Raw genomic sequence first — 72,089 nt, 5'->3', positions numbered from 1 at the left:
AAATAAATTGACTATTTTTAAATCTCTTAATCATAATCTCTCAATCATAATCTCTTTACTTGTTTCTCCTCCAAATCTCCTCCATATTGCTTTAAAATATAGCACTGTTTGGTCTGTACCGACTCACACATATGATCCACTTTGTGCTTAATTTGCGTCAATATAAAACATATTTACACATTCTGAATCGTTCCCTATGTGCATTCACCATATAGAAACTAATAAATGTGTGAACAAATGACCAATTTCAGCTGCAGTTTCGGTGTTTGTTTATAGTGTAGGAGGGGGCGGGACTTCAGATTCTAGAGAGCATTTGATTGGACAGAAGATTTGATGAGAAGCTAAAGTCCCCAGTGATGTCATGAAAATCTGTGATCCATTTTAGCGGAAGAGAGAGACTGTAAATTTTGAATGCTTATATGCCCTAAATGTGAATTTTGTCATTGTTTTGGAACACACCAACTTATTCATAACCTTAAGGCTAACATGTTCATACTAAAAGCTAAAAAACTTAAATTTTGATTTCATGGGGACTTTAAATGAATGTGATTTACTAAGGTTTGCGCTAGTCAATTTACTGGTATTTGAGCCATTATCTGACACCCAAAATAGCATGTCTTAAACCAGACACTAATTTGCGCTGCTTGCATTAGTCATTATGGAAATGATCTGGCTGCATCTGTGTTCTTTAATGTGTTTATTTTCAGTAACTTTCCACTCCCATCAGCGCTTTTATGGGATTATAGCGATGTCACGCTAATTTACCCTGTTTAGTAAATCTTAGATGATTTTACCTAACTGTTCACTTAAGACATAACAGATTATGTTTGTGTGAATACATACCATGACACACTTTCAAAGTTATTGGTATCTATTATTTGTATTTTAGGTTATTGGTGTCTATAGTTCTTTGAAAAACCTTTAAGATCCACTTTTCATTGCACAAAAAGTTTTTTATAGTGCAAAACGTTTCTTTGGAGAAAAAAAAAAACCTCTTATAGAACCTAATATGAACCTATTAATGTTCATATTAAAATACTCTGCTCACTAAGAATGTTTCTTTTTAAGATCTGTTCAGAGAAGCAGTTGAGAGGCATCTTTCTGTGTCAGCGCGAGTGAGATCTTTTTCATGGTTTATTTAATTTAATCACTATGTTTAAGATCAAGCAGGTCCCACGCTCTATTTACACATTCATGCATGTTCTTTTTTATAAAAGAAAGAACTAAACCGAAACTGAAACATCAGACCCACATGCTTTGTTTCCGATAGACATGGGCCTACGCAACTTAATATATAATGAGAGTTCTTTATTTAGCCTACATACTACATACATAATTTTTTAACAACCGATTCTTTTGTTTTTATGCATCAATGCAGAATAATTCTGCATTAATCTTAAACAGTTATTAAATGAAATAAACTCGCTTGTTGTATTCCTCACTTGTAAGTTGCTTTGGATAAAAGCGTCTGCCAAATGAATAAATGTAAATGTAATGTAAATGTAATTCACATCATGCACATCACAATGCATCATTAAAACCATTATATTGCACAGCTCTAGTCAAGCTCAAGCCATTGATACACTGAAGAAAAACCTGGAAATTCACTGGACTTTAGATGGATGGATTTCCAGGCCATGAAAAATCATGGAAATAAATGAAATGAAAAATAGTGTATAATTTTTCTAATGAATTATAAATTGATATGTTCATCAAAAATTCAATCGATTAAAAAAATCTAATTATTAATTTTTTTTTTTCTGTAATTAATCACAATTAAAACATTGGAGTTTTTAAAAATATTTTTATATTGTAATACTTTCACAGTTACTCTCCAAATGAATGTAGAAACAACTTAAAGGCAGTATATTTTAAATGTTCGTTTTATGAATGAAGGCCAGTATCACTGATACTAATACAGCTACTGATGTCTCTATGAAAATTATTTTTTTAAACATTAATTATAGACATTCAACATTACAGTATAACAAAGCTATCAGTTTCAACATTTATTAGTCTTTAAAAAAAAACTTAATTTAAATGAACTCATTATAATAAATATCATATTTACCTATGACCTTCCTTTTGTCTAACAGGTAGAAATATACAGAAATTGAATAAAGTTACTTCACTGCATAAATTATAAATGAAATATAGATTAATCCTAATTTAAAGCTACAATTTTCTTTCTTTGATTAACATTGATGACAGACATCACAGCAACTGGTTTATAAAACTCTGTAAGTTTATTTAAGACGTTATTTAACTCTTTTAAGACTGCTCTTATCAGGATACTCAACAAAACAGACATTCTGTCACAATTCTGTGTGTTTGTTCAAGTGCGAAAGAGAACTCGATACTACGTGTGTGTCACACAGACACGAAATTGACAGACTGCGTGTTCTTGTTTGTCTTGTGGTGCTTGAAAGGTTTAAAAGCTTTGCGTGAATAAGAGCGTGATCATATAATGCAACATTAAATTATGACAGAAAAACGGATGCTGTGTTAAATATTTTAACGTGATTAAACTGAAAAATTAGTTCATATTAAAATGCTCTGTGCACAAATTTTGACAGCACTAGTTTTTTATTTAGTGCTGCACTGAATAAGTTGTTTGAATAAGTTAAACTGCCCACTTTTCTTCAGAATCCTCAAGGTCCAGCACATCCTTTTAATTTCCAACATCACCTGCATTTTTAAACCCATCCCAACATTGAATGCATGATTTTGGGAGTTATCTTTTTAACCTGAGGAAAACTATGATATACAGCTCTCACAGAAGGTGCGAACATTCACTGATGCTCAAGAAGGCAACATGATGCTTTGAGGGTCAGGGCGTGGAAACTTTTGCACAGGATGATCAGGGTAAATCGTTCTTATATTGTCTTGAAACATGTAACTGTCTTATGTAGCTTCTAAAGGGCAATGCTAAAAATAAGATCTTAAAACAAAATAAGTTTCCACCAATCACCCTGTTCAAAAGTTTACACCCCTTGGCTCTTACTGTTATGTGTTGCCTTGAGCATCAGTGAATGTCTGTAGCTTTTCATCCTGCTAACAGCAGAAATGCATAAGAATCAAAGAATCAAATGCATGTAAACATTTGACCTGCGTGTTTTGATTATTTAAATTTAGTTATTTTGTTTTGTGGTCTATAGGTAAATATCTGTTATGTGAAATTGCTTATTGTAAAGTTCTTAGTCAAAGTGTTTATGATGCCCATTTAATGATTTTATGTGTCCTTAAGGTGAATTTATCCTAAAAAAGTATTGGTCAGTATAAGGTAACTTACAAGGTTTAAGGTTAGGTTTAGAGGTAGGTTCAAGGTTAGTACTTAGACATTAACCGGTTATAGTGATTACTATATTGAGTACATGAGGAACAAGACTGTAAAATAAAGTGCAGCCATGTGGCCTTGTGGTGCAGTAACAGTGCAAGTCGTTTTTTTTTCTTTTCTAGCTCAAAACACATTAGAGAATGTATTAAAATATCATTTAAATGCATTTTATTTAAATCTAAAAATTATACTGAATTATTCTGAATTTGCAAGAATTGCTTTTGAATTCCATCAAGTTCAACTTAAATGAATCATAAGTCAAATCAACATTTATCAAGATCATATCAAGATTTATGTGCTAGACAATTTCCATTTTTTTCCATGACTTTTACCATCTGTGAATATTACTGATATTAAGCAAACAAAAAACAAAACAAAAACAACAACAACAACAACATATATTTAGAACTTACCGATCAGACGCCACGAGCACAAACAGAACAGAGCAATCATGTGAAACATTTTATTCAGTGTGAAACATATGAAAAAGGTAAAACTGTCTGCCATCTCACAGCCTTTCTGAGTCAAACTGAAACCTGCAGTGGTTGTTTTTTTTCAGAGATGAAAAGTATGTAGTCAGTGCACGTGTGTTTATTTTCTAGGTGAAGGGGCTTCTTCCTGTCCTGCTTTTAATGATTCTCACACTTGATGCCTTCACAAAACAGCTTTACAGTCAAATAAAAAACACTGAATCAATACAAAAAACAGCCAAATCATTGTCAGAGGTTAAACTAGACTCTTAAAGGGTTAGTTCACCCAAAAATGAAAATTCTGTCATAAATTACTCACCCTCATGTCGTTCCACACCCGTAAGACCTTCGTTCATCTTCTGAACACAAATTAAGATATTTTTAATAAAATCTGGTGGCTCAGTGAGGATTCCATCGTTAATTTACACTTTCAATGCCCAGAAAGACATATTTAAAACAGTTCATGTGACTACAGTGGTTCAACCTTAATGTTATAAAGCGACAAGAATACTTTTTGTGCGCCAAAAAAACAAAATAATGATTCTTATTCAACAACATCTAGTGATGGGCGATTTCGAAATGAAGCTTCATGAAGCTTTGAAGTATCTGTTTTGAATCAGTGCTTCGGAGCGTTAATCAAACTGCCAAAGTCACATGATTTCAGTAAATGAGGCTTCATTACGTCATAAGTGTTTCGAAAACGTTTCAAAATTTCAATTCAGTTCACCACTGGGTTGACGAAATTGTTGTACAAACAGGATGTAGTGGTTAGTCGGTGAGACGTTAGACATCACGGCTGGAACAACAACACAAAGTATGGCAATGCTAATCTCAGGTACTGTTTATGTGCTTTATATAATGTTAAAAGTGTCTGAATGTGAGTCTGAATATCCGTGTGTTCCCATTTTAAAGGAGACATATCTTGAAAATCTGACCTTTTTCCATGTTTAAGTGCTATAATCGGGTCCCCGGTGCATCTACCAACCCAGAAAACGTGAAAAAGGACAACCCAGTAACTTTGTTTTGGCAAGCCTTTCTCTGCCAGCATGTTAAAGGGGAACTATTATGCCCCCTTTTACAAGATGTAAAATAAGTCTCTGATGTCCCCAGAGTGTGTATGTGAAGTTTTAGCTCCACAGATTATTTTTTATAGCATATTAAAATTGCCACTTTTTTGGAGTTTAGCAAAAATGCGCCATTTCAGTGTGTGGCCCTTTAAATGCAAATGAGCTGCTGTACTCGGCCTAAGAAGGCGGAGCTTCAAGAACTGATTCTCCAGTGTCAGGAGTCAGTCAGGACGCACTATAATGTCAGAAACTGCGAATATATGCTGCATGGAGAATAGAACAGATATAGTTTAGTTCAATTACGGTTATAACTTATATTGGCTTCTTGTTTTTATCCACTATATTAGTACAAGCCTGTTTACCGATAAGTTTTATAAAGTTTATTGTACTTCACACAAAAGATGAAGCGTCCATTTTCACTCTAGATAATCACTGTAAGAGCTTAAAACACAGTGCAAGTGTGTGTGGTAGATTTTTCCCTACGCACCTGACTTAGTTAAACCTGGGTGTCCCTGACACCATCAACCAATAAACCTGGGTGTCCCTGACACCATAAAACAATAAATTTATACTCTACTGAGCGTACTTCAGTACCTGTTCGAGTCGGCCGACATCTCGGCCTGTTTTGGGGGCCTATCACCTGATACTAAGCTCTTTAGTGCTCCCCACCGGCACTATCACCTGATAATAAGCTCTTTAGTGCTCCTCACCACTAAACACTATCACTATAGTATGGAAAGAGTTCTCTAGTGCTTAGTTGTTTGCTGCAGCCTAAAAACCAGACAGACTCCAGTCTATGCCTCAGAATATGCTTTAATCACGGCCGGGAGAGTTCTCATCATTCCAGAGAATCTCTCTCCGAACAAAGGAATACAACAGGTTTTATAGGATTTCAGGTACACTTCGCAGTCAGTATGGCATGATCTATTACTCATTATCATCAGTCTCAATATGATTGTTTTAGATTTAAGAAAAAACATCTCAGTTCCTCTGTCCCGCTTACTGCCGGAGTAAATTTAGATTAGAACAAATGAATCACAGAATCATCAAAAAATATCACTGGGTTAATAGTTCAGATTACTCAATAGGTCAAAACAACCTCTCAAAGACTATTTTTTATCCCCAGAAGGATGCTGTCTAGCCAGCACAGCAGAATGTTTCTGAATCACAACACTCAGTCCTAGTGACTGTTTCTCTATTTCTAAGTTAGATTATTATCATTAGACCTGTAGAAGAAAAGAATGTTAGTTCATTATAGTTCATTATTAGTTAGTTCAAAAATTCCATCACATGTGCATTAAAATATTATCCATAAACTCTCTCTCTTTCCCTTGCATTATCATCAACATGCATGGTGAAGTACACAGAAACACTTGTTACAACTAACAGTAAACAAATATATCAAGACTTATGCCTTTTTGGGTGGTAAACATTAAATCTGTAAATCAACTCTGATGAACTGTAATAAAGTGCTCTCACCTTCATTACTGCATTATCCAGTATCACTCTGGAGGCTGTAAGCTGGATCACGAATAGTTTGCACTAATCTATCCTTTTGTATTGTATTTTCCCTTTGTATTGACATTCGTTCACAAAGCAATCCGGTGTTAGATAATTTGCGCCGACATAAATGAATTTCGGTACCGTTGAGGGAGCATTTTCTTAGGAGGCAAAATGAATCCACCTCATCTTCAGCGGCTCAGATTATAGGAGTAAATGGAGAGAGCTATGTGGATTAATCCATCCAGCTACATAACACCTAAAACGCTTGGGAGACGTTCTCGTCAATGCAGCAATGGCGGACTGTGTACAACTCGCTGTGAACTCACTCAGGGCAGTTCTATGTTAAAACGGCAGTGTCTGTCAACATTCTTGTGACGTTACATTGCCAGGAATCTGTAAACGGCTTGTTCAGAGACACTGCTTATGATTTATGGGGATTAAAAAAAAGGAGTGGTTGGATTTTTATCACTATAGGGTGGTTGTGTACACACACTGCCAACACACATTCATATCCAAACACCATGCAAAAGTGAATTTTGCATAATATGTCCCTTTTAAATAATACAAGCCGCTTAGATTTTGCTCCTCTTGTGTTGTAGGAAAGGGATCTTATTGTAATATTACCACCCCAGAACACTATTTAGAGTCTTGTTAGCTTGGATAGCCTGCAAGTTGACCCTGGAAAACTCGATTGCTAAAAAGGAGCATTTCTGTCAGAGCAATATTTTGGAAAAAATATTACGCCATTCACAGCATTTGATAGCAATCAATAACATTAGCCTGGAGTGTATGGCTCGGTTGGCAAACAGGTACAGAGTCCTGCACGGGTCCATTTTTGGAGACCCGCCCCCGCCCGTACCCGCAAAGTTCAGCACCAGATCCGACCCGTCACCCGTGATAATATCAAAATTAAATCCGCACCCGCCCAGACCCGTTAATATTTGGCCCGTTACCCGACCCGTGTCCGCGATAAATCACACATGCTAAAATCACTCCAATTAAAGTGCTTTATTTTTTAAAAGTTAAAGTTCTTAACTTTAAGAAATTCTTAAAATTCTTTAAAGTTAATTTCGTTTTGTATTAATTGTATCTTATTTTAATCAATATTTCATCAACCAATTGCCTGTATTTAATAAATAAGAAGTAAATATAGCATACAATAGATGATCACGACACGGAGGCGCCGGGAGAACTGGAGCTCGTATCATAAATAAACTAAAACTCAGCATATAAGGTAGCCTACTTGCCTCACAGACCTGAGGAATATATCTATATTGGAATGTCTACTTTTAAACGGAGCAATTCAAAACGAAAGAAAACAGACTGCTCTGCTTATGTAATCCGAATGAAATGTGCATTTCTCTCAGGCGCGTTCACTACTGCGAAGATCGGGAGTCAGCATCTTCAACTTCATCTTTGCAGCCACTGACACAGAAAACACTTGTTTATTAATAAACAATTAACATGTCTCCTTGCTATATTTTACATAATCATAATCATTACTTTTTTGTCGGTTCTTTGTGACAGCTTTTAGGTGCTTTATTGGCAGCGCAACCCTTACATGTTATCCTACATGAACTCATCACGACCGCATCAGCACAGAAAACATGGAGATACAACGCTCGCTCCAACTAGGCTACGAGAAGCATCAACAAAAGTCACACTGTCGCAGTGGTGGTGACGTGATGGGTCAAATTGTTGCGTATAATGGTAATTTAGACATACAAATATTGCGCATATTTTTCATCCGCGCTACTACCCGCCCGCAAGGAGTTAATTATCCGCCCGCATCCCCGCCCGTGAATTTTAGGAATGTCACAATCCACCCGTTTTAGCCACTTTTATGCGGGTACCCGCGGGTACCCGCGGATACCCGACCCGTTGCAGGACTCTGAACAGGTATACTGTGTATAGTGGGCGTCCATACGGGTTTTACACAAAAGATTAACATGACAGCACATGAACTACATTAACTCCACAGCAACTACATGAATTTAGAATTCAGAAACGTCCAGTTTCATTCTAAAAGTTGTAACTTCTTCCTGAGTCTCTCCATCAGTGTCGACTCCAGTTTGAACAATGTAAGGCTGAACACCGTTACTGACAATCCTCATTTTGTCTGTGTGAGATTCTCCAGCTTTGTTGTTGTTGAGCAACCGAAGCATGAGCTGTTAAAGCTCCGCCCTCTTCTGGAAAGTGGGCCGGGAGCAGCAGCTCATTTGCATTTAAAAGGGACACACACAAAAACTGTGTTTTTTTTGCTCACATCCAAATAGGAGCAAATTTGCCAAGCTATTATAAATGATCCGTGGGGTATTTTGAGCTGAAACTTCACAGACACATTCTGGGGACGCCAGAGACTTTTATTACATCTTGTGAAAAAGGGCATTTTATCTCCTTTAATCATGTTTAAGTGGTGTAATATTAATGAAATTATGTACTTAGCCATTTGTTGCAAGTGTAGGGTTTGCAGAAAAAGCCTGCCCACATGCTCTTCTGATTGTCTGTAGTTTTTTAGTGATTTTGTCGAGTTACCTTGCAGTCGAGTTACCTTGTCGCGTCTTGCAGTCGGTGTGGACGGTCAAACTGCTTGTTGCTAGACCCTTATCACATCGTGCTATCGCTCTAGATACATCGTGCAAATACTAACCTTGGGGAAAAAATTATTTTGTGGACACAGCCTAAGCAGTAAATGAAGGAGACAATGTTAGTCAGTTGGCTCTCTGCTGTGTTTTAATAAAACAATGCATTCAAATCCATTAAGACATTTTTAGGGCTGTGATGTTGGCCAAGGATATGTGTCTGTCATGCTGTTTTCTTTTTTTTGCAGCAGTTCAGCCAATTTAACATGCTGAATCGGTGTCTGGCCTTCAGTAAGAAAGAAAATGCTGATTGGCTGTTCTGTTGATCAAACAAGTCAGCGCACAAGAAAAGTGCAAGTGATGAAAGTGAGCGAATAATCAAGACAGAAGGCTGTTCTAATTTTATGTCATCTTACCTGAGCATGCTCTATGCAAATATTTTCAGCATGAGCTGCCTGGAATAAAGAAAGTGTTCAGCACAATTGATCATTCAAAATGGAAAGCAGCTGCTGATTTGTTTATGATTTGATATGATCTCCAAGCCTAGTTACGCTTTTCCTTTTGGAATTTCTTTTTCAAGAGTAGGTCACTTTCAACTAAAACACTACATCATACAATATTTAACTCTGAGGGAGTTGTTTTTTTTAAATGCTTAGAACAGCAGTTACGAGCAGTGAAGGTCTTATAAAGCTGTCTTGGCTTATGATAGCAAGAAGTACAGGTACACCTTCACAGTGAGGGATTTCAGGTTCAGGTGGGGTTTGGTTTTAAAGGGTTAGTTCACCCAAAAATGAAATTTCTGTCACTTACCCTCATGTCATTTCACATCCTATAAGACCTTCATTTATCTTCAGAACACAAATTAAGATATTTTGAAGAAAGTATTTTCTGATCCCCAAGAGAAAACAACATAATTACCACTTTCAAGGAAAAGCAGTAAAGACATTGTTAAAATAGTCTATGTGCAGTGGTTCAACCTTAATTTTATGTTTATTTTAAGTGACGAGAATACTTTTTGTGTGCAAAAACAAAACAAAAATAATAAATAACAATTTCTTCTCTTTCCTGTCAATCTACACAAATGCTTGGTCTAAACTCTTACATAACTTTCCACACATCTGGCTGTCATTTCTTCTTCTGAATCAGTAGTATCACTGTTCACTGAAGTACTCTCTCTGTTTTAGATCCCATCTTTTTGTTATTTCTCTTTCCTGCTGCAGTCATTTACAAGGTGTAGCGTGTGCAGAGTACCAATTCTCAATGCTTCTTTTCTGGACTGACTTGAAGTATGAGGTTTTGCTAACGCACCTTTCCCACATTGCGCCTGCCTCAGCTTAAAATTTGCAAACAATGCTTTTTATAGGTGGTTGTGAGAGTGAATTTTGTCTTGCACATCTGTAACCAAATCTGAATTGCTTTTCCCATGTAATGTGTCAGCCACACTGGCCACACCCTGAATTCTTGCTATAACCAGGCTGAGTTTCCCGAAAGCTGTTAGCCATATGGTCGTAAGTCCCATTGAACTCTATTGCAAATCACTAGTTCTTTGGGAAACATGAGCTGTTGAGCAGATCACTCTCATTGTTTTGATGGTGCCTGAGAGAGTCAATGTTTACTCTTTGACTTGCTCTCATTTACATCTTTATTATGACTTACTATCCTGAGTTTCTCTGGTCCAGCTTTTCTTATGTTTTGACAACACAATGATTCTGACTGACTCATCAAAATAGCACTTGACTACTACCAGTATCTGCTGTTATGATCGTCCCTATGGCTTCTGTTCCCTTATTAGGTGACATTTGTTTTGTGCTCTCTCTTTGTGTTTACAGGCTAAAGTCAAACAGCAGGTGGAATGGATGAATGTGTGTGATTGTCATGTGACCTTGAGGCCTGTCCAGGTGTTTTTGTGTATTCATTAGTTATTTGGGTAACACTTTACAATAAGGTTCATTAGCTAACATTTGTAACTACACTATAGTTAGCATGAACTAATAATGAACTGCACTTATACAGCATTTATTTATCTATCTTAATGTTAATTTCAACATTATTAAAATCTTGTTAACATTAGTTAATGCACTGTGAACTAACATGAACAAACAAAGAACAACTGTATTTTCATTAACTAACGTTAACAAAGATTAGTAACAAATGTATCGTTTATGGTTTGTTTGTGTTAGTTAATAGCCTACATTAACTAATGTTTAACTAATGAACCTTATTTTAAAGTGTTACCGTTATTTGTTCTTTTGAGCTTTTTCCCATTTTAATGTTTAGTTCATTTATGTAGCTACATATATATATAATATTTATAATATAATCGTATATTTATATTTTTATTTGTTTTTATATGGTTTTAATTGTTATTTTTATATGTATATGTTATATGTTTTATTTTTAAAAAGTTTTAATTTTATAATTTTGATTTGTCCACATCCAGCGCCCGATGGGAAAGTTCCCTCTAAAAACTTTTTAAGAACTTTAGGGGATAATGTTCTAACAATGTTATCACTAAACATTTTCAGACACGTGACTTTGCGATAGGACGGCAAAACTGGACTGACCAGTGGACAGATCTCGTTGCACAGCATCTGAAATGACGCTTCTCTTTTATTTGCTCGCGGTGATCTTGATTTTCATCGACAATGGTAAGAAGTTATCTTTCTACAGGGGTTGTCGTTCTTTGTGTCCGTATAAGCGTTGTATGGTGTAGGATTATTATAGGGTTAGTGACAACTGCGCAACACGATCACAAAACTAACAACTAACCCAAACGAAAGCAGATGAAACGCAGTTTCAGTGGCGTAAAATTTGTGTTTATAGGCTATATTTCATAATATATCATTGCATAAACTGGTCAAAAGTAGCTTGAATGTAATAATAACTATTCTGCTTTTAAAATATATATGTGGGTGAAAAGCATGGCTATCATCTTAATGCGCTGGAATATAAAAATGTATGAAGTATTTTTGTGGGTAATATTCATCTGTAATATATGGAAAGGAGTAAAATTTTGAATTAGGATGTCGCGTGTTCAAACATGAGACTGTCTGATGAGAGAATGTTGAGTTGTCGTTTTGCCGTTTGTTTGCATATGTTTTGAATCCGGAGGGGTACTGCACAAAAGCAAGATGAGGGATTAAGCTGGGATTTTCCAGTTATCCTGGTTGAATTTAGCTCTGACTCAGTTGCATGAAAGCAGGCTAAATTAAGATTTTTTTAAGATTTAGATTTAGAACCAGGCTAAGATTAAACCTAGTGATTTATCAGTTGGTTCCTCCGTCAATCCTAATAGAAATTAATGTGTTTTACAGTCACTCCATGGTCTTCTGTAAATATGTTGCATCATTTTAATTATCCTGCAATAAATACTAGATAGTGTCATTCATCTAATTATGGCTACTTTTTTTTTTTTTTTTACTGTTATTATGAAGACTGCTGTTCATATTGCTGTCAGATGTTTGATGAATACATATATTATTGCAGTTTGTTTTGATTTAGCCTATCCTTTAATAAAGGATGTATGTCACTCTTTCATGTGTACATGCATTTTATTTGGCATTGGAAGCACAAACTGTGTGGTTATCTTCCCAATTTCTAGTTACACTTTACTGGATCAGTGTACTGAACATTCATGAAAAAAGTATAGCCTATGAGACCACAGTGTTTTTGGAATCTTGCTGTCATCACCTATCAGTTTGGAGCTTTGGAAAGAAAAAAATAATAATGATTATTGTGTTACAGTCATGGTTCAGTGTGAATATGAGCCTTTTTTAAATGCTAAAATCAGTACAGACAATAAAATATATCAGCAGACACTACACCTAATTTGTAGATTTTTTTCACCAATCAAGTCACTTACCAGCCTGCAAAATGTTCTTGAAATGTTTGTTCTTTAAGAAGTAGCTCTGTGTAACCCTAAAACACAAAATGCAACGTGTTATTTAAAACACAGGTAAAACACCTGTGAAAAATTAATATGGATAATTCCTTCATATTGTGCCCTATGTTTTACAGAGTTTTCTTAAGAGTATAGCACACGACTAACCAATACACTGCTTAAAACTAGAATTGCTCAAAATCTGTCGTTTTACTAGTTAATAAGAAAACATAAAAAGTAATTGTTCAAAAATGTGTAACTGTTCAATAATTCAATGTTGAATTTAAAAATACAAATATCTGATCATAAAGATGTTTATATTACTTTTACAAATGAAATATATTATTTATGAACAAATCTGTGTATGTGTATACTACGCAAAAACGCAGTTTTGCGTCATGGCTACGCGATGACGTCACAACGCAATGACATCACAACGTCATTTAGCAACTTTTAGCAACAAATCGACCCGCCTTTAGCAACTTCCTCTGAAAATTAGTTAGCAGCACTGATTATATGTTTCACCTCTTCATATGTTTCCATTAGAAGCTGTTTCTCACGGGTTTTATCCATTTTGCCTCATTGATTCTGTGATCGATCCTGTGGTCTGTTTAAGAATGCTGTGAATGTGCACTTATCCCAACTATCTAAACCTGGCTTGACAAAGCTGCACGTACTCATCCTGGCTTCTAACAAATCAACTTTAATGACAAAATGTTCACTTCCTTCCTAATATATCCACCCACTAGGTGCTGTGATGAAGAGATAATCAGTGATATTCACATTTGTCAGAGCTCATAATATTATGCCTGATTGGTGTATGCCCGAGGAGTATTGCACAAAAGAAGAATTAAGAAAGCCAAAACAACAGAAAAAGCACAGCTTGACCTAGTTTAATCAGCGCATCCTAGCTTAGTCCATTGCATGTTTGCTGAGCCAGGATGAGTACGTGCAGCTTTGTCAAGCCAGGTTTAGATAGTTGGGATAAGTGCACATTCACAGCATTCTTAAACAGACCACAGGATCGATCACAGAATCAATGAGGCAAAAATGGATAAAACCCGTGAGAAACAGCTTCTAATAGAAACATATGAAGAGGTGAAACATATAATCAGTGCTGCTAACTAATTTTCAGAGGGAAAATGGGCAAGCGTAAGGATTTGAGTGAGTTTGACAAGAGTCAAATTGTGATGGCTAGATGACTGGATCAGAGCATCTCCAAAACTGCAGCTTCAACAGTGGACACGTGAGCATCAGAACTGGACCACAGAGCAATGGAAGAAGGTGGCCTGGTCTGATAAATCATGTTTTCTTTTACATCACATGGATGGCCGTGTGCGTCGCTTACCTGGGGAACAGATGTCATTGGTGTCAGATACCACAGCACACCTTCATTATTTCTTTATTCAAAGTCTTTGTGATATGTAGGGAGGGGGGAAATCACATCACTATTGTATATTTTTGTTTGACTTCTGTTTCTTCTTCAGGTGCGTCTGGTGTGGATATATATGATGTTTCAGTGAAAGAAAGAGATTCAGTCATTTTTCACACTGGTGTTGAAACAAACCAACAAGAAGTTATTAAATGGTATTTTGATGAAACTCGCATAGCTGAAATCAGTGGAGATCTCAGTTATAGTTGTACAGATGTCCGGTGTAATGAAGGCACTGAGAGATTCAGACACAGACTGAAGCTGGATCACCAGACTGGATCTCTGACCATCACAAACATCACAAACACAGACTCTGGAGTTTATGAACTGAGGAGCATCAGGAGCAGCGACAGCACTGACAAGACCTTTAATGTTATTGTCACTGGTGAGTCATTAATGAATGTTTAAATCCAGTTTATGTTTAAAGTATGTGTTTCTTGACTTTTTTGTGACATGTAGATTTATTGTCTTTACTTGTACATTAATTCACATAGGCTACAGTATACAGATAATCTTTACAAACATTCAGGCTATGTCCACATGAAGCCAGATCTTACCCTATCCAATCTTTTTTTCCCCTCGTGTCAAGAAATATCTGCATACACGCGAAACCACTGAAACTACTCATAACGATGTAGTATACATGTCAGACCAGTATGTGGTGCTGTAATTCTGCCACAGAGATACACTTAAAACAGCGAATAAGACTTGGAGCATGCGCATAAACCTTGCGCGCTGAATACAAACTACAGTAACGCTTAGAAATAATGCTTTATTTTTGGCTCAGTAGCTTCTGCAGCACGAAGACAAGCATCTAGAGTCTGCTGCTGTTGTTGTTGTTGTTGTTTTGTGGTGTTAGCGCGTCTGACTAGGGTCGACGCATGGGGTGATGACATCATCATTTCAGAAAATATACAGATAGGCTGTCCACATGAAAACGCAAAAGCGGCGTTTTCAGATTTATCCACTCTGGGAAAAAATAGCTGTTTCACCTTCCGAAAACCCCGGATCTATGTGGATGAAATGCCAGTCCGATACAAAATTTATGCATATACACAGAAATGCGTCTCCGTGTGGACGGGGCCTCAGTTTGTAGAATAATCTCATGTTAAACCAAGGGTCTTTGTCTGGAGGGTCCACCAAATGATGTTTTATTAACAAAATTCGGGAGGGGCAATGTTTAAATAATCTGACTAATCATCATGTCATATCAGCCAGCTGTCAGAAATCAGTAATCAACCCAATCAGTATGAGTGAAGCACTCTCTTGTACATATTTAATGTGATTTTTAGGTATATATTTATAGTTATCATCCTTGGTGTGAATGGGTCTTATTTTAAAGGTGCCCTAGAGGTGCCTTTTCAAAAGATGTAATATAAGTCTAAGGTGTCCCCTGAACGTGTCTGTGAAGTTTCAGCTCAAAATACAACATAGATTTTTTTTAATTAATTTTTTTAACTGCCTATTTTGAGCCATTATTACATATGCACCGATTAAGCGTGCGGCCCCTTTAAATCTCCCGCTCCTGCGAGCTCTCAACTGCCTTAAACAGCAAACACAAAGTTCACACAGCTAATATAACCCTCAAAATGGATCTTTACAAAGTGTTCATCATGCATACATCGATTCCTGTGAGTATAGTATTTATTTGGATGTTTGCATTTGATTCTGAATGAGTTTGAGGCTGTGATCCGTGGCTAACGGCTAATGCTACACTGTTGGAGAGATTTATAAAGAATGAAGTTGTGTTTATGAATTATACAGACTGCAAGTGTTTAAAAATGAAAATAGTGACTGCTCTCTTGTCTCCGTGAATACAGTAAGAAACGATGGTAACTTTAACCACATTTAACAGTACATTAGCAACATGCTAATGAAACATTTATAAAGACAATTTACAAATATCACTAAAAATATCATGATATCATGGATCATGTCAGTTATTATTGCTCCATCTGCCATTTTTCGCTGTTGTCCTTGCTTACTTACCTAGTCTGTTGATTCAGCTGTGCACAGATCCAGACGTTCTGCCCTTGTGTAATGCATTGAACATGAGGCTGGCATATGCAAATATTGGGGTAATACATATTAATGATCCCGACTGTTGCGTAACAGTCGGTGTTATGTTGAGATTCGCCTGTTCTTCGGAGGTCTTTTAAACAAATGAGATTTATATAAGAAGGAGGAAACAATGGAGTTTGAGACTCACTGTATGTCATTTCCATGTACTGAACTCTTGTTATTCACCTATGCCGACGTAAATTCAATTTTTAATTCTAGGGCACCTTTAAGTTAATTTTATTCATCAGAAGATGCAGTTGAGTTCAAATGGAGCGCTAATCATGAGATCTCTGATCAGCTTCTATTGTGTCTAAATGAGGATTGAATGTAAAATAAGTATGTAAAATGTTTATAAGCAAAAATCATTCATAAATGTTTCTTTTCAGATCAAAAGTCAAGAAAAGGTTTTCATCTTCAGTTTTTGTGTAGTTTATTATTTCCATCATACAGATCCTCCAGCAGCTGTTGGTTTGTGTTTCAGGTGATGAAAAGAAAATCATATCCGTGAAGGAGGGAGAATCTGTCACTTTGGATCCTGATGATGCAAAAACAACAAGCGATGTGATTACATGTTTTTTTAATGGCACATGCATAGCTAAAATTACTGGAGGTCTAAATAAAATCTGTACAGATGTTCAGTCTAAACAAAGTAATGAGAGATTCAGAGACCGACTGAAGGTAAATCAAAATGGATCTCTGACCATCGCGAACAGCAGAATCACAGACTCTGGACTTTATGAACTACAAATCAAGAGCAACAGGAAGGGCTTCAGCATCAGCAGAATGAAGATCTTCAGTGTTTCTGTCATTGGTGAGTGTCATTTTATCATTCAATGGATTTTTGTTTGAGGAATTTTAAGTCCACCCAAGTTTTTGGTTATGGACTGTTTAAAAAAGCGAGCTTTGACTCATGATATTAACAAAAATGCATAATATCAGTTTTTCTGTGCACACTGTGATCTGATCGTGCTGATGCAGGTTTAGCTGCTATTCCTAAAACCCACTAGATGTATCAGATCAACTGATGATCAAAGTATAAATGTGTAATTATCAGTCGAAGATATTGTGAACTACTGGATGTATGATCATTCTCTCCAGTAATAATAACTGTCTGTCTTCAGCTGTTCCAGGTTCAGGTCCGTCTTCAGCTTTTCCAGGTTCAGATCTGTCTTCAGGTGTTGTAGCAGGAATAGTTGTTGCTGTTGTTCTGCTGGTTGCAGCTGTAACTGTTGGTGTGATTTGCTGTCGCCGCAAGAGTCATACAGCAGTACCACAGAATGTAAGTATTACATACCACTGATTTAACTTGATATATGAGATTTACTGTGCAAAAAAAAACTTCAAAAGAATATTTTTGTATTACTATATACTTAACATTCCTGGTGTATAACATAAATTTAAACTGTTAATAGTCTTTTTTTGTCTTTTTAACACTACAGAGACAGATATTCACCAATGCAGTGTCAAAATAATCAAAACACAAATAACTCCCTAATAAACATAACATGCAATTTTTTTTTCAGAAAGCAAGTTATTTTAGATGAGATACTGAAATCACAATACTTGATGTTTATATTACTGTAGCACAAAAAATGACAGTCTGATGCAGTTTAAGACACTGTGTTAAATATTTAGGGAAAGAAAACCTCTGTACAAACAATAGAAAAAGGCAATTCCAACTGAAACTGTAACTGAAATGTCAATATTCCTCATTATAACTTTACCTTTTGTCAAACTACAGGAGAAAGATCAACTCGCTTGATCTGAAAGGCAAGAGGACACGTCCTTGAATCAGACTCAGGCCAACAAAACGGTGTAACATTTATCATTTTGACAACATAACTGAAAGGGAAACTGAGGAGTGGAAAGAAGAGGATCAGCTTCCAAGATTTCAGTGATCAGCACCAATACCACTCAAATTACACCTGTTACAAACCAATTTACATATGAAATCAGAAACTGATTTAAATGATAAATAAAAATATGTGGGGCCAGATTTACTAACAGCTTATACCAGTTCAAACCCTCATTTGACGTAAAAAAAAAAAATGCTTCCAGAATTAATTATAGCGCTCTCACGCTCATTTTCCCTGTTGGTCCTTAGCCTTATATGAGCAATAAAGTAAAAAAACAAAACATTACCAGCAATAGATCAGCGAGTGTTTGATGTTTTCAGTGTGTAGAAGTTTATTAAAGCTGCTGATCCAGACAGAAACAGTGTCAATTGCACTATAATCTGGTTTGATGTATCAGTTATTTTGACCCGTCTGATTACATCCTTTGATAACTGATTGAACTAACTGTTTTTCTATAATTACCTCAACAAGACGGGCATTATGACTCCTCAACAGAAGGGCAGTCTGCTCTACTGATGCTGTTGGTGGTTTTACTGGTATTTTTAGTGTTACTGGAAAAGTTTGTTGTCAATATGTTGCTAATGTTTATAGTTTAAACACTAACACTTAGTCATCAACCTTCATCAGAAAACACTTTCCACCGGCCATACTGGAACCAAAACCAGCTTTTTGAATGGTAAAACACATTTTGCTGAGTATATTTTTTATGAATTTAACTGGACACATATGTGGTGTTAAACATGAAATATACTTGATAGAAGAATGTTATAGCAAAGTTAATTAAATTATAGTAAGTCTTCATTCATTTCTTAAATATATCTCTATCTTCATAGATGAAATGTGCAAAAATGAGTCACAATGAAATCCAAATGTTCTGTTTTCCTCTCTGAAGTTGTGAAGGAATCATCTGTGTCATTTATTTAAATGCTGATTAGTTCATTTTATTGGTTTCCATGTGAGGAGTTGAAGACCTGTCGTGTCATTTTGTCTTCCATCTCGTGTCTCTTTCAGTTCTGTTGTGTTCAGCTGCGATTGTCAAGTGGAATGATTGTATTTTGTTGATGTGTTTGTCGAATATTATCAGTTTGATGGAGATTGCCTTCACTTAAATACTCTGCTCAGCCATTCTAGCCTTCAGCTTGTTCCTTGTTCCAATCTTTGGATCTGTATTTCATCTGGTGCTCATTGCAAATATGTAAATGGCCTTAATAGAGGTGTGTCATGGAAGTTTATTTATGTCAGGTTAAAGTTACATAAGTTATTTAAGTGTCAAAATTAATATATGCTAAAGCATTTAGTAAAGATTTAAGATTTTAAGAAGTGGACATGAATATATAATACTTTTACTAATGCAAGACAAAGTTTCTTTTTAGAGAGTTTTATACATTTTCTTTTCTGTATTCTAAAGCTTTACATCAGCTGAGAGAAAAAAGTGCCTTGAAGTAAAACCCACATCAACACCATTTGACTTTCAGAATAAGGAAATGAACTTGAAAAATCTTTGTTTATATGATACATTTTGTTTATATGATACATGTTATTCAAAACATGTGAATAACTCATAACGGCTGGAATCTCTGTCCCTCTTAAATATTTTTGTGTGTGTTGTCAGAAATAGGCTAAGTAAGCTAATATTGAGTTATAAATGATTCCAACGCTGATGCACTACTTTCATTAGCAACTATATTATATGGTTGTACAGTATGTCCTTTGTTGTATTGTTATGTGATGATTGTTAGGCAACTGTGTTTGTTTTTGCTGTCTGTGTGGTCTCCATCGCTATTGTTTATGCTGCTCTGACAGGTGCTGATTACATTCACCTGCATGCCATTGTTATCAACTAACACTCCATCCATTTCCTCCTGCAGGAAACCCAGCAATAAAAGCAAAGAAAGACACACAACAAGCAGAGACCTGTTTTTTTTTCTTCCTGTAATTACTGGACATGGATTCTTGCCTTTTACTAACACTAATGTTTCTATAAGCTAACATGAGTCAGGATTTGATTTGAGCTGTTGTGTCTATGTTCTGAAATGTGATGCATTAAATTTTCACCTTTTTATTCTTGGAAATGAAAATTCAATGACCATACATCTTCAGCTTTCCCAGAACACACAATGACGTCACTAAACAGTGGTGGTACAAACCTGTCCTGAAGGACCCTCAGCACTGCACATTTTGGATTTCTCTCTCATCTATCACACCTGATTCAACTCGTGAGCTCATTAGACTGCAAGACCTGAAGTAGGAGTGTCAGATAAAGGCAACATACAAAATGTGCAGTGCTTGGGTCCTTCAGGACAGGTTTGGGAACCGCTGAACTACAGCATCATTCAAAGGTCTAGTCTTTGTACAGTATGCATACTGTAGGCTACTACTACACTATACTAGTGTCTGCATACTGTTTTATGCACCTGTCTTCAGCCTAAAAATGTATCCTTGAAAAAGCAGCAGTTTGTGTTATCAAAAAAGCAATTAGAACAATTCTGATAACCACACTCTTTGAAAAAGATCCCACATTAGATTAGGATTTTTAGTAGAAACCGGTTTGGCATCTGCTGCTTGCTTATGTGGGAATATGACTCCCACTAGTGGTCAAATGATTATACGGTTTCACTTGGAGATGTTGGAGGTTAAAGGGTTAGTTCACTCTAAAATGAAAATAATGTCATTTATTACTCATCATCATGTCGTTCCACACCCATAAGACCTTCGTTCATCTTCGGAGCACAAATTAAGATATTTTGATTAAATCCGATGGCTCCGTGAGGCCTGCAGAAAGCTACTAAAAACATATTTAAAACAGTCCATGTGAGTACAGATGTTCTATGTTAATATTATAAAGCAAAGAGAATACTTTTTGTGCGGCAAAAAAAACGACTTTTCAACAATATGATGGGCTGATTTCAAAACAATGCTTCAGAGTTTTACGAATCAGTAATTCGGATTTCCCATTCCCATTAAACGGCTAAACTGCTGAAATAACGTGACTTTGGCGCTCCGAGTCCCTGATTTGATTCGTAAAGCTCCGAAGCAGTGTTTTGTAATCGGCCCATCAGCGCTAGTACAGTGCCTTTTGCTGTTTTTGATCTGACAATTTGGCTATTCGTTTACAAATTAAGCACAGACAGAATGATATTTTCTTACAATATCTTCCTTGTTATTCAACGGAATAAGTCATACGTCATGTAAAAGTTAAAGACGACAGAATTTATATTTCTGTGTGAACTGTCCTTTTATAGGAGTCTGTTTGAAGCTTTTTAAACGGTGTTGGCTGTGACAATCTGGTGGTCAAACGATGAATAGCATGTGTGTCCCGCTCATGGAAGTATTTATCAGTGTGCCAACAAGAAAGTTTCCGTCCTGTGCTCCAGACATGATTGATTCCTCACCCCGAATCCCCGTGTGTTGTTGCGGTGTGCTGTCATTACAATGAATCAGGTGAAAAGTCCCTCAGACTTATATTGAAGGAGGGACCCGAGACCAGAATATCACAGAGATGTGGACTCTTTTGACTGGCAAACAACTGCACACTACTAAAAAGGTACTACAATCTACCAGAACAACGCACTAACCACGTATTAGCTATAGTTTTGATGAAAAAAAGCTAGTGGCTTGTATTGTTTGTTGGATTAACACTCATTCATCCCATCATTCCGTGTAGGATATCATGCACAAATGAATCAGTGTATCGAATCTGCTGTTCGGAGCGCCAAAGTCACGTGATTTCAGCCGTTGGCAGTTTGACACGCGATCTGAATCATGATTCGACACACTGATTCATTTGTGCTCCGATGCTTCCTGAAGCAGTGTTTTGAAATCGGCCATCACTAAATAAGTCGTTATTTCAGAGATGACACCAAAAATCTTGCACCAGAAGCTTCGAAGACTGGGACATAATGCATAACTGTGAAGCAGGGTCGCATCTGCCGTCCTGCATTTGTCACATATTGAAGAGACGCCGGGAAATATTCTAGATAATTTTGTCTTAGAGTAGTGTAGTCTTTGCAAGATTTTGAACTGGATGAGGCAGTGTCTGGAGTTTATAGAACATCTATTAATCTCTTCCAGGCTATCTGCCCATAACTCATTGGAAATTTCTGACCCTAATTCTTCCTCCCATAATCTTTTGATTGAAGATGTGGCAGGTAATTGGGAGGCCTGGAGAGTATTATAGATGCAGGAGATCATTTTCCCTTTACCAAAATAATCCTTAACCCTTTGAGCGGTACGGTCCCACATATGGGATTTTTATTTCAGTGCCCCTGGGCGTACGGTACCACATATGGGATTTCGAACGTTCAGCGACGTCACATAACTGCCAGATTCAAATTGTGCTTTCGCGCTCTGGCTACAAGACGGACGCGCGCAGCTCTTGTCATATATCACAGCTATGCAGTGTTTTCAGGCACATAATGTTTATTTTAAGGTTTCAGACATTTAAATATGCATAAGCACCATTAAAACAATACATTAAGCGTTTATAATTTACACATTGATGTCCGACATCAGTGGAAGCAGCAATAACAAATATAATTTGGCGACATTTATTCATATCAGACACACATAATGGGCCTAAGTAACTATAAAGTTTACTCTATTATTCTTCCAGTTCACCAGCCACTTACTTGCATATATTTCGGAAGAAAATGATGAATTAACCTGCTGTAATCCGACTGACAGGACTCTTGTGAACTGCAGCGCAAACTAAGATGGCGGCACCCATCTCGCATTATAGATCAAGATAAAGATCATTTATAAAGGTTTTAAAACGACAAAGCACACTCACTTACACATATTTGAGAATCGGAATATCAGATAGTTGATGACATGGTAAGCAATTTTGCGAATATTTTAAATAAAAAAGGAAAACTAAATAATAGCGATCCATCTGTCATACAGTGTTATTGTTGCTGCATTCAGCGCTCGTGACACGCAAGACGCGTCGCCATGGAAACATTAAAGGCGAACGTTCTAAAATAACGGTCGCCTTAAAAAAACTCACTCTGGGGGGACAGTTAGAATATTTTAAACTCACGATCGAAAGGGTTAAGGCAGGTGTCAAGACATGAAGGGCTAATTGTTGCGGACCTGTTTAAATAGGATTGTACGTAGTTCCTGACTTGCAGGAACCTGAAAAAATTACCTCTATGAAGTTTGTATTTTTCCTGAATTTTTTCAAAGGAAATAAAGGTACCTTCTTGATACAAATCGCTTACTGTGTGGATTCCTGCATCTCTCCATTGCTGAAAACCTTTATCTAGTGTGGAAGGAATAAAAGAGGGGTTATCAGCTATGGGAATTAATAAGGGTAACGTCTCCACCCTGAAGTGAGATCTAATTTGTTTCCAAATACGAATGACGCTACTAACGACAGGGCTTTTTCTATAGATTTCTTTTTTACAGCTTGTTGGTGAAATCATCACAGCACCAAGATTGTACGGGGTACATTCGTCCTGTTCTCATCTGAGCCAGTCTAATTGACGGCTTTTATCATTTAATATTATTGAAATAATTCTGAGGTTAGCTGCCCAGTAATAGCAGCAGAAGTCAGGAAAGGCAAGACCCCCTACATTTAGGTTTGGAGAGATGTAGTTGTTTGATTCTATGATTTTTATAATTCCAAATAAAGGGTAAGATAATTGAATCTAGTTGCTTAATAAAAGACTTGGGAAGAAATAGAGGGGTGTTTTGAAACAGATATAGTAATTGTGGGAGAAAAACCATCTTGATGGCATTTATTCTACCTATCAATGAAATGGGGAGTGTCTTCCAGAATTGAATATTTCTTTTCAATTTTTCTAAAAGGGGGGCGTAGTTGGCTTCTCATAGCGAGCTAAACTTCCTGGTTACCACAATTCCTAGATAGGTAAACCTATCTTTAGCTATTTTAAACCGAACTGGGAAAATTTGTGAAAGATCTTTAAGCCCAACTGGCATGAGTTCACTTTTACTTAAATTAATTCTATAGCCTGAAAAAGAGCCATATTGTTCTATCACTTTTAAGATTAGAGGGATACTGGATGTAGGTTTAGTCACATATAATGAGACGTTGTCTGCATATAAAGAAATTTTATTAATAGTTGTTTTAGTATGGAGCCCATGAATTCTCTCATCAGAGCGAATGGCTTCTGCTAGAGGCTCAATGGCTAGGGCAAAAAGAAGGGGAGAAAGTGGGCAACCCTGACGTGTACCCCTAAATAAAGCAAAAGATGGTGATAAAATTCTATTTGTGAGTATGCATGCCCTAGGTTTACTATATAGAATTTTGAGCCAAGTGATGAATTTCTCTCCTACATGGAATTTCTGTAGCAGAGCAAAGAGGTACGGCCACTCTACCTGATCAAATGCCTTTTCAGCATCTAAAGACAAGATCACCATATCGGACTGATTAGTCTGGGAAGAGTATAAAATATTAAACAAACGATGAAGATTATTAAAAGAACTTCAACCTGAAACAAATCCCGTCTGATCAGGATTTACTAGTTTTCCTAAAAGTATATTAAGTCTGGTGGCCAATGTCTTTGCTAAAATTTTTTGATCCACATTGATGAGAGAAATTGGCCTATACCCCCCAGCCTCCTCTGGATCTTTGCCTTTCTTAGGTAGGACTGTGATTACCACTTTATTAAATGACTGAGGCAATCGTCCCACCTCCAGAGCCTGGGAAAACATTCTAAGCATATAAGGTCCCAATAGATTGTTAAATGTTTTATATACCTCGCAAGGGATTCTGTTGGGGCCGGGTGATTTACCTCCTTTAAGTGACTTTATGGTGTTCTGTAATTCATCTAATGTTAAATCAGCTCAGAGAAATTCTCTATCCTTTTGGTCTATTGTTGGTAGATTGCAACTATTTAAAAAAGTCTCCATAGTTGAGGGATCATCATTTGTATTACTAGTGTATAGTGATTCATAAAATTGTTTAAATCGATTGTTAATTTCTGTAGGGGATAATAAATAAGCCCCGGATTCTGATTTGATTCGATGAATTGTACAGTCACTTTCCAGCTTTCGTAGCTGTCTGCCCTTGCTCAACTTAACCCAGGTCCTTTGCCTCACTTTACCCCACCCCCAGCATTTGAATAAACTTGTATGATCGAGCAGTTTAGCGCTAACATCATATTGACAGTATACCCTCATGCAACTTCCTGAAACACTAACACATGTGTGAGACTAGTTGTCTGTAATTGTTCAGACACAAGCATCATGACTCCTTGAACATAACAAAACTTTTTTTTTTTTTTTTTTTCTGAGAGTGTATCACTGTTTTACTATAGGATCACATTATGATGTATGCACACCAAAGTATATTATATCAGTCAACTCAAGACTTGTTTTAATCAAACATCAACTCTGATGAGTATTTTATAGTAAAGGGTGTTTCTGTTGATCAGAAGTCAACGGTTTAATGTGAGCAGCAATGGAAAAAAAGCTCTGCACCTTCACACTATTCACACCTCAGACTCAAACTCGAAAACTGACATCAAAGACAAACGTCCCACATTGGACACGTTCTCGTGAACAAGGTGTCCAACGGATCAAACCACATTTCTGTACAGATGTGAATAAACGAGACCAGCAGGGTCTTCACTCCTTTTGATGAGTATTTTCCATCTACATTTTGCACTTTTTCTTTAGTTTTATACACATGGTCTGTTTAAAACTTTAGTCAAGCATGAACTGCTCCAATAGACCATATGATTTAGCTAATTTGTTAAAAAGGCACATTTGTTTTTAGGAGACAATGTGATTTAATCTTTAATTATTATAGTTTAAACATTGATCCTGCTCGATGTCTGCTGCTGATTCTCATGAAAAAGTCAACCATAGTCTCAGACTCCATGTCACAACTGGGTCTTTACTTAGAAAACAATGAAGTTTGATCATCTTCTCAGTTTGATTGATGCATAATCCACATGATTCTCCTCTTTAGCTCTCTGTAAAAAAAACAAAAACACAAGGTAGGCTATAGAGTTTTATATAGTTACATAGTTTTTTTCTAACATTTATCAGCACTGCATGCAAGCTTAAGCATCTTGAAGAAATGTCATAAAACAACACCAATTTCAGTTGGACCTCAACTGGTTCTGCTAACTTGATAGCAGATTCTGTGCTACAGCAGTCAAATGTACGAAATGAACTCCCAAACCGATAGGCGTAGGTTCAAGGCAGACAACATGCCTCGGATTTGCTCGTCACCCTGGCAAAATTTCTGGGTATTTTGGATTTTTTGAAAAACCTACTTTTGCAAACTAGTCCTAGGTTTTTGACCCGATTGGAACCAAACCAGTGCAGCGAGATTCTCTGGAGTCTGATTGTCAACAGTTATCAAAAAACGTTGAAATTCCGATCCACAGTCTCTAAGGGCTGCCAAAACCTTTGAGGTGGGTGGAGCCACTTTTACTAAAACGTCTATAACTTGTGAACGAAATGAGATATTTTCATCAAACTCAGCACATCTATCAAATTGTTAGTAGATGTTTTTAAAGTAATGTTCACAAACACCTCAGACTTTGCTACTGATGCTGAAAAAAAAAGAAGTTTGTTGGAAACCTTTTTAAAAATGTCCTGTTTGAAAGTTTGGAAACAAAAGATTTCATGAGATTCACCCAGATGAAGATCCTGCACTCTTTCAGTGTTCCTCAGTTGCTTTAAAAATGTATTCCAGCACAAATTATCAATAACTTTCTAAAATCTGTGATGTGATCCAAATTACACAGGAGTGTTATTTGGATCTGGTTTGAAAACTTTTTTTTCCGAATGCACTGTATATCTGGTAAAGTGTCTGTGACAGATCATTAAATGGATAAAAACACACACACTCACACTGATCTAAATCTGAGTCACTGCTGAAAAAATACACAAACACAACATCAATTAATAATAAATAATCTTACTGATTTACGTGCGTTTCTTTTGTAGAACACTGGATCAGCGTAAGTGATCTCGTCCCCGTGAGTCTGACCTGTTTCAACACCAACAATTGATACTTTAAAACAACAATCTCAATCTTACTTAAATCTGTTTCTTCATGCTTTTATTAGGGCTCTCAAAGATAAAACAAATGTTCGGCACTGCAGTTTTTAAAGATGGCATCAACTAATTTAATTTGACATTAAGCTTATAACTTTTTTTACATACAGAAAGTTCCTAACAAAGCATGTGTTTATCAGTAACCATTCATTTGCATGAATATATATATATATATATATATATATATATATATATATATACACACATATGAATTAATGTTGTATATTTGTGTTTTGGTGCAGTTTGAGAAATGCTGAACCTTTTTCTTTTGTTCTTTTCTGTCTTTTTTGTGTCAATGAGACAAGTAAAGAACGCTGTTATAACCAACACAAATAGACATGTATTCTAAAATGAGTGGAATCTACAGAATACCATTATTTTGGTTTCTTTTCATATAAACAATCCATATAAATTGCATATAAACAACACCTTATAGACTGTTAACTACAAAATAATGGCAATAATTATTGATTATGATATTTAGGGCTATCCATTATTACTTGATTAAGAGCAGTAAGTAACACTTGCCTTCTTCTTCAGTTTTTCTGTGTTTCCTGCAGATCCAGAAGATCCCGACTGCAGATACAATCGATAGAAATCCAGCAGAGATCAGCACTATGTACAATAAAGGTAGATCCTGATCTGTAATGGACTCTAAAATGAGAGTGTGACTGAATCTGTCTGATCTAAAACAAACATGAAACATTAACACTGTATAATTAAGAGTAAATCAATATTAATATCACCGTACCTGCACATGTGTGACAGAGGTGAGTGATGTCCAGATGTTGAGTCTGGTTGCTGATGGGATTGTTCAGCACACAGCTGTAGGTGTTTTTATCCTGATATTCCACCTCCAGAGGTAGAGAGAGACTGATGCTGAGATCAGACACACTGATGCTGGACAATAAACTGTTTCCTTTGTACCAGGAGAGAGTCACATGACTCACATTCACAGCTGAACACACCAATGAACAATTTGATGATGATGATGATGAAGAACATTGTGAAGAGTTACTGCTGATGACAGGAACAGGCAGACGAGCTGAAAAACATCAGAGAAATATTGATAAATCCACAAAACATTCTTACTTTTGGTTCGTTGTGTTGATGAGCAGTGAGTCTGTAATTTCAAACTATAACAAATTAACATTTCATTATTTAAACAGCTAAAAAAAACAAGAAGCACAGGATAAATTACATTTTTACTCACCATAGACAGAAACACTGAATGTTTTTGATGATCGTTTAACTCCACTTATATCTAGTTGATAAACTCCAGCATGTTCAGTTGTGATGTTTGTGATGGTCAGAGATCCAGTTTGATTGTCCAGCTTCAGTCTGTCTCTGAATCTCCCATCATATGTGTTAAAGATTTGCTTCTGAATGCTGATTTTAGCGATGGAAGACTTTACATCTCCATATTTCCACTCTATATCTGCATCTTTACGTATAAGATCAGTGTTTAGAGTTACAGAATCTCCCTCCATCACTGACACTGACTGATTTTCAATTGTTTTAGCGTCAAACACACCTGAAGAACATGAAGAGGTTTTTTCCGATTAATGCTGAGATCAGTTTGTAACATTTAACAGCAGCAGAGCCATGAAGAAAAAAAAAAGAAAAGTCAGATATATGAAGAGACAGATGTGAGCGAATCAATAATTTGATCTTTAATGTGACATTTGATGAAGATATTTGATCGTATTGATTTTACATGAATTTTTTAGTTGCTTGTTCCTACAATAATACATAAAATGATCTAAATCTTTTAGAAATTGCTTGGGGATGATTTGCATTGTACTCACTGAAATTAAGATTTCTAAAACAACGACAGATTTGATGAAAATAATCTAATTTAAACTTATTGCTCTGAAATGTGAATAAATTACACAAATGTGTTTATAACTTACCGATCAGACTCCAGCAGCACAAACAGATCAAAACAAACACGCAAAACATTTTCAGCTGTTCAGAGAAACGTCTGATCTAATAAGACTGTCAATGAAAGAACAACTGAGCTAAAGAAACACAACAGAAGAAATGTTGCATGTGAATCTTCCCCAGACAGAGTCAGACCCTCCTAATGCACACACACACAAACATGTCATAAATTTATATATCAAAATGTTATTCTTTCTGTTAGTGAGAATTTAACTGTTCTTAAAACAAAAACATTATGAAACATTATGAAAAACATAAATTTTTATAACTGATAACCTTTAAAAGGCAGTTACGTGAGTGTGACAAATATGTAATGTAGAAGAATGTTGTCTGAATATTGGATGAAATACACTTAATGGTAAAATCAAGCTAGTGATTTTTAAGTTATTATATATATTCAGTTCTCAATTATAGGAAAAGTACAAAGGTAAAGGCATGTCTGATCGAACTAGTTTGACTGATGTTCATCTTCCGAGTCAAACTGAAACCTGCTGCGGTCGTTTTTTTTTTCAGAAATGTGGTTTGAGCTGGCAAACGTCTTGAAGTGAGGGTGAGTATTTAGTGCATGTGTGATTGTGTTAGTTTGTAGGTGAGAAGTTCTTCCTTGTCCTGCTTTGAACGGAAACATGACGAGAAACTGATTTGACACAGAGCACAATGATCATATACTGGCATTCACAAGTTTAGTCTGAAAGTTATTTGTTTTAGAATTGAATAATTGTCCAGTCTAGGGTTAGAGAGGTCGGTGACAAAGATACAATTAGAAAAAAGGGGACAAAAATTTTAATGACTATTCCTCCTCTCCTGTCCCAGCTCACAATAACCACATCGTTTTTTCAGACTCATAAGACTTTATTTTTTTCAAAACAAGGATTCACAGAAGCATCTCTTTGGAAGGGGATTCAGGCCAAAATAACAAACAAAACTAACTAAGAGTTTAGAAAACTTACCTAACAAAGAAAATTACAAATAAAATACAGACATCTGCCCTAGCTCCTCAACTGAACATAAACAGGAGAAAACAAGATTGCGCAAATAAAAAGTGGCAATCCCCAACCTATTACAGGAATAGTATGAAATAAAGAAAGATATAAAGGCCCACTCCTCTTTCCCTGTGGAATTCATTTGCATAAATCCCAAAGTTAGAAGTCTTTAAAGTTTACCAATGTATTTCTCACTTTCTGAACCACCAACAGAATACCTTTGGCAATATTCTAAACAAATAGAGACTAAACATGATAGAAAAAGATTGAACTGTCATGCAGTCATTCATTTCTACATTAACAGCAGAATTTGTGTCAGATGTTGCACTACAAATAGCTGTCACTGAGAAGACTTATTTCTGTGCATAAGTATGAAATGGATGTGTAGTTTGCATCAGTTTTAAGGTTTCCTAACATAGTGGTGAATGGATTTGGATGGATCTTTGTGATCTCTATTTGTTTCACCCATTGCTGCTGAGGTCCTAGGGAATTTTTATAGTAGTCACAGTCCAACCTTAGGAATTAGTCTCTAGATGGGTGAATGGCAGAAACTGCATTTGGACCAATGAGAAGTCCTGTTCTTCCTGGGCTTGGTACCAGAGGTATTTTTCTTGCCCTCTAAGAGAGGTCTGGATGTTGTCCTTTCATCTTTATCTGCCCACCCTTTTGCAGCTATAACAGCTTCAACTCTTCTGGGAAGGCTTTCCACAAGGTTTAGGAGTGTGTTTATGGGAATTTTTGACCATTCTTCTAGAAGCACATTTGTGAGGTCAGACAGTGATGTTGACGAGAAGGCCTGGCTCACAGTCTCCGCTCTAATTCATCCCAAAGGTGTCCTATCAGGTTGAGGTCAGGACTCTGTGCAGCCAAGTTCCTCTACACCAAACTCGCTCATCCATGTCTTTATGGAGCTTGCTTTGTGCACTGGTACACAGTCATGTTGGAACAGGAAGGGGCCATCCCCAAACTGTTCCCACAAAGTTGGAAGCATGAAATTGTCCAAAATGTCTCAGTATGCTAAAGCATTAAGAGTTCCTTTCACTGGAACTAAGAGGCCAAGCCCAACCCCTGAAAAATGACCCTACACAATAATCCCCCCACCACCAAACTTTACACTTGGCACAATGCAGTCAGGCAAGTACCGTTCTCCTGGCAACCGCCAAACCCAGACTCGTCCATCGGATTGCCAGACAGAGAAGTGTGATTCGTCTCCACTGCTCTAGAGTCCAGTGACGGCGTGCTTTACACCACTACATCCGACGCTTTGCATTGCACTTGGTGATGTAAGGCTTGGGTGCAGCTGCTCGGCCATGGAAACCCATTCCGTGAAGCTCTCTATGCACTGTTCTTGAGCTAATCTGAAGGCCACACAAAGTTTGGAGGTCTGTAGCTATTGACTCTGCAGAAAGTTGCCGACTTGTGCACTGTGCGCCTCAGCATGCGCTGACCCCGCTCTGTGATTTTACGTGGCCTACCACTTTGTGGCTGAGTTGCTGTTGCTCCCAAGTGCTTCCACTTTGTTATGATACCACTAACAGTTGACCGTGGAAAATTTAGTAGTGAGGAAATTTCATGAATGGACTTATTGCAAAGGTGGCAACCTATCACGGTACCACGCTTGAATTCACTGAGCTCCTGAGAGCGACCCATTCTTTCACAAATGTTTGTAGAAGCAGTCCGCATGCCTAGGTGCTTGATTTTATACACCTGTGGCCATGGAAGTGATTGAAACACCTGAATTCAATGATTTGGAGGGGTGTCCCAATACTTTTAGCAATATAGTGTAGCTGCAAGCAGCGATGACGGGCCCAAGCCCTGGTGCCACCACCACCCCAGTGGTCTTTAGGAAAACTGTGCACAGTGGGCAATATGCATTTACAACTGGTGCCACTATGACTGCAAACCACAAAAACCACATCCATGAGATCATTTAAATTTAGATGAATTTCATGTCATAAACCAGGGGTGTCCAAACTCGGTCCTGGAGGGCCACTGTCCTGCAGAGTTTAGCTCTAACTTACCACAACACACCTGACTGCAAGTTTCCTGTATGCCTAAAAACCTTAGCTGAATCAGGTGTGTTTAATTGGGAGCAGGATTGGTCACCCCTGTCATAAAAACTATTTGGATGACACACCCCTGTTCCATACTTATTTTGAACACTAGATGGCGCTGTATGTAGCAATAAGCACACTTTCTAATAAGTTAACCCCTATTTATCCAATCATAACTATTATAATGTTATAGCAGATGTTTCACCAGTGACTTTTTAGAGGCTTGTAATATGGACTTGTGCTTTTCACTGATGACTGAAAGGAGGTTTAAAATAACATCATTAGTGATGTGATATATTTACAGCTCAGGAGTGATGCTATGCGCCACAAAGACAAAACACAGCAAGAAATGACAGTGAGAAAATAGTGCTTTTATTGAATTTTAATGGATTTGTTTTGTGAATTAAAGATGAGAAATTCATATTCACTTGAATATTACTCTCAATATTTTCATATTTGTATGTCCTGCTTATTCTCACAGTAAAACTGGAGGAAAAGTCTAAAATATCCTTCTTTTGTTTCCAGAATCGTTGCTACTTGTGGTGATCTGGTATTTAGAAAAAGATTGAATCATCTTCTCATGCTGACAGACACATACTCGACATGACTCTCCTCTTCAGCTTTCTGTGAAAACATGACGCAAGATATAATATTTTAAATGGAACAAGTCCTTATATCAGTGGTTTTGAAAAACAGTCAATATCAAATATTGAAGAGTAGTAATATTAGCATGATCTGCACAGGCCTAACTATGTTAAATCATAATCATAACACTAGCTGAATAAGAAAATTTATATTTTGTAAATGCCTAAATAACCACAGAAGTGTAACCAATACTTCTATGCCGTCTATGACGTTATCATTTTATAATATCCTGCATTCTTTTAATGTTTTTTTAAAAAATTTATTCCAGCACAAATTATTTTTTAATGTAATATGCAATGTGATCAATCTTAATATGACCGTAACATAATCTTATTCCTTTGGATTCTCAAAGCCACAAGAAAAAAATCAACTAGATGAGTTTTACTTTAATATCAGATGCATCATCAAACAGTGTTAACAGTAAAATTACATCTACATTGAAGAAAGAAAATATCTGTTACAGTCTTAAGTTACTATGTGATGATCATTATACAGACAGAAACACACTTAAATTATTAATAAATGATCTTACCCATTTATGTGTGTTTCTTTCATAGAGCGTTGGATGATGAAAGAGAACAGCAGAGGTTTTCTCATCTTCACGAATCTGAACTGTTTGAACAACAGGAAGAGATTAAACCACAAAACTGCAAAAGATCTGTTTTACAACATGTTATTATTAGGGCTGTCACAGTTAAAGTGTTAATACACATAAATCTATCTGATGCTGCAGTTTTAACAACATTGCCCAATTCATTTTAAAATTATCACTTATTCACACACACATACTAACAGTAAATACAGAAACAGTTTTTGTGCGTGCGAGTTGAGTAAAGAGCTGCTCAGATCAGTGCAAAAAACAATAACTAACATTATTTAGGTACTAAATAGTTTTACCTACATGAATTATATTAAATTATAATATAGGCTATCAGTTGATGAATGTATTTAATGCAGATTTTTAAAGTGTTATTATTATTATTATTATTATTGGTCAAATGTGTTAAAAGAAGTAAGAAATACTTGCCTTCTTGATCATTTTTTCTACATTTCCTGCAGATGCAGCAGATTTCGACTGCAGCAACAATCAACAGAGAACCAGCAGAGATCAACACTATCAGAGACACTGAGACTGGAGGAACTGAAGGAGAGGAACAGAGAGACAGACATTAATGTAAGTGAATGTGTACATAATCACATATATCAGCTCTGTCGTACCTGCACATGTGTGACAGAGGTGAGTGATGTCCAGATGTTGAGTCTGGTTGCTGATAGGATTGTTCAGCACACAGCTGTAGGTGTTTTTATCCTGATATTCCACCTCCAGAGGTAGAGAGAGACTGATGCTGAGATCAGACACACTGATGCTGGACAATAAACTGTTTCCTTTGTACCAGGAGAGAGTCACATGACTCACATTCACAGCTGAACACACCAATGAACAATTTGATGATGATGATGATGAAGAACATTGTGAAGAGTTACTGCTGATGACAGGAACAGACAGACGAGCTGAAAAACATCAGAGAAATATTGATAAAACTACACAACATTCATATTTTTGGTTCATTGTGTTGATGAACAGTGAGTCTGTAATTTCAAACTATGACAAATTCATTATGTAAACAGCTACAAAAAAACAAGAAGCTCAGGATGAATTGCAGTTTTACTCACCATAGACAGAAACACTGAATGTTTTTGTTGTCAGTTTCACTCCATTTATATCTAGTTGATAAACTCCAGCATGTTCAGTTCTGGTGTTTGTGATGGTCAGAGATCCAGTTTGATCGTCCAGCTTCAGTCTGTCTTTGAATCTCCCATCAGGAACATCATCATATGTGGAGAAGATTTGCTTCTTAATGCTGATTTTAGCGATGAGAGTCTTTTCATCTCCATGTTTCCACTGTAAATCTTCATCTTTACATATTTCAGCAAGATTAGTGTTTAGAGTGACAGAATCTCCCTCCATCACTGACACTGACTGTTTTTCAATTGTTTTAGCATCAAACACACCTGAAGAACATGAAGTTTTTTCAGCAGCAGAGACAGAAAAAAAGAAACATCAGATATATTAGACAGATGTGAGCGAATCAATAATTTGATCTTTAATGTGACATTTGATGAAGATATCGTATTGAATTTACATGAATTTTTTTAGTTGTTTGTAATTTCTACAAAAATACATAACATGATCTAAATGTTTTAGAAATTGCTTGGGGATGATTTGCATTATAATCACTGAAATTACGATTTCTAAAACAGCGTCAGATTTGAACACAGTAGATGAAAATAATCTAATTTGAATTTATTGCTCTGAAATGTGAATAAACGACACAAATGTGTTGAAACATTTTCAGCTGTTCAGAGAAACGTCTGATCTAATAAGACTGTCAATGAAAGAACAACTGAGCTAAAGAAACAACAACAGAAGAAATGTGAATCCTCCCCAACAGAGTCTGACCCTCCTAATACACACGCACATGTACGCACATTAAATATAAAAACTGCATTTCATGGTAAAATAGGGAGTAACTCCAGTGATTTTAAAATAGTTGTGTATATTTATTCAGTTCTTTATTAAAGTGTATGGGGAAAATTAGTGTTAAACTGTAAAAACTGAAACCTGCTGCAGGTTATTTTTTTCTTTGTTTGTTTTCTTTCTTTGTGAGACTGGGTATTCATGTGCGTTTATGTTAGTTTGTAGGTGAGAAGCTTCTTCCTGTCCTGTGAAATGTATGAACAGCTTTGATCTTTAATTACAGAAACATGATGAGAAACTCTGAACACTCTCCAGCAGCACAAACAGAACAAAACAAAACATGTGTAGCATTTTCTTCAGCTAAAAAAAAACTCTCCGCTAAAACACAGCAGAACTGTCAATGTTGTGTGAATCCTCCCACGACAGAGTTTGACCCTCTTAATTCACATGCTTCATTTGCATATGATACACTGTTATAGTTCTTCAGGCTGTTATTATAACTTTAACTGTTCTTAATGTGTGAAAATATTCAGTATTTAGTTGTTTAACATTACCTAGAAGGTATTTGTCTGATTGTTAAATGGATAAAAGTAGGAAGAATATTGTGTGAATAGTATATAAACAGTAGTTAATGTAAAATTATGTGTATTCAGTTCTCAATTATAGAGTATTGGAAAATATACACATTTAAATCTGTGAATAATCTCACAGTACCAGTTTTACTGACATTATAATTGTTAAGTACTGCTCAGAGATGCAAAGGATCCAAACATATTTATTGAAAGGGTAATCCACAATCAAAATCCAAAAACAGGCAAAGGTCCAACCACAGGAAAACAATCCAAACATAAACCAGGGCAGAAACACAGGGTAAATCCAGGGAACAGATAATCAATGCAGCACTCAGAAATGCAGTATTGATTGATATGAACCAGGCTTATATAGGCAGAGGTAATGAGCAACAGCCTAATGCAATGAGTCCTGATGATTCTGGGCAGTGAATTATGGGAAATGTAGTTTGTGAGGGAATGACAATAGTCTGATGTGGAGTGCCCTCTGGTGGCTTTCAAGGGTACTCCACCTGGTGATCATAACAATAATCTTCTGAGTCAAACTGAAACCTGCTGTGGTTGATTTTTTCCTGCCGTGGTTTGATGTGTTGGGTGGACAAACATGCTGTTGGTGAGAGTGGCTATTCAGTGCATGTGTTTTTTTGAACTCATGCCCAGAAAATGAAAATTATTCCATGATTTACTCACTCTCAAGCCATGACTATCTTCTTTCAGATGAACACATTCAGAGTATATCGAAATATCCTGGCTCTTCCAAGCTTTATAATGGTAGTGAAGGGGGATTGAGATTTTGAAGCCCATAAAGTGCATCTGTCCATAAGAAAAGTAATCCATACAGTTCCAGCGGTAATAAAGGCCTTCTGAAGCTTTTTGGAGCTTCAATCTTGAGCCCCATTCACTACCATTATACATCTTGGAAGAGCCAGGATATATTTTTTTTTTCAATATAACTCCTGAATTGTCATATATACCTAGGATGGCTTGAGGGTGAGTAATTTTCATTTTTGGGTAAACTATCCCTTTAACTTTTCAAAAATTTTGAATGTGGATCCACAGGCCTAGAAGTCTGTGATGGAGCCAGGAGGACGACAGACCACAGGTGAGAGTTGACCTTTTTCTAATGGTAGAGCCGTGGATCTTGGTTTCTCCCAATAATAAGACCATCTTTGGATCCAGTGCCTTAACTAAAAGTCTTCTATCATCCTGAGAGACTGACAGAGGAAGCAAAGGAGGAGCAGAAAGCTGGAGACAAAGTGATGATGATAACAAAATAGGGTTAATTGAAAATTTGTAGTAAAGGCTATTTAGCTGGTTGTGCATAAAGAGATGGGTATGAATCAATATGTCGTTGGTTTTCATGATGTTTATTAAGTCAAGATCATCCATTTATTTAGACCTGTCTGTCTTCAGGTCCTACGGCAGGAATATGTGTTGTTTTGCTAGTGTGATTTACTATCACTTAAGTAACTCTATATGAGCAGAGCAATACTGATTTCAAAATTTAGAGTGTGAAAAGTATCTTCAAAAGATGTAGAAATATTACACTTAAGTGTAGTCTTGAGTACATACTCCAGACTGTGCTTTTGACAGGTAGACTCTATAAAATATACAAATATAGAAAATAAATATACAAAATATACACATAGTACAGAATGTAACACATAATAATAAAAAAATATATTAACATACACAATACAATACAATACAGGATTTATACAATATAGTACAGTATCTACACTATACAAAATATACACAGAATTACACCTTTATCAAATATACACACAATGTGGAGTATACAATATGGAAAATAAACATAATAGATGTCTATTGTTTCTGTATGTTACAGTGCAGGGAATGTGTGAGAGACTGTAAATCACTGCATTACAATAATATTAAAAATAACAACAACAACAACAAAAACAAACCTGAAGTTAAACATCCTGGCAGAGAACAAATGTGAACTAAGAGGTCTGAGTCAGGTATGAGCTTGAGTATTTATTCCAGTAGATACTCTATTTGATCATCGTCTTTTGGGGATATTTGCATACACAGCCTCCTTCTTTGATTTCTGCAAGGAAAAATACAGTCAGTCAGGATATATATATATATATATATTATATAATTAGATTTCATCAGTGATTTCAAATATGAAATTTAATCATAAGTCGTTTCCCTATTCAAAGAGATAAGAACTGCACTTGTATGACTGGAATATCTGCCGAGAGGCGTTTCTAAGATGGCCGCCGACTGAAATGACTTGCCTGTAAGGGACTTAGTAATACGTATGAATTTCGTACTACCTATATTCATACCATTTAACATACTTTTATAATGGCAGCAAAGCTCTAATTCAAATGTAGTACCTTCTCAAAACGTATGTGGTTTAGGACACAGCAAACTTGTGTGGATCACTGTTTTCTGCACCATGGGTATCGCCCATGATTTGCATAAAGTTGATCTCTTGTTTCATTGCCAGTGGCCTCTGTCCCTCATATCAGTGAAAGTCATCAGCTTATTCAAATGAATGATGTCTGATTGAACACCGCTTTCTCAGATAAGGCAGTGAAGCAGCCCCTGCATAGTGAATTATCAATTCTCGAGCTATCAATATCAACCAATTCAGCACCACCGCCATGGACAGAACCTGGGAAAGTCGCACGTGAGAAGGTATACCGCAACCTCCTGAGGTATAGTTCGGGGAACATGCCTAGAAAAGGTATAGGCCTAACTTAAGGTATACCTTTAGAGTCTTTATAGTGTGCAAATGTCCAACTGTGTTCAGCATCCGGTTGGTGAGGTCTGAAAACACTGATGCTGGAAGTGATCTCTCGTGCATATACATCAAGTGCAAGAGATAACTTCTGTCATCAGAGCACAATCAGACCTCACTAACCGGATGTGGAGGGCAGTTGGACATAGTGGTGTTTTAGAGGTAAAAAATGATATAAATACTGTTCAGTTTCTCGCACAAACCGATCGTTTCTTGTATTAGGACTTCAATGTGTCGTCACGAGCCGCAGGGTTTAATTTGGATTTGTCTGTCGTGTTTTTTTTTTTTTTTTTTTTACTCTTATAGATTGTGTTCCCATTGACAACATCATTTGTGTTCTACAGAAAAAACAAAGTCACCTACATCTTGGATGCCCTGGGGGTAAGCAGATACACATAACATTTTACTTTTTTGGGTATTATATATATATAATTTACTTATTTATTTTTTTGGTGGTGGTGGTTAGCTACTTTTCTGCCTACGGGCCAAATGGTTCTAAGAACGACATTGAACGGTTCCAGTTGGTTCTCATTGCCTGGCACAATTACACAGCGTTCTCGACCCTTAATGCATGCACTTTTTATGGCAAGAAAAACAACAACAAGAAGAAACAGCACTAAATTAAAATACAATAACAGGAAAAAAAGTAACAACACCTCAATCAGTAAGAAAAACATCATCATACGCCATGAGAAACGTACGGAGCCCCTAAAGGGACATGGTAGAAAAAAAAAATGGGAAGGAAGGAAATTTTATGTGGTGGTGGAAAAAAAATTGGGATGGGAGGAATTTTTTTTTTTCAAATCTTTTGCGTTCCCTCGCAAAGATGTTTTGCGTTCCCTCGCAAAGATTGCGTTCCCTCGCAAAGATGTTTTGCGTTCCCACGCAAAGATGTTTGCGTTCCCTCGCAAAGTTATAATCGTTCCCTTGCTGTGAGCTCGGACAAACACTTCCTCTTTAATGTCCCGCTGGCTGGCAGTAGTGTTTCAGTTAGTAACATACGTTAATAATGCACACAAATAATGCGCGGCTCATAGAGTTTGAACTTGTTGGACTCAAAAATGAAGAAATGCAGTCAGTGCTTATGTCAAGCAGTTCAGTTGGCAATATATTCACAGATTCGAGCTTCCCGGATTAATAACTCGTGATCTAAACGTTGTTAAAAACACAAATGAAGCTACTTCCAATCATAGTAACCTAGACAACAAGCTACAACAACCCAATTTTCCTCAAATGTGTTTTATAATAAATTGGTCTCTATGAGCAGACGGCGGAGATACACGCCTGAAGGGACCGTCTGAAAAGTGCAAAACCCAACACTTAGTTTGATAAAAAAAGCATAACATTTATGATTATTAATCATTAAATAAAATAATATAATAATAACTTCACTGTTATTAGTAAAAATATTAAATAAATTGTAATGCCATCAAATCCAGTAAGCCATTATCATGCAAAAGCTGTTGTATGTAAGCTGTGTACCAACATCATTTGTGTAAAGAAGGCCTTTAAGTGCTACTTGCCAAACTAAGTGTTGTAGTACCTATAACCAGCAGGAGAGCAGTGATGTATGAACTGAATTTGGTGCCAGTAGCCTACAGTGTGTTACAGTGAAGTCATTGAGTGTTTTTCGTAATATAAAATGAGCAAAAGGGTTTCGGGTTTTGCACTTTTCAGACGGTCCCTTCAGGCGTGTATCTCCGCCGTCTGCTCATAGAGACCAATTTATTATAAAACACATTTGAGGAAAATTGGGTTGTTGTAGCTTGTTGTCTAGGCTACTATGATTGGAAGTAGCTGCATTTGTCTTTTAACAACGTTTAGCTCACGAGTTATTAATCCGGGAAGCTCGAATCTGTGAATATATTACCAACCGAACTGCTTCCCAGCGGGCAATTGATGTCAAATAGACATCAAATTGAAGTCAAACGGTCATCAAAGAATTGGTCAAAAATGCAAATCAAATTGATGTCAAAACTTGACATTCATTTGATTTGCATTTTTTTTAAACATTTTTTAACACATTGATGTCCTATTCTAGACCACAAGAATAATGACAAAACAGTATTAAATGCAAGACATGTTTTATTAAATCCACTGGTTTATATCAGAATTTTATATATAAATTTTAATCTGATATAAATCATAATAATGTTGCGTTTTGTCTAATCGCATCGGAAAAGAGATTCAAACGTTAGGGCATTTTTATTAGTACGAACAAAAATTGTAAAACTAACAGTACTCGTGACATTTCAAAATAGACATTTAAAAAAAAAACAATAGTTACCTGCGTAATGGATCTAACTCTGTTAAATTACGTTACCTCAGAATCCTTCACTGTAACAAATGGCGGGAAATTTCAATTCACCAAAAAGAACAAAATACTCATTGCAACGTCAAATATTTAATCAAAACACAATCTTCTAAGTTTTCAAAGTTACCCAATTATTTAATGAGATGTTTATTACTCACCTGATACAAGCACCAACCTTGTCGAGCTGCTTCGACCTGACGTCTTCACCGCACAGCGCGCACTGCCACTAGCCTCTATGTTGTACGCAAGACGTGATGACGTGCATTTCAACGGTCATCAACGTCGTAAATCCTCCAAATATTTTTTCTTTTCTTTTTTTTCCCGTGTATACATGTATAACATTGTCATATAGGTTTGCATCAAATTACACACAAAAATAAATGTATTAATTGTAGTCCATTCTTCAGCTGCAAAACAACCTGAGAATGTGAAAAAGGCGCCATCTATAGGTGGTATTAGGAATAGAGAATATGAATGGGCATTGTAGGCCCTACATTTTTCAGAATAAAAAAGAAAATAGAATTTCTGAAAAATAAATATGATTTTTTTAAGAACCCTAGCATTGCATCTATCAGTTGAAGACAAGAAAATCGAAATAATTTTAAAATATGTAGCCTGTTCACTATGAAAAATTGAATGAAAAATGTAAATTTTACTGTACACTCTCAGAAAAAAAGTACAAAATTGTGATTTGTACCTTAAGAGACCAGTTTTGTACCTTTGGTGACAATTTTGTACCTTTATTTAAAAGTACAAAAAATGACCCTTCAAAAAGGGTACAAAATTGGCTTTGACAGCGTACAATCGTTGACTATAATGAGATATATATATATATTACACACACACATGCTGAATTAAAATCAGAATTTATTAAAACCTTTTCATTTTCACATTTTACAACATTTCATTTTTAAACATTCCATATGAGTCCATCTTGCCAGGTGTTAAAAAGTAACACTGAAGCAGTGTTAAAGTTAATGAGATAATTGATTGATGATTGAGTGATGATTGACAATTAGTGGAGACACCTGATGATAATAAGCAGAATCACTGAAGAAACAACAAGAGAAAAAGAGAGAGACACAACAACTACAACTGACTTCCAGCCATTAAACATTATTACACTTATTATTAACCAGTTTGATTTGATTTCTGTCATACATCAACAAAAGTTCTTACTGAGAATGAACAGATGTTTAGATGTTAATGTTTGAATTAAAGTTTAGTTTGGAGTCACCATGATGGTGAAAAGCATTTCCTTTAGCTGGGCTCTTGACTCTATTTATTAACATTAATTTATCTCTGGCTGCTCCAACTTTGTGTTTGTAGAGCACATTTGTCATGGCCAGAGAAATTATGACCTGAGCTGTGTTTCCCAAAAGTGCTGTGAGCCAAAGTTGATCAATTTAGGTTTACAATGCTTTGCGAAGAACAGTTATAATGGTTGTTTTCTCATTGTGAAATGATCAGATTCATTGGTGACATCCAGTATTAACTGGTGATATAGATGTAATGTTATTTCTTTATAGTAAATCTCTGTTACCGTTTGAGATCCAGCAGAGCTTTTATGATCTGAAGGGTTTTTTGAAACACAGGCATCAAGAATCAGCATATGACCCTCAACAATGGTGACAATCAAACAAAGTGCTTCATGTTGCAGTGCATGATGGGAGCCACCAATCAAAACTCATCCATGGCTCCCATCATGCATTGCTGCATGAATAAATTATGCAGCTGAATTGTCCTGTAATTTTCGTAGATTGTTCATGTTTGCTTTATTTTTCTGTTGTTTTGTTGTGACAGTAGCTTGTTTTGTGATGTTCAGAGTTGATCTGTTTGTCAGTATTTTGTATTTATTTATTGTCACCGTTCTTGAGAATCATATGCTGACTCTTGATGTCTGTGTGTGTTTAAACACTGAAGCTTCAGTGTGTAATGTATTATTCTTAAAAGAAAAAAAAATTCATACTATTGTTGGATCTCAAGCTGTAAATTCACAGGACTACATACAATGATTAATACTAAAGCTGCACATCAAGCAAACGGTCAGAGATTTAGACTCTAAACGACATCAGGCCACTGCATGATGATAAAATCATCAACAAATTATATTTTGACCAGATCATATTTTCTCTGACCATAACAAATGTGCTTTACAAACACAAAGTTAGAGCAGCCAGAGTAAAATCAATAATAAAAGGTAAAGAGTCAAGAGCCCAACTAAAGCAAACGCTGACCTCTTTCATGGTGACTTGAAATGAAACTCCATAAAACATTAATTAACACCTATTTTCTCTCTTTCCTTCAGTGATTCTGCTTATTATCATCAGGTGTCACCACTAATTGTCAATCATCACTCAATCATCAATCAATTATCTCATTAACTTTAACACTGCTTCAGTGTTACTTTTTAACACCCGGCAAGATGGACTCATATGGAATGTTTAAAAATGTGTTTAAAATGAAATGTTGTAAAATGTGAAAATGAAAAGGTTTTAATAAATTCTGATTTTAATTCAGCATGTGTGTGTGTAAAATATATATATATCTCATTATATTGTCAATGATTGTACGCTGTCAAAACCAAATGTACCCTTTTTGAAGGGTCAATTTTTGTACTTTTAAATAAAGGTACAAAATTGTCACCAAAGGTACAAAACTGGTCTGTTAAAGTACAAATCACAAGGGTACAAATTTGTACCTTTGTACCATTGTACTCCTAAAGGTACAATTTTGTACTTTTTTTTCTGAGAGTGTACAGTAAAATTTACATTTTTCATTACATTTTTCATAGTGAACAGGCTACATATTTTAAAATTATTTCGATTTTCTTGTCTTCAACTGATAGATGCAATGCTAGGGTTCTTAAAAAAATCATATTTATTTTTCAGAAATTCTATTTTCTTTTTTATTCTGAAAAATGTAGGGCCTACAATGCCCATTCATATTCTCTATTCCTAATACCACCTATAGATGGCGCCTTTTTCACATTCTCGGGTTGTTTTGCAGCTGAAGAATGGACTACAATTAATAAATGTATTTTTGTGTGCAATTTGATGCAAACCTAGTATGACATAATGTTATACATGTATACACGGAAAAAAAAAGAAAAGAAAAAATATTTGGAGGATTTACGACGTTGATGACCGTTGAAATGCACGTCATCAGGTCTTGCGTACAACATAGAGGCTAGTGGCAGTGCGCGCTGTGCGGTGAAGACGTCAGGTCGAAGCAGCTCGACAAGGTTGGTGCTTGTATCAGGTGAGTAATAAACATCTCATTAAATAATTGGGTAACTTTGAAAACTTAGAAGATTGTGTTTTGATTAAATATTTGACGTTGCAATGAGTATTTTGTTCTTTTTGGTGAATTGAAATTTCCCGCCATTTGTTACAGTGAAGGATTCTGAGGTAACGTAATTTAACAGAGTTAGATCCATTACGCAGGTAACTATTGTTTTTTTTTAAATGTCTATTTTGAAATGTCACGAGTACTGTTAGTTTTACAATTTTTGTTCGTACTAATAAAAATGCCCTAACGTTTGAATCTCTTTTCCGATGCGATTCGACAAAACGCAACATTATTATGATTTATATCAGATTAAAATTTATATATAAAATTCTGATATAAACCAGTGGATTTAATAAAACATGTCTTGCATTTAATACTGTTTTGTCATTATTCTTGTGGTCTAGAATAGGACATCAATGTGTTAAAAAATGTTTAAAAAAAATGCAAATCAAATGAATGTCAAGTTTTGACATCAATTTGATTTGCATTTTTGACCAATTCTTTGATGACTGTTTGACTTCAATTTGATGTCTATTTGACATCAAGGTGCCCGCTGGGTTGACATAAGCACTGACTGCATTCATTTTTGAGTCCAACAAGTTCAAACTCTATGAGCCGCGCATTATTTGTGTGCATTATTAACGTATGTTACTAACTAAAACACTACTGCCAGCCAGCGGGACATTAAAGAGGAAGTGTTTGTCCGAGCTCACAGCAAGGGAACGATTATAACTTTGCGAGGGAACGCAAACATCTTTGCGTGGGAACGCAAAACATCTTTGCGAGGGAACGCAAAATATCTTTGCGAGGGAACGCAATCTTTGCGAGGGAACGCAAAATATCTTTGCGAGGGAACGCAAAATATCTTTGCGAGGGAACGCAATCTTTGCGAGGGAACGCAAAACATCTTTGCGAGGGAACGCAAAACATCTTTGCGAGGGAACGCAATCTTTGCGAGGGAACGCAAAAGATTTGAAAAAAAAAAAAATTCCTCCCATCCCAAATTTTTTTCCACCACCAAGTAAAATTTCCTTCCTTCCCATTTTTTTTTTCTACCACCATGTCCCTTTAGGGGCTCCGTAGAAACGAGATCTTCTTAATGTTCTCAATGACAATAGATTTAACAAAAGGGATTAAAATATTTGAATTATTCCAAAGAATTTCTTTGTGGGGACTGGAGAAAAGTTGGGTTGCCTAAAAGTAACGTGCAGGTAGAATGACGTCACCACTTAGGATTGGTCCGTTGACTGGATACCAGTAAAAGTTAATAATACAATTAGAAGATTTATATGATAATCGGTCATAACGCGATTGCTACATCTCTGCCGTCTATTAACTTTTGCACCCGGAACTGACACATTTCAACAGAGTTTCGTTATTAGCCACACAGTGGAAAACGAAACCATATCCATCTGATTGGCACACTTGGGTAAAGTTGGTTTTATATTCGCACATTCGGACATCCGTATTCAATAACCTTGTTAATCACACTACATTGGACATTCAGTGGACATTCACAAGTAAATATGCCATTAAAACAATACTTGCCTATTTTGATCGACTGTGAAAAATGTTGTAAGTTGACAATCGTTGTTTGTCAATATCATGTCGCTGCTTAAAATTCGCAAACATTAATTTATTGCACATTTATTGGAAAGTCTGAATTTATCAGAAGTCCGAATTTGCGAATATAAACCAACTTTACCCAAGTGATCGGCACGGGATGGAACGGTTAAACAACGAGAACGGAAAACTGACAGAACAACATTACGTTTATTGTAATGGACAGCGCAAGGAATAGAGAATTCACGAATCTGCCGCTGCCGTTCACTTCTAGCATCACAACGTAAGAGTTAAACTCAAAACAAAAGTAACTCAACACGTTGTTGCTGCACTTTTTAAAACATATTTTCAGATTGAGTAAACTGTTTTTGTTGGTAACTAAAAGAGCGAACACGGAAGTGTACCGTTATAACCCGCGATGGAGATAAACTTCCAGGAAACACTTTTACTTTTAAGCAAACTTTTAAATTTTTAATTTTTAAACTTACTTTAAAGCAAAAAGTTATGAAGTGACCTGCGGTTTGTAAAAGTACGGTGAGTAAACTGGATTAAAAGTGTTTGGATATAATAATTTATCAATAGGATTTTACTGGTATTGAGAAAAATACAATGATTTTCTGCGTGCTAATAAATTTTGATATGTGCTCTTTTTTTGGCCTGTAGAAGGTAAATATGTTAATATTAAAACTAGTTCAAACAGTACAATTAGTTTAAATGGAATAAAAGCATAAAATCAGTGTGTTCACTGACCGTCTGATGCTATTGTATATACTTCAATCAACATATTTTATTCAGACTGCAACAACTTCTTGCAACACAGTCGTAAATTGTCTTACCATATTTCGTGTTGTTGGTTTACACAATGCTGAAACAGTTTTGTCTATCTTCAGTATCTGGACTGCATTAACAAAGAACACAGATGTGTTAAATCAACAGTTTAAAACAAACGTTTTCAATTTGTGCCTTAAAGATAAATATTTCAACACATTAATTGCTTGCTCTCTTGACCTGTTTTTCTATATTTCTTGCAGAAGCAGCACATCAATGCTACTACAGTGACAATCAACAGAGATCCAGCAGCAGCAGCAGAGATCAACACTATCAGAGACACTGAGTCTGGAGGAACTGAAGGAGAGGAAAAGAGAGACAGTCATTAATGTAAGTGAGTCTGTTTGATCTACAACAGAAAACAGAGATCTGGGGCCTCATTTATAAAGCTTTTATATTCATACGCACAATAGTTTTCAGATTGATAAAATGCCAGAACCTGCACAGAAATATATTGTCAACACTGTTGTGTGTTTTATCAATAAAATAGCTTAGAAACTGAAAAGTTCTAGAATATATTGCTTAGTAACTAAAACCCACAGCTTCATCATTAGTTGAGAGACTCTGCCAGGTAGAATTAATTCACACGCAATTGCTCTTTCATTAATGCATTCATAAACATAACCTTTACTGGGCTACTTTATCTGTATCTGATTTAAAATGAGAAAAAATCTGTGAAAAATATAACAACCTGAAAACAAATGAGCTGATAAAAATACGCTGTCATGTAGGAGCAATATTTGTGGGTAGCGTCCTATGCCATAGCTGTGCACAAGGTAACCTGCGTTCGAGTCTCAGCTTGAGGTTCAGACCTTGGGCTCTCGTTCACACAGCGCATTTTTGCTTTGAAAAACGCAAGGCGCAGGCAGTGGAATGGGGAAAAACGCATGGTCTCGAGACGCTTTTTATTAAAAAGTTGAACTGATTGGAACTCGAGTGCCGCATTGTTAAAATGCCGTGTCATGCACAAAACGCTACAAAAGACGCAAGACACGAGTGCAATGGTCATACGTGACAGACAAATGCGTGTTTACATAGAAAAACAATGGAAAAGCCCCTTATTTGCTGATTAATGACATCATCATCGACTAGTCGATGTTGACTCGACTTTAATCACATAAATGTCAACTTAAAATAATAAAAAAAAGTCATTCAACCCCTACTATGCATAACCTCATCTGCATATCATTTCCATGCATATTTCCATCCACGTGACACCATGGTTAACACCGTCAAAGATACAAGACATAGGAAAGTATTAGATATGGACTATAAATGCCATTTGTTCCATACACATTACATTGCTAAAATTCATCCAAATATCCTCTTTATGTTTTAGAATAAATATATCAAAATATCCAGAAAAAGAAAATTGTAGCTTTAAAATACTTCTGAGATAAAGTTTTTAGAATAGAGTTGATTTATTAATTTCCACTGGCCAAATAGTTCTTCTTCAATTCAAATCAAATCCAATTTATGCAGTTTTGCTGATAAGGTGAACATATCTTTTAGGATATTTATAGGCTATTTTTAGTGGAAACAGATAGGCCTACTTATTTATTGCAGTGATACAATTGTCTGACTCGGCGCATCACTGACAAAGTAATTTAAAAAGGAAACATGCAAATCTTACCGTTATCTTCAAGCTGTATCCTTCAAATACAGTGTTATTTTTCATAATTGTTCGAAGATCCTTCACACAACATCAACACCTCCGTCCAGCTGTGGTTTTACAGCAAGTTATTATCATTCAACCTATTCAATCTAGACAACAGACCGTTCGCGACTGGTCTACTGCAATCTCAAAATTCAGGCCAGATCTCAAAATTCTGATAATACCTAGAGTATCAAAATCAGCCACATGTGGTAGATCCTTTTCCTTTTTAGCACCTAAACTTTGGAACAGTCTTCCTATCACTGTTCGGGAAGCAGACACACTCTGTCAGTTTAAATATAGACTAAAAACACATCTCTTTAACCTGGCATACAGTTAAACCATTATCTACTTCTATTCAAATCATGTAATTTTTTTAGGCTGCATAGATTAGGTCAGCGGGAACATTCCCATAACACCTGATGTACTCGCTACATCATAAGAAGAATGGCGTCTACGTTTATATTAGTCTCTCTCTGCATATCCCGAGGTTTGCCGTAGTCTGCCAGATCCAGGCCGTATCCAGATGAAGGACCTGCACCTAGACACGACGACAACGCAGCCCTGAAGTGTCAACTAAACTATACCCTACGAAGGCCTCTTTCCTTATGTATAGATTAAACGTTATCAAAATGATTCCGGTTTGCATAGATCCGCGTATTTTTCTGTATTATGTGGACCAGACAAGTAATTTGGCAATGTCTGCACACATACACATTCAGACGCACATATCTATAGACTAAACATGTAAATGAACGGCTGCTTTGAAACAATCTGTATCGTGAAAAGCGCTATATAAATGAAGATGACTTGATTAATGAAAGATTAATGTAAATGTGTATATCAAAATGAAAAGAGTTTAAAATCGTTCCTTTTACTTAATTACTTTTGTCACTCTAGTAAAAGAGTTTGTACGCATGGGTCAGAGTTTGTGTGCATGTGCAAATTTTCCTGTCAAGTTTGTTTTTATAAATCCCATGTTTTGCATTGGAAGGGGCATACGCCTCTTTCAGGGCATGTTTTGTGCGTACACAATGTCTATAATTGAGGTCCCAGATCAGTAAATAATCATATATATCAGCTCTGTTGTACCTGCACATGTGTGACAGAGGTGAGTGATGTCCAGATGTTGAGTCTGGTTGCTGATGGGATTGTTCAGCACACAGCTGTAGGTGTTTTTATCCTGATATTCCACCTCCAGAGGTAGAGAGAGACTGATGCTGAGATCAGACACACTGATGCTGGACAATAAACTGTTTCCTTTGTACCAGGAGAGAGTCACATGACTCACATTCACAGCTGAACACACCAATGAACAATTTGATGATGATGAAGAACAGTTTGAAGAGTCTCTGCTGATGACAGGAACAGGCAGACGAGCTGAAAAACATCAGAGAATAAACAGAAATAATGATAAATCTAGTCACTGATCTTATTTCGGCTCAGTGTGTTGAGTGAGTGTTTAATGTGTTGACGGTCAGCGAGTGTTTCTGCCACCTCAAAATACAAAATTATTTAACACTTTAATATGTAAATAGTTTAGCAATATTCTGGTTTAAGATCAATTGAGAACATTTGTAGAATAATGTTGATTACCACAAAATATAATTTCCATTTGTTCCTATTTAACTCAAAAAACACAAAAATATATTTTATAACACAAAATTTTGATTTAGTGAAATATTTAAAATGCAAGTTAAATAAGCCCATCCGTGAATGTTAAAATACTGTTACAACAGTAAAGACACAATTCAGGAACAATATGAGTGTTCATGAGTTTTGCTTTAAGTAAAAACAAAGGATTTTTTCATAATGACCATTATGCTCAAATGCTGTTGATTGAGCTTAACTTGTACTTCAATATTTGTTTAATAAAACAAGAATATTTAAAGGACATTAAATCATACTTTACTCACCATAGACAGAAACACTGAATGTTTTTGATGTCAGTTTCAGTCCATTTATCTCTAGTTTATAAACTCCAGCATGTTCAGTTGTGATGTTTGTGATGGTCAGAGATCCAGTTTGATCATCCAGCTTCAGTCTGTCTCTGAATCTCCCATCAGGAATGTCATATGTAGAGAAGATCTGCTTCTTTTTCATTTTAGTTATGAGAGACTTTTCAGCTCCAAATTTCCACATTATGTAGTCATCTACAAATAGTTCAGTAAGATCAGTGTTTAGAGTGACAGAATCTCCTTCAATCACTGACACTGAATCACCAAACACACCTGGAGAACAAACACATTTTACACTGAGTAAAGCTTCTGATGGTCTGCAAAGACTGAATCAGCTATGGTTTGTAACTTAATGTTAACTGAAAAACATGCAGAACCACGAACATGATATTAATAGTGTAATTACAACATTAAATGTTGAATTATTCTGGATATTGTCAGTGCCTTGACATTTTTGTATGTGATTTTTAGATCAGTAGATAAAACATGGTTACTTCCTGCACTTTTTGAGTAATGAAATCATATTACTTCTGTTGTTGTTCATGGTTACTTCTAAAGTGCTTTTAAAATAAATGTTAAAGGATTTGCATTTATAACTTACCAGACAGGCACCACCAGCACAAACAAAACAGAACAAACATGTGAAACATATTCAATTGATCAGGGATCTAATAAGACAACCGAAAACACCTGAGCTGTTAATGTGGTGTGTGCATCATCCTCCTACACAGCATATAACCCTGCTCGTGGAACAAATGCACAGGCACATTATGAATGATATGCAGTGGCGTGCCATGCACAGACCACCACTGAGGCAGGGGCGAAAGTGCGTTCCACCCCCTAGATTCAAATCGTGTTCTGAGGGCCACCACAATATGACCAAAAGGCCTCTGAAGGGGGAGGGGCTTGAGCTGATGTTGAGTTCTTTTTATCATAGTGGAATGAAAACAGATGTATTATCATGTTTACTTCATATTTCTTTATACAGAATATCATTTCTGTACATTTTCCATTTAATTTTGTGATCTGTAGAGCTTGAAACAGCTTAGAGAGCACTGTGTGTCTGTATTGTTCCAACTGCATGTGATCACTCATCACTCAGATCTGTCAATCATCTGAGAGAAACATTTCTACAGATGAAACATAAGGCCAAATACACAAGATTATAACGATATATGTTCTGTATGTGTTTTTCATGCAGAATAGGGTATTTTTATAACAATAAAGGATGTTTATATGAGAAATGCTAAGCAGGTGTTGTGTTCAGTCCATAATATCTATCTATCTATCTATCTATCTATATATATATATATATATATATATATATATATATATATATATATATATAAACAATAAAAAAATAAGGCATGTCTGCCCATTATGTAATCTAAATGATGGTTCAAAGTGGGTTTTGAGCAAAAACAGTAATCTCATAAATTGTAAAGTGTAGCTTGATGCTAATTGTAGCTCTAATTATATTTTATGGTGTATTTGGTCAAAAGAATTCTCGTAAGGTCTCATAATAGTTTGTGTTTCTGGTGTAGTATCAAATTTGATTCATCATTTTAATGTTGTATGTTGTGCAGCAGACAAAAAAAATGGATTCTCGGTCAGCGCCACTTATCGTACAGGCGTGAATTAGTTAAAGGCTAAAGCACTGTTCATTTGCAATTCTTTTTGCTTTTTATCATGTCACTCTCAGTGTGAAAGGGCCTTGAGTGTGTTAAATATGTAAAATTAGGAGAGTGGAATATTCGGTACATACTCCTAACTTTTATGCTGTAGTAGAGCTTTTTGATTTTAAATGGTTTTATAATTCATTTCAGTAAATCAATTGTGGTATATGGTAAAAATGTTAATACTTTCAACTTGACTCATATACATACATGTGAGTAAAGCTGAAACCTGCTGTGGTCGGTTTTCTTCAGAGATGTGCTTTGTTCTAGGCAGTCAGTTTGTAGGTGAGAGTGGGCATTCAAAGTGTGTGTTTAGTTTGTAGGTGAAGAGTTTCATCCTGTTCTGCTACTATGAACCTCACAGTTGATGCTCTTTTAAAACAGATTTAGATAAGGGCGGGGTTAAGAGCCGTGGGAACGGAGTGAGTCTGGTGGGGCAACTGCAAATCGGCATCACCTGCAAAGTGCCATATCCCACAGAGGATTGTGGGAGGAGCGACGAGAAAGGTCCAGGCCAGGGACTTTTTTTTGTTTTTGTTTGTGTGGCAGTCATCCCTGAGGGGCTGCCACTTTACTTTGATTTAGATTGTTTGTTCATTTTGTCATTAAAGTTATGTTGATTATTTACAGGTTCCCCCCTCCTTCCTTCCCTGACCTAAAACTATGCTGCATTGGCTCTGAAACCCAGGAGGAAGGAGAAATCTACTGTTAAAAAGCCCTTGCTGCTGCACTGTATAAAAAAGGTAGTTTCTTTAACTTGTTTGAGTTATCTTTTTACATTGACACAGTTAAGTTGTATCTACTTAGAATTGTAAGTACAAGTATGCTTATTAATGATATAAATGTCATGAAGTGGTTTGCAGCATTTATTATATCTGAAACCTAATAACTGATGTTTAAGATATTCTCAGTTTGTGTCAGTGTTATCACACTCTTTCTATCACAGCTAAATTTGTTTAGTAAAAAAAACTTTCTCATAAGTTGAATATCGAAGGCATAGGACATAGTGTACGCTTTTTGAACTGTGAGAGTCATTACACTTTCTTCATAAGTTGAATACGGAAGGCGGTCTGACGGCCTGACTTGTTAAATATGGATATTTTTCTTATGTTTTTAATATGTATGCCCCCATTATTTGCATATGCCAGCCCATGTTCAAGGCATTAGACAAGCCAGTATTAACATCTGGATCTGTGCACAGCTGAATCATCAGACTAGGTAAGCAAGCAAGGACAATAGAGAAAAATGGCAGATGGAGCAATAATAACTGACATGATCCATGATTACATGATATTTTTAGTGATATTTGTAAATTGTCTTTCTAAATGTTTCATTAACATGTTGCTAATATACTGTTAAATGTGGTTAAAGTTACCATTGTTATTACTGTATTCACGGAGACAAGAGCCATTGCTATTTTCATTTTTAAACACTTGCAGTCTGTATAATTCATAAACACATCTTCATTCTTTATAAATCTCTCCAACAGTGTGTAATGTTAGCTTTAGCCCCATTAGCCGCTATCAAACTCATTCAGAATCAAATGTAAACATCCAAATAAATACTATACTCACACGATCTGATATGCTGCATGATGAACACTTTGTAAAGATCCATTTTGAGGGTTATATTAGCTGTGTGAACTTTGTTTAAGCAATGTATTATAGAGTTGGGTGGGGGCGGGAGCGCAAGGATTTAAAGGGGACACACACAGAATCAGCGCATTTTTAATGATGCCCCAAAATAGGCAGTTAAAAAATTGAATAATAAAAAATCTATGGGGTATTTTGAGCTGAAACTGACACATTCACGGGACACCTTAGACTTATATTACATCTTGTGAAATGGGGTTCTAGAGCACCTTTAATGATAAACTAAATCCTATGAAAATCTACAGATATTTATTCATATGTGTAACCATGGTTGCAGATGCAGTCAACCAACAAACTGGTTCTGCCTCCTTCATTTGCATTTCCCTGTCCCCAGGTGGTGTGTGTGTGTTTTCTCTGTGTCTGTTTGCAGGGTGGAGTCAAGCGACAGATTCTGTAGGTTACCTGTGATAAATCAACTGTAGTCACTTGAGGCTTCTCTAACACCAGTTTTTGTGTATTCATCAGTTATTTATTCTTTTGTTCTTTTTCTCTTTCGTTTCTTGTTTCAATGTTGTTTGCTTTATTCATTAATGTATTGCCTTAATAAAATAAATATCTACTTTTGGGTTAATTTAATTTGCGTGTGGCCTCTTTGTGTATGTTATGTTGTCCTGAGCCAGGTTGTTTGTGTACTCAAAGCCATCTTTAGTCCACATGAAGACAAAAGAGTTCAAGGGATGAAATAGCCTATAGTTGTAATGCTTCTCATTGGAGCACTATCATATTGTCACAGTTCCCGTCATTCCCGGACTCCATTTCCCAGCATCCTCCTCATTCCACACCTGCACTCACTCTCCAATCACCCGCACATGATGGCAATCACCTCATCACTCAAGCTGTATATATGCACACCGCACACCTCACACCACACTCTTGGTCCGTTCTCGTTTTTATGAAGGACTCACTACCTGCTTAATGTTTACTTCCAGCGATCTCTAACGTCTCCAAGTGTTTCTCCTGTGTCATCCATTGTCTCCATGCCCTACTTACCTCTTGTGTGTGTGTTCATCGTCTGCCATTCATCCATCGATCTCCAACCAACTATCTGTAAGACAAAAAGGACTATCATTCTGCCATCCCATCACTGCCTGATAACATCCTCAGTTCACTTACCAGCACTCCTGTTTGCACTATGTCAAATAAACATCTTAACATTGTACCTCCTGTCTATGAGTGTCTGTCCGTAACACATATGATATATGCTGTTAATTTATTATATATTGTTTTTATTTTTCAGTAATGGGACCAACTACAACCTCTTTCTGTAATTTACTGGGACCTGTTAAATTTTAATTTTTATATATATATTTAATTTTAATTATAGTGTGTGGAATGACATTTATGGAAGCTTGTTTCTGCCATGGAATAAAACCCATTATTTTTTTTAGGAATGCACACACTTTTTTTCTTAGTACTTTAGAAAATATTAAATTATTCTGTGGTGGAAACAAGCTTGTATAATTTTCTATAGCCATGACCTCAATAAATAAAATGGTTATTTATCAGAGTGTGTAGTTACAACATCTACGAGCAGGTGTTAAAGGATTAGTCCACTTTCAAATAAACATTTCCTGATAATTTACTCACCCCATGTCATCCAAGATGACCATGTCTTTCTTTTGTCAGTCGAAAAGAAATTTAAGGTTTTTGATGAAAACATTCCAGGATTTTTCTCCTTATAGTGGACTTCAATGGAAGCCCAGACAGTTGAAGGTCAAAATTACAGTTTCAGTGCAGCTTCAAAGAGCTTTAAACGATACCAGACGAGGAATAAGGGTCTTATCTAGAGAAACGATCGGTCATTTTCGAAAAAATACAACTGTATATGCTTTATAAACACAAATGAGCGCCTTGAACGTGTAGTTTTTGTAGTTGTAGGTTTTTTTGAAAATGACAGATCGTTTCGCTAGATAAAAGCCTTATTCCTCGTCTGGTATCGTTTAAAGCCCTTTGAAGCTGCAATGAAACTGTAATTTTGACCTTCAACCGTTTGGAGGCCACTGCCCAGCAAGCAATAGCCGTCATTTCACCGTCTCGGTTAACTATAGACCCGATATAGTCCGGCTATGTGTAACCCACTTTTAGCCAAAATAATCTTTCCTAGGTTACATGTCGTTTTTGCCAAAATAACTTGCGAGTTGTATGATATTGCATCATGTAAGTGAAGTCAACAGTGATTACAAGGTGTTTGGTTTCACATCTTTGACATGTTATATTGTGTAGGCTGTGCGTAGCCACAATTTAGCTCGTAGTCAGACCGGTTATTTGTAGCCCACCTATTGTCAATCCTGATTTATTGTAGTTTTTGGACAGGAAGTGCTTGAGATGGTTGATATCTCATCATGTTCGCAATGTCAACGATTTCTACAAGATGTAAGTGGCATTTCATGACATGGTCATGGTCATGGTCTATATGTAGTCACGATTTAGCTCTGAATTGGATAGGCTATGTGTAGTCTGCTTTTAGTCCACCTGGCGAAATCGAGGCAATTTATAGTCTAGTTTTTACGGCTTGGCTATAGCCCTGATTCACACCAGCAATGAGTGTAACCAAAATAGTGTTAAGTCATTTTCGACCACAAAGCTTGTGGGATTCTTGATATACTTGCATTTATACATTTATATGCAAGTATAATATACATTTATATGCAAGTATTTTTGCTGTCACACAATCCTACATTCTACGATATCATATATATATATATATATATATATATATATATATATATATATATATATATATCAGGGTATAGCCAAGCCATATATTAATTATAATTATATACCACACACATATATGACTGTATTTAATTTTAAGTTAAATAAAAATTTACAATTCTCAAACCGCTAGATGGCAACTGTGGCTCTACTGAGACATGACCACTGGCAACGCGAGACTTGAACTTTAGCTCTCGATCACTGTTGCCAGATCTCGCGATAAACATTTCCGCATTTTACAACTGTTGGAGACGGAGAGCAAGCAACAGCAAATGTTAAAGCAAATTCTTTCCTGCTTTTGGTCTTGTAAGTATCTGTGTGTTTCATTTTGACATGTGTTTATTATTTATGTACATTATGTGTAGGAACCGTGACATTTTAGCGGGTAACAGTGCAGACTCAGAGTAAAACGTGGTTAGATTAACATACATGCACATGTACTGTAGTGTTTCCTTGTGCCCTTAAAACTGTGTAATTATCTAAATACAAGGGGGTAAACATGAAACCTGTGCACCCTACTATTATTTGTTATGGAAGCCTTGTATATCTTTTAATCTTTTGATCATTATGAAAGAAAAATATGAGTTTTTGATATGGCAAGGCAAGTTTATTTTGTATAGCACATTTCAACAACAATGTTCAAGGTAATTCAAAGTGCTTTACATAAAACATGGAATTTATGGAACTGAAAATTAATCAGGTTGTTTTATAAACCAAAAAATATTGTTAACATTTTTTATTTAACTTTTTTTTTTGTCAATGTTTTATATTTTTATTATGTTACACGTTGTAATTTTCTTTTAATGTTTATTTGTATTGTATTTGTAAAATTTAATTTATTTTTTTTATCATTGTGTATTATCTTGAGTTCTTTTTCTAAATAAAACCTTTTATATTTAATTTGTTTGGACGGATTGTCATTTATGAGAACCTGTTATATTTAAGTGAAAAGAATCCTTTAGCCATTATTTTGTTGTCTATTGCATGTATAGATGTAATCATTCATTAGTAGTGTAATTGACGACTAGTCTATTTTTGGGTTATGGTTAGACGTCTATTAGATTTTCACTGACAGCCCCAATTTTGCCTTATTTTAGCCTAGACCCGTATTAACCGCCTATTAGACATAAATATGTAGTTGTCTAACAGTCGTCTAATTGATGACTAGTCTACTCTTGGGTTATGGTTAGACGTCTATTAGATTTTCACTGACAGCCCAAATTCAGCCTTATTTTAGCCTAGATCCATATTCACCGTCTATTAGACATATATATGTAGTCGTCTAATAATCGTCTAATTGATGACTAGTCTATTTTTGGGTTATGGTTAGACGTCTATTAGATTTTCACTGACAGCCCAAATTTTGCCTCGTTTTAGCCTAGACGGCCGGGCTATGTTTTGACGGCTATTAGACGTCTAATAGACATAAAATTGCTTGCTGGGTGAAGTCCACTCTAAGGAGAATAATCCTGGAATGTTTTCATCAAAAAACTGTTTTTTTTTTTTTTTTTTTTGACTGAAGAAAGTAAGACATGAACATCTTGGATGACATGGGGGTGAGTAAATTATCAGGAAAATTTTATTTGAAAGTGGACTAATCCTTTAATGGAAAACAGAAGATGCTCTGTCTTGTTTCTCTGGGATCTGCTCATGTTTTTTCTTCTTCACCTGAGCTCTTCCTTCCTGAACAACTGGTTTAAAGGTCTTTAGGCTATTATACAAATAAATATAATGTATTTTATTTCCTCAAGTCCGCGATTACATCATTCATGTTACATGTAAATGTTTACCTTGTTTTATTATTAAAATATCTAAAATAATAAACTGTCATTTTAACCACTTTACTCAACAATAGTCTTCAAATTCCTTAAAATAATACAAACCAGACTGGGTGTAATGCGAAAAAAGTATGTTTATATGATATTAAAACGGAACGTTCACGTCATCGTCCTACTTTCCATAGGGAGGCTCGCAGATACTTTCACTTCAAATATAGTTGGAACTACGCCGCCATCAGAAGAACAGAACGCTTTTCTGAATCAAATCTTCATTCATTTTCTGAGGGGAAAAGTGGTGAAAATGAAGTATCTCTTTAATTTGGTGATCATTTTTTCAATCGACCACGGTAAGACAAAACTTGTTAGAATCTCTTTACGGAGTTGCACCGATTTCTGTGAACGTACATCGTAATAATTATATTTGTGGGGATGTTTAATCAGATCTTTTATCTTCAGTTCATCTAAGGCTGTGGCTGAAGAAAGTTGTAGTTTGTGTTCTTATTTCTCTTTCTTTCAGTGTTTGTTCACAGCAGGTGTTTGAATGATTGAAAGAATGTTTCAGGAACATCATACTAACCTTTAAATAACATTCTACTAACATTAAGAAAACTGGACATTTTTATGCTCTTGGAATGTTACAAATCAACGTTCCTACAATGTTGAATTTTAAATCAAAATTAAGCTTAAAGAACGTTTGAGGAACATCATACCTTATAAAAACCAACACTGAATATTTAAAATGTTCTTATAACAATATTCTAATTAGTAAATATTGGCATTCTTTTACAAAAGTGTAAAAACTGAGCTTGAATGTAATGTGAGTGAGCTTCTGCCAAATATAAAATGTAATGTAGCCTAAACATGTTATTTATGGGAAAGTAAAAATATTTTGTTGAAAGGACACTATGAGTCTTAATGCAGTGGAAAATAGCATAATTTTCTAAAATATTTTTATGGTTACTATTTATCACTGTAATATTCATTATTTGATTATTTGAATGTAAATATGTGAAAGGGGTAGAACTGGAATGTGATTGTATGTTAAGATCATTCAAGAGAAGTGTATGTTTGTCTGATGATGAGTGAATGCGTTACATTATGAATCCAGACAGATTTCTCTACTTACGAGCTTTATGATCCATAGAAAAAAAAAAATCACAGCCATATAAGTTAACTGTTCATATGTTAACTGTTTCTTCTCCAGGTGTGTCTGGTGTTGAAGTGTCAGTGTCAGTGAAGGGAGATTCAGTCACTCTACACACTGGTGTTCAAACAAACCAACGAGATGATATTAAATGGTATTTTAATGACACTCTCATTGCTAAAATCAATAAAGATCTCAGTAAGATCTGTACAGATGTTCAGTGTAATGAAGATACTGAGAGATTCAGAGACAGACTGAAGCTGGATCATCAGACTGGATCTCTGACCATCATGAACATCACAAACACAGACTCTGGAGTTTATAAACTGAAGATCTTCAGCAAAAGCAACGACAGTGAAAAGATGTTCAATGTTACTCTCAATGGTGAGTCATTTAATGGATGTTTAAATGCAGTTTAAATTTAAAGTATATTGTTAATATGTGTTTACTGGCACAAACCTAAATGTTTCTTTTCTGATCGAGAGTCTTTTCCGAGCTTGTGCAATCACATCAGTTCTTTTATGTTGTGTAGTTTTGTTTGTTTTCAGCAAAATATCCTCCAGTATCTGTTGGTTTGTGTTTCAGGTGTTTCTGCTGCTGAACGAGATGAAATGAAGACAGTGAAGGAGGGAGAATCTGTTACTTTAGATCCTGCCATAGCAAAAAAACAAAACGATGTGATGACGTGGTATTTTAATGACACTCGCATCACTGAAATCACTGGAGATCCCAGTAGGATCTGTACAGATGTTCAGAGTGATGGGAGATTCAAAGACAGACTGAAGCTGGATCATCAGACTGGATCTCTGACCATCATGAACACCAGAAACACAGACTCTGGAGAATATGAACTGAAGATTGTCGTGGAAATTCTCAATACAATCTGACTTCACCACTGACAATTTAAACAACTCCTAGTTGTTAATACAATACTACAGTATCTCGAGGTAATTCCCTGAATTCCTGAATACTTACAATACAATCCAATACTTCCCTGAAGTATGGTGACGGCGTCCCGTCAAGAAGCTACTATCACTACCTCAATCACACTTGGCTGTTACTTTTGTTGTCTTTTGAGCATAGAATCTTTAGTACTTCTATTCCTCACTACCTCAATCACACTTGGCTGTTACTTTTGTTGTCTTTTGAGCGTAGGATCTTCTATTTAGCTGCGCAGCATATACCTGACACGACTTCCAAGTTGCTCTTTGTAGAAATGAAGTTTTATTTACGGCCGGGAGATCACTGGTCACAACAACCAAGTGAGTCTCAATGAATAGAAAGATACATGCACATTTAAGTCTTACAGTTGAGTAAAAATCAATGTCTTCATCACTGTGATTTGTTCTGGTGATTGGTTTGTAATGATCTAAGCTAATCATGTGACTGGTCTTTGACCTGAGCATCCTTAGTCTGCATTTTCTGTACATTTCATGTTGACATAAAATATTTCCATCACAAGATCATCATCAACAACAGCAGCTTCAGCATCACCAGAGTTAAGAGATTCAATGTTACTGTCACTGGTGAGTATAATTTATTCATTATAAGTAATTTAATGCATTTTCCTTTGAGGAATTTAAAAACAAACAAACAAAAAACAGTTCAGTATTTTAAAATCAACCCAATAATGTTTGATTGTGGGCTGCTAAAAAACAAACTTTATTAATGTTACTAAAATGAAAAATCCATAATATTAGTTTTCCTGATGTTTTGTGTTGATCTCTCAGTGCTGATTCTGTTTTATTTGCTGTTAAATAAACCCTACCAGATTTGTCAGTTAAATCAATATCATACCGACTGATGATCAAAGTTATAAAGGTGTAATTATCAGTCAGCAATATTAGTAGACACTGGAGGTATAATCATTCACTCTACAGTAATAATGACTGTCTGTCTTCAGCTGTTCCAGGTTCAGGTCTGTCTTCAGGTGCTGTAGCAGGAATAGCGATTGGTGTTGTTGCTGTTCTGCTGGTTGCTGCTGCTGGTGTGGTTTACTGTCACCGCAGGATCCATACAGCAGTACCACAGACTGTAAGTATCACATTTACTGTGCCAAAACAAAACAAAAAAAACTTTATCAGTACAACAGTATGAACATATTTTAATAGTATTATATTAGTAAAATTCTCGGTTTAGCATATACCCTGTGAAATAATATATTTTTTCTTTACTTTTATTTTTTACTTTTAACACTACATAAGCTGATATTTGCCAGTGAGGCAGTGTCAAAACAATCAAAAACTCTAATAACTCCTAAATAAAAGTTCACATTTTTTTCAGAGAGCAAGTATCTTATTAGAAAACACCAATACAGTAGTTTAAGCATTTTAGATGTGATACTGAAATCATTTTATATTATTGTAGCACAAAAGATGACAGTTTGATGCAGTTTAAGACGTTGTGTTAAATATTTAGGGAAATGAAAACCTCTGTACAAACAACAGGAAAAGACACAATTCAAAGTCATTCCTCATTACTTTTATCTTGTGAATTTGTATTTTCTTACAGGATCCAAATGACATCCTCTGAGAAGGATGAGATGTCCTTAAATCAGATTCAGACTGAGGCTGCTAAAAAAAAAATGATACTTTCATTGAAAGGGACACTGAAGAAAATTAGGAAATGATGGAGAGAAGAGGATCAGCTGAAATTCTCATTACTCACAGAGTAATTTACATTTACATTTACATTTACGCTTTTGGCAGACGCTTTTATCCAAAGCGACTTACATTGCATTATATACATTTGTATCTGAGTATGTGCAATCCCTGGGATCAAACCCATGACTTTGGCATCCTACTGTACTTGGCTACATCCTTTTTGGCTACAGGAAAGCATAATTGTGTCACGATTCCAAGATTTCAGTTATCAGCACCAATACCAGTCAAATTTATATATCGCGATATATCGCATGCGATTGTCACGCGCATTTCGTCAGTAAAGCCGGTTCCCTGATGACCGCTAAATCGCCATCACCTGCTTTCAAATGGAGCGGCATTTAATAGACAGAGCCGTAGATCACTGACAAGCTACGCAATATCGAGTTCATTATCGCAGATGAATCGCCTTCGATAATGAACGCAATATTGCGTAGCTTATCAGTGAACTACGGCTCTGTCTATTAAATGCCGCTCCATTTGAAAGCAGGTGATGGCGATTTAGCGGTCATCAGGGAACCGGCTTTACTGACGAAATGCGCGTGACAATCGCATGCGATATATCGCCCAGCCCTAATTTCAACTATTACATATTATTTAACCAATATGACACCAGAAACTTATTTGATAGATTTTTTTTTTAATAATTTAAATAATAAATAAACAAATTTAGCCTTATACAGTATATGAGCAATAAAGTGAGAAACAGAGCAACACATTATCAGCGATCAGCGAGTGTTTGATGTTTTTTTCCGTATGTTCACAGCAAAATTCTGCTTATTAACATCAGATATCTTCGATAATGGTCAATCAATAACCTAATTATCTCATTAACTTTAACACATGCTTCATTCTTATTTTAACACTTTAACACTCTTGAGTGTGGTCTCACATATACTCCCAAGAGAGATCATCAACACTCAAGTTTTTGCTGTTTAGAAGTTTATTATAGATAATGAAGTGATCCAGACAGGAACAGTGAGTCTGTTTCTTGTCATTTGCACTATAATGCTGATCTGGTTTGAGATTTCAGTTATTTTGTCCTGTCTGTTTACATCCTCTTATAACTGATAGAACTGACTGCTTTTCCTCATCAATTACCTCAACAAGACAGGCATTATGACTAAGATTTTACTCCTCAACACAAGGACAGACTGCTCTACTGATATTGTAGCTGCTTTTATTGTTGATGTTAGCGGAAACATTTATGAATGTTGCTATCAAATGTTTCTAATGTTTATAGTTTAAACACTAACCCTTAGTCATCAACCTTCATCAGAAAACATTTTCCACCAGCTACACTGGAACCAAAACCAGCCTTAAAGGGATAGTTCACCCAAAAATGTAAATGTGATGTTTATCTGCTTACCCCCAGGGCATCCAAGATGTAGGTGACTTTGTTTCTTCAGTAGAACACAAATGATGATTTTCAGCTCCAACCGTTGCGGTCTGTCAGTCGTACTCTGACGCTGTAAGTGATCTCTCGCACTCATAGACATATACACACGAGAGATCACTTCCGGCATAAGTGTGCATTCAGACCTCACACACCAGATACTCAAGGCAGTTGGACATAGTGGTGTTTTAGGTGTTTAAAAATACTGTTCAGTTTCTCACACAAACCGATTGTTTCGTGTCTTAGGACATCAATGTGTCGTCACGAGCCGCAGGGTTTACTTTGGATTTGTCTGTGCATGTTTTTTTACTCTCATAGATTTTGTTACCATTGACATGCATTATACGACTGACAGACCGCAACAGTTGGAGTTAAAAATCATAATTTGTGTTCTACAAAGTCACCTATCTTTGGATGCCCTGGGGGTAAATAGATAAACACATTTTCATTTTTGAGTGAACTATCCCTTTAATAAGCTTGGAAAGTCACTGATTTATTTTAAAGTTTGTGAAACACTTTGCTGAGTGTATTTATTCTGTTCAATGCCTGCAACTGAGACAGGCTGCACTAAATGTTGTTACTCTTGCATTAAACCTGAGAAATACTTGATGGAGGAGTTGTTACAGCAAAATTTACACACAAATGTTTGTATACTTGATAAAACAATGTAATTTTATCCAAACAATTTTTGGATTTGTCTTTTGGTGCTCATTGTAAATATGTGAATACAGTCAATAGAGTATGAGTTTTAATCATGATTTTTATTTATGTCAGAGAAATCAAGTGTCAAACTCAAGATAAAAATCAAGATAAATAAGTGTCAAAGCCAATATATGCTAAATGCCTCTCAGAAGGGAAAAGGTATGTGGTAAAGGCTTTTGTGTTCCTTAACTTTACATCAGCCAAAAGAAAAAAGTGCTTTGAAGTAAACCCCACATAAACACTGTTTTCTTTTCTGAAACAAGGAAATGAACCTGAAAAATCTTTGTATGTTTATGTCATAAATAAAACATATAGTTCATTCATACTGCCTGAAATCTGTGTGTCTCTAACATACTTTTAAGCTAATATTAAATCATCTAGATATACATTTCAACATTAATTCACTAATTTCACTATCAACTTTATATTGATGTTTCGTTTGCTGTCTGCACTATCTCCACCTCTTTATTGTTTTATTTTTCTCTGTGGTGCTGCTCTTGCAGATGTTCATATATGTATTTGCTGGTTCAGTGCCGGCCCTAGCGTCTTTGGCACCCTAGGCAAGATTTTTTTTTGGCGCCCCCTTATATTGTGATTTATCCTAAGGGGCGAATCTAGAAAATTATTTATAGGGTGGCATGAGGTCTATGAGGGGTGGCAACACCAAAACAAGCGCTCATGCATAGTTTTTGGAGATTTATAGCCTTACATACACAAATGTGTTCACAAACATTGCATTACCAGAAAGTATCTGTTTAAAATTAATAAATAACAAAATTTCAATATCCATCTTGCCAAGTAAATACAATATATGAGAAACTTCTAAATGAGTCTGAGCTTGTATCACTAAAGTAGATGAGCAGTTTTATTAATATAACACAGGCTACTTCAATGGCACAAATCACATTTTAGTGCAAGTTAAAGAGCAACAAAACAATTTTTGAGTTTCTGTTATTAACAGAGGTGGGAATGTCTGTGTGTGTTCACCCAGAACACCCTATCAACTACATACTCTAGCAACACCCCAGCAACTGCATAGCAAGAGCCTAGCAACCACCTAGCAACATTTTAGCAATCACCCAGAACATCTATATTCTAGACTAACTGACCAAAGTTTTTACATTTTTTAAACAAGACTTGAAGTTGGGTTTATGACAAGCCAACATAAATTTGTCCTTCAAACTTTTCAGTCATATTGTTTTTCTTGATTGCTAACACACAATTCATGAAACAATTCAACATTTTCTCACAGCTAAACACAATATCAAAACTATGCATCAACTTGCACAAACCTCAAATGTCCAGGTCAAAATAAAATGTTTTAGTCAAAAACTTATTCTTGTCTGACAAAATCAAACTTTGGCATCAGATGACACACAAAACATAACAATTACACAGACTACTGCACTGCCCAGTGAACACTAGTGAGATCAATTTATTTAAAAAGGATAACAAAAATACCTCTTTTGTTTATTTTACTATTATAAATTGATCTTGCAGTAGATGAAAAGCATGAGAAAAATAAGTATGAACTTGGTATGCACCACAATACAGTATACTGTCAATTGCAGTAAAAGTAAATTCAGCATCCTCTGCACATTTGGCTAAATTTCATTACAGTATACACTATAGCAGTGTATTGGTCTTCTGACACAAGACTATATCCCAAGGCAATCATTTCTCAGTGCTGCAAAAAAATACAGTATACATATAACAAATGGCTACAAAGAAAGTTGACAATCACAACATTGAGGGTGTACAACGTGACATTTCCCTCATCTAAAGTAGCATACTGGTACTGTGTAAGTTTAAAACCCCTGTAAATTATTCATTCAGCTCTCTCAGATTTTGACTGGTGTGTCATCAGTTTTTCTCCCAAATGTTGTCATTGTTAAACGTTTTGAGAAATGTGTCTTTGTTTTGAGAACTGAACGAATGGTTTGGGAAACTGGGCCAACTGAATCACTTATAATGTGTTAGCAATCGAGAAAAGCTAAAATACGTTTAGATTCTTACCCCAACTCTGCTATTAGTTTCTGTGATCGGGATCTCCGTATTGATTTCATGTTATTGGTTCGTCGGATGGCAAAAATACCTTTATCCATGATGAAAGTGGAGCGGGCGGTCGCTGAATCAGCTCGCCAAAAAATTACGAAAATCTCAGACATATTCGGATGGGATTACATTTCTCACAGGACTTCTAGCAGGGAAGCAATAATTTTCCGATTCACGTACAAATATGGGAAAAAATCTTAAGTTCTGATCTTGGCTGCGCTGTGTTTTTGACTCTCAAAGAACCGGTTCATTAAAGTCATTTGTTAATGAAGCACACTGGGCACGCTGCGTGCGCGTGAAACCATTGGACAGTTTATTGAAAGACGTGTTTTCTTTCCATTACTTTGCAATTTTTTTAGTCATCATATTGAAGCGCCACTCCTTAAAAGCAGTACTTGAAACACTGCTTACATATTTTATTCTGTGATAATTTTGGGGTGAATTTTGATTTAAAGTTCAACGTTTTAGGAACATCCAGCAATTAATATTTTGTCAGAACCTCTAGTAAATCAGCTGTCCTGAAGGTTAGCACCTTATCACCTGCTTGCTCTTGTTTGTGGTCATGCTCTTTTGTAAGAAATTACATGTTTCTGTAAACACTGTTACAAAGACCATAAACTCACATGAAGAGTCAAACTGTCCAACTAAAGGAAACACTGATCACCATAACAGTGACCAAACATTTTCAATAAGAAGAAACACCATTCCAGACCGCAAGTAACTTTTCAGTTTTTGATTAAAGATTACAGCGACAATTTTTTTTCTGTGTTTTAACTTGCACGGATTAATTGTTCACCACAAGACTAGTAATATGCACTAATATAGTAAATTGATTTTGATTTCATCTAAGGCTGTGGCTGAAGTCAGTTGTAGTTCTTGTGTTTCTCTTTCCTTCAGTGATTCTGCTCGTTATCATCAGGTGTCTTTAATAATCAAACAATCATCACTTAATTAATCACATAATCTATTTAACTCTGCTTCAGTGTTACTTTAACACCCTGCTGCTGGTTCCCATATGAACACCAAGCAGCGTTGATTTAACACCGGGGAATGTACTGTATATTCAGAATCATGGGAGAATCACAATCTCTATTTGAAACCAAAACACTGTGATTTTTATTTTATCCAGAATTGTGCAGATCTAATGTGACGTAATTTCAAACAAAATCAGGTCGAAGCGAACTTCCTTTGAAATTCGTTTTGGATGTTCGAAACAGCTTATAAAGGTGAAAACACATTTTTTAAACTCTCTGCACATCCCTGGTGTTTAACTCCATTAATGAGAGTAACATATTAAAGGTGCTATATGTAAGATTTTTACTTTAATAAAGCATAAAAATACCCCAATATGCTTGCAGATATTTAGGAAACATGCTAAGTTCACCTACTTGTTTCTCAAAAAATCAATGCTACAGCCAGATATTCTACTTTGAAATGTGCGTTCCGTGTCGGAATGTCTGTCTTTGTTTTGGTCTGTGCGAAACCCTGTGCTGGCAGTTTATCCAATAGTATTTCGACATCACAGGTTGCCAGTTGGAGGAAAACACCAGTATTGCAGTCATGGAAACCAGTAAACAAACTGGGTTAGAGAATTGCAGATTCTACTTGACCTAAAAAGCCTCTGCATCCATCTAAAAATCTCTATGAATGACAGCATATTAAAACAGATAAATCAACTCATCAGCTTACAGTGTGTAAGTCTCCTCAGCTTTCATTGTCAACTGCGCTCCCTATTGTTGCGCGTCCTCAAGCTGGGAGCCTTTGAAGGGCAAACAATATTTTGAATTTGGTCCGCAGTACCTATTTCGACCATTGGGTGTCATTCCTACATAGAGCCTCTTTAAATATAAAAGTACATCATCAACTGGAAAACAGTTTAAAATCATTTTGTTTACTTTCTTAATTTGCTCATTCATAGAGTTAGGTTTTGTAAATATGCTTTTGAATATAGTATGGAAAGAATTTCTGTTGCCATTGGTCATTGATTCACTGTACTTTGCTTTTTATCCCCTTTAATTCCTTATAGTAGGTGGCTCATTACTGTTTCTGCCAGTGAAGGAGACAGGTGCAGAGTCAAATCAAATAAATACATGTATTAAAGGGGCTCTATGTAGGAATGACACCCAGTGGTCGAAATAGGTACTGCAGTCCAAATTCAAAATATTGTTTGCCCCGCCCCCTCCTTCAAAGACGCGGGTCGCCAGCTTGAGGACATGCAACAAGAGGGAGCGCAATTGACAATGAAAGCTGAAGAGACTTACACACTGTAAGCTGATGAGTTGATTTATCTGTGTTTTAATATGCTGTCGTTCATAGAGATTTTTAGATTCATAGGCTTTTTAGGTCAGGTTAGGGCTGGGCGATATATTGCATGCGATTCTCACGCGCATTTCGTCAGTAAAGCCGGTTCCCTGATTACCTCTAAATCGCCATCACCTGCTTTAAAATGGAGCGCCTTTTAATAGACAGAGCCGTAGTTCACGGAGAAGCCACGCAAAATCGGGTTCATTATCGAAGTCGATTCATCTTCGATACTAAACGCGATTTTGCGTGGCTTCTCCATGAACTACGGCTCTGTCTATTAAAAGGCGCTCCATTTTAAAGCAGGTGATGGCGATTTAGAGGTAATCAGGGAACCGGCTTTACTGACGAAATGCGCGTGAGAATCGCATGCAATATATCGCCCAGCCCTAGGTCAGGTAGAATCTGCGATTCTCTGACCCAGTTTGGTTGTTGGTTTCCATGGCTGCAACAGGTGGTGTTTTCTGCCAACTGGTAACCTGTGATGTCGAAATACTATTGGATAAACTGGCAGCACGAGGTTTCCAACAGACCAAAACAAAGACAGACATTCCGACATGAAACACACATTTCAAAGTAGAATATCTGGCTGTAGCATTGTTTTTCAGATAAACAAGTAGGTGAACTTAGCATGTTTCCTAAATATCTGCAAACATATTGGAGTATTTTAGCCCCTTTAAAGGGGTGTCTAAACTCAGTCCTGAGGGCCACTGTCCTGCAGGGTTTAGCTCCAACCCCAATTAAACACACCTGAACCAGCTAATCAAGGTCTGAATAGGCATACTAGAAACTTACAGGCAGGTGTGTGGAGGCCAGTGTTGCCAGTTTAGGGATTTTGTCACAAGATTTGGTGACTTCCCCACCCCTTTTGAGACTTTTTTCAAATTTTAGGAACAAATCTAGCAACTTCTTGAAAAACCTTATCTAGATCTCTATTCATATTTATATATATATCAATGAGATTGCCATTATGATGTCATCTAGTGACATTACATTTTTATTAATTTCAATGGCGATCAGGAGTGTTATTCCTATTATGACCTGTAGATGGCAACAGTGTATAATATACAAGAAACCGGTACCTAAAAGGGTAAAAGCTTTCCATTGTTTGGCTACAGTGGAAAGCTAAGAGCACATAGCATTGATGAAATGCTTATTTAAGAAATAAAAAACGGCTACACACCAGTTGATATAGTTCACTTTCAGTGTGTTTCAGAAATCATCACAACAGAAATTGTGCTTACAGTCTCTGAGTGTTGTTTTTTAATTTTATTTTAGGAAATACAAAGTGCATAATCTACATAAAGTGTCTGTGTAGTCCCTTTTGTACATTCTTACCTTAAATTACCAATGTTTTTTGTTTTATTAGGTAAGATCCTCAATCATTAGCATTGTTAACACAGTATCTAAACAAAAGATACATAATTAAGTACATAATTTTACTTTATTACATCCGATTTTGAAAGCTTGAAAAATCTTTTAAAAGTGCATATACCTAAATTGCATAAAAACCCATATGTGTACATTAACATTAACATACCAGACTACATACACAAATACAATTACATATACAAAAATTACACAGAATAATGCTTTTTTTTTCATCATAAAAAATATAGATGCAACATTAACCAAAAACAGAAAGAAAAGAAGAAAAAATATAACACTGTAACATTATATCATTTATATTAACTGTTATATTGCTTTGCTTATATTGTTATACTTCATTTATTTGTGAGGTAATTTGCATTGATCATAAAGAACAATATAAGGAAAACTGTTTTCACATTTGTTACAACCTGACCCTAAAGCAGGATTATAATACCCTATATTAAATTATATTTATTTTTGACTTCATGATTGAGTCACTGATATCTATTTATTTTTTTGTACTTGAAAAACAACAAAAGACAGAAAAGGAGATTTGAAGAACTAATTAAGACATTGTAAAGCTCTGACGTTCTCTTCAGCCTGTCATCTGTTCATTACCTTTCATAATGTACAGGCCAGCCTTTATCACAAGCCAACACAATCTTTCTAGTGTAACCCTTCCCTACATATTCACACTTTCCATTCTTAATTGTTTTTATATTACACTTGACCACAAAAAATCGTAGGTCGCTCTCAAACAGGTTTCGATCATTCCTCAGTCGAGTTCCTCCTCTGCCACAAACTGTTTTAATTGTATCTGCATTTGCTACTATGAAGGAGTTGACAGGTTTGCAGGCACCATTAGTTCCAGTGATGTCTCTGTTTTCGATTCTACTGGTACAATCATTCACAGTCATAAATGGATCCACATGCTGATTGAGGAATTTTACATAGCGTTGCCATATATCTGCTGGTTGTCCGTGAGTGAAGGATGAAACACTCAAGATCAGCAGCAGAATCACAGCAGACTGATGAATCTCCATGACCTGTGAACAATACATACATTAAAACACCTTTACTGACATTTGACTGACTATTTTAGGCATGATTAATTAAGAACATACTGTTTGGACTCTTCATTTGTTTTTACTTACACATATCACTTTAGTACAGTTGTGCACTTTTTCATACATACACAGTTCCAGACCTGCATTTGTGTTACAGATTTCTTTTATCTTATATTTGCTGAATAAAGTTCTAAAGTTCTTACCTGGTTGTTCTGGGTAAATGAATATTTTGTTCTAACAGTTGTCTTCTTTTGCCTGAAGGCTTAATGGTATCTACAGCACAGTAATGAACAAACCCCAGAAAATACTGATGAAACTTCCTCCAATTTCACTGTTGTCCTTCAGTACCACTGGATTATTTATTACAAACCGAGTGTGACCTTTAAACACTGGACAGTGCAAACATGACTGTGATTGATGGGAATTTCAACACCCTTATTTGCTATACGTAAATATTCAAAAAGGAAAACATTAATGATGAAGTCCAGTTTCTACTCAGCCGAAGTCTTTCACTATATAAAACAATCCTTGGTTATTTTTTCTACCCAAGTCCTGGTATTTTTGGGTATTTTTGTGTCCACACTACAGGGTGTTAAAAGTAACACTAAAGCAGTGTTAAAGTTAATGAGATAATTAGTAATTAATTAAGTGATGATTGACCATTAGTGGTGACACCTGATGTTAATAAGCATAATCACTGAAGGAAAGAGAAACAACAAGAAAGGAAAAAAAGAGAGACAACAACTACATCTGGCTTTTAGCCATTAAACATTATTATACTTATTATTAACCAGTTTTGTTTATTTCTGTCATACATCAACACATTAATTCTTATTGAGAATTAGCAGATGTTTAGATGTTAATGTTTTAATGAAAGTTTTGTGTCAAGTCACCATGACGGTGAATCAGTGTTTTCTTTAGTGGGGCTCTTGACCCTTTATTTTTTAATATTAACTTTCCTCTGGCTGCTTCAACTTTGTGTTTATAAAGCACATTTGTTATGGCCAGAGAAGCTATGATCTGGGCTGCGTTTTAATGTAAGCATAAGTTAATGATCAACTTAGGAAAACACAGGCCAGTCATGATGGTTGTGTTTTGATGATGACATTATCATAGAGTAATGGCTTGATTCACTGGTCATATGGATGTTTTAATAATTTTTCATTGCATTAAATCTCTGATGTTTCAGCTTACAGGGAAAGTTCACCCAAAAATGAAAATCTGATGTTTATCTGCTTACCCCCAGCGCATCCGAGATGTAGGTGACTTTGTTTCTTTAGTAGAACACAAATG

The 72,089-nt window shown here is 35.9% G+C and overlaps 3 protein-coding genes and 3 long non-coding RNA genes across 6 annotated transcripts; 2 read left to right on the top strand and 4 right to left on the bottom strand.

The window, feature by feature from the left end:
• Positions 1–11,489: 11,489 nt before the first annotated feature.
• Positions 11,490–20,371, top strand: LOC125263512. Its single transcript, XM_048182509.1, has 5 exons — positions 11,490–11,607; positions 14,327–14,656; positions 16,814–17,143; positions 17,454–17,611; positions 18,074–20,371. The coding sequence occupies exons 1-5, from the start codon at positions 11,556–11,558 to the stop codon at positions 18,092–18,094; spliced, it is 891 nt and encodes a 296-aa protein (XP_048038466.1). The 5' UTR covers positions 11,490–11,555; the 3' UTR covers positions 18,095–20,371.
• Positions 20,372–27,878: 7,507 nt separating this feature from the next.
• Positions 27,879–50,547, bottom strand: LOC125262637 (SLAM family member 5-like; the record flags this gene model as incomplete). The annotated part of the gene is made up of 3 exons (XM_048181464.1): positions 27,879–27,910; positions 27,976–28,269; positions 50,238–50,547. Coding segments are annotated over 3 exons (636 nt in total), but the record flags the coding sequence as incomplete, so codon positions are not given.
• LOC125263510 lies at positions 32,556–33,464 on the bottom strand. The gene is made up of 2 exons (XR_007183835.1): positions 33,383–33,464; positions 32,556–32,829 (listed from the first exon to the last, which is right to left on the bottom strand). It is a non-coding gene; the product is annotated as an uncharacterized LOC125263510 (long non-coding RNA).
• Positions 37,136–41,299, bottom strand: LOC125263511. Its single transcript, XR_007183836.1, has 3 exons — positions 41,144–41,299; positions 40,959–41,008; positions 37,136–37,969 (listed from the first exon to the last, which is right to left on the bottom strand). It is a non-coding gene; the product is annotated as an uncharacterized LOC125263511 (long non-coding RNA).
• A 10,156-nt stretch (positions 50,548–60,703) lies between the features above and the next one.
• On the top strand, positions 60,704–62,177 carry LOC125262821. Its single transcript, XR_007183620.1, has 3 exons — positions 60,704–60,770; positions 61,148–61,278; positions 61,756–62,177. It is a non-coding gene; the product is annotated as an uncharacterized LOC125262821 (long non-coding RNA).
• An 8,166-nt stretch (positions 62,178–70,343) lies between these two features.
• On the bottom strand, positions 70,344–71,160 carry LOC125262636 (ribonuclease-like 3). The gene is made up of 2 exons (XM_048181462.1): positions 71,000–71,160; positions 70,344–70,775 (listed from the first exon to the last, which is right to left on the bottom strand). Exon 2 carries the CDS (start codon positions 70,770–70,772, stop codon positions 70,344–70,346), a length of 429 nt encoding a protein of 142 aa, XP_048037419.1. The 5' UTR covers positions 70,773–70,775; positions 71,000–71,160.
• Positions 71,161–72,089: the final 929 nt, after the last annotated feature.

The sequence above is a fragment of the Megalobrama amblycephala genome, linkage group LG2 (assembly GCF_018812025.1).
Source record: "Megalobrama amblycephala isolate DHTTF-2021 linkage group LG2, ASM1881202v1, whole genome shotgun sequence".
In the NCBI taxonomy this organism is placed as follows: Eukaryota; Metazoa; Chordata; class Actinopteri; order Cypriniformes; family Xenocyprididae; genus Megalobrama; species Megalobrama amblycephala.
This window is presented reverse-complemented; position numbering and strand designations above follow the sequence as displayed.

Coding starts and splice junctions, on each gene's coding strand:
- LOC125263512 (XM_048182509.1), top strand. CDS start 11,556: ATGACGCTTCTCTTTTATTTGCTCGCGGTGATCTTGATTTTCATCGAC. Junction 11,608..14,326: donor CTTGATTTTCATCGACAATG/GTAAGAAGTTAT, acceptor TTTCTTCTTCAG/GTGCGTCTGGTGTGGATATA. Junction 14,657..16,813: donor CTTTAATGTTATTGTCACTG/GTGAGTCATTAA, acceptor TTTGTGTTTCAG/GTGATGAAAAGAAAATCATA.
- LOC125262636 (XM_048181462.1), bottom strand. CDS start 70,772: ATGGAGATTCATCAGTCTGCTGTGATTCTGCTGCTGATCTTGAGTGTT.